The sequence below is a fragment of the Perca flavescens genome, chromosome 1 (genome assembly GCF_004354835.1).
Source record: "Perca flavescens isolate YP-PL-M2 chromosome 1, PFLA_1.0, whole genome shotgun sequence".
NCBI lineage: Eukaryota > Metazoa > Chordata > Actinopteri > Perciformes > Percidae > Perca > Perca flavescens.
The window spans coordinates 17,986,062-18,058,150 of record NC_041331.1 but is presented as its reverse complement, the minus strand read 5'-3'; positions in this window follow the sequence as shown (position 1 = coordinate 18,058,150).

The window sequence follows — 72,089 nt, the reverse complement described above, 5'->3', positions numbered from 1 at the left end:
CACTGTTCAGTGGTCTGTAGTCCACGCAGAATCTCATCTTGGGGCTATATATATATATATATATATATATATATATATATATATATATATATATATATATATATATATATATATATACTGCCGTGGCTGTCGCCTCCCGCATTCTACTAATGTTCAGTTTCCTGTCTGTGTAACATCCAATTGAGCCAAGCCAGAGAATTCACAGCAAGGGAGTTGGCGTGTTGATGACGTTACTATCCGCCGGCTGGTACTACCCAAAGTAAACAAACAACGAGGGTGAAGAACAAAACGCAACAAAGACGCCGACGATTCTGAAGAGAAGACAAGAATCAGGAACTTCGGAATGTAAGAGCCGACACCAAAATCGCCGGAGAAGTTCAAAGAACAGAAAGAGACATGGTGTTTTATGACCAAATTACAACCGGATATGTGATTGCGGTGTAACCCGCGTCATGTGCAGTACATCACTCCTGCACTCTCTAGAGAGAGGGAGTTGTATTGGTTTGCCCTCTTATGTAGCCTGACAACTCACCATTGACGGAACGCAATCTGAGGGGCGGGATAAACGGTTGTCTTTCAAATTCTCTCTGCAGGCAACAGGATAGCACTAAAACCAGGCAGAGCAACGAATCGAGGTAGCAGAGCTAGTTGATATATTAAACTTTTGCCGTGTCCGGTCGGCAAAACTCCTAACACATCTTCCTTTTTTAAGAATGACTTCAGTGCCGTTCTTTGTTCTTTTCTCATAGAAAAGCTTAACTCCAAGTCTTCCAGAGTCGCAGCCAAAGCCGATTCGAAAGACCGCTGTTCGCCAGCAACAGCAGCCAAAGGCCCGCCCACTGACTCTATACACAATGTGATTTTTCTGGCCAGAGTTTGTTTTTTCCAGCTCGCAAGCCAACGGAAAGTTGCTAGACCCCCTGGCTGCAAATTACATTTGCTGTCGCTAGGGTGCGTCTAGATTTCTAGGCTACCTCTTATGGACATATTGCGCAAAAACTGATTTTGATTATTCTCAAACCTATGCGTTTTTTAGAAGGAAAATTGCCAATTTTGACAGCCCTAGTGGACTACTGACAGAATTCTGCTCTGCACTATGCCTCCCTGCTCATCAGAATCAATGAAGTGGACAGACTGTCATAAATTGTTACAGAAGATTGGATATTCACACTGGAGAAGTCTTCTGAACTTCACGACACTCTGTCAATGTCTTTTGCCGGTGAGCTAGTTCATCAGAATTCACCTCGACAAGATTTAAACGGACAGCTTTCTATAAATGACACAATAACTTTCCCAAGACCCACTGAAATGAAACCAGTGAAGAAATGTGCTGTGGGATATCTACCCTCAGAGATAATCGGGGGGGGGGGGGGCGCATCTAAAGAGATGATTCAAACCGTAACTGTTGTGGGACACAACGTATTTCTTCCTAGATGCTTTTGTCTGTGACATAAAAGATAAAAGATAAAATTAAATGATTAGTAAACACGTTAATTAATCAAATAATTCTACGTGTGGGGACCAATGATGTTTGTAAAGAGCAATCTGAAGTGCTAATGCAGTATTTCATTGAATTGTTTAATTGTCTGGACAAACAGTAAGCCCAGTTTTTGTTTTTTTGTTTTTTTTTATTAGTGGATCACTGCCAGCGGTCAACAAAATAGGTATCAACAGGTTTAGCAGAGTCTAAGTACTCAACACATGGCTCAGCAAAACCTGCAGTAGTCTGAAAGGGATCAACCCTATTGAAAACTTCTAACTCTTCTGGGGAAGCTTCATCTTTTCAGGCCAGATGGCCTACACCCAAACAGATCCCGAGTTCAAAAGTACTGACAAACTTTTATTGGTTCTGTCAGCGACATCCATTGGCCAGGCCTAAGGTGATACACCCTGACACACAGCAGCCTTTGCGCCACAAAGGCAAAACATCACAGTCTCAATGTCAGCGTGTTGACAACCAGCTCATGGATCAGTCTCCTAATTCCTCCTGCCTTCACTCCTCTCCCCTGCCTCACCCCTTTTGGGATTCGCTGATAAAATGGCAGCACTGGTTAACGCTGGCATTAAATTCACCCCCCCGGTCACAGTTACCCCAACCAAACACATTCTGCAACACCAACCTTGCTGATAACGAGGATGACAAAAGAGAGAACAGCTCCCTCCTGCCCAGGCTGACGAGACTGATAAGGCCAGCAAGGTCACCAAAAGTTTGACTCATCAGTCCACCCCCACCTCCCCTCTTGGGGGTAACTCTAACAAACTAAGATCAGAGATTAAGGAACTGGATGTGATGTTAATTGATTCCACTAAGCTGCACTGACACATCTTGAGTCATCTGCATTTAAATCAAGACCAATTAAATCTGCCTGGCATCAATGCAGACAAGAGAGGAGATGGCTAGGACAGACAGGGTCCTTGCCCCACTTCTACTAACCTTCTTCTGCAAATATGATATCAATGTCTTGTAATATAATTGTATATCCTTGTCACCCAGTCGTTCAGTCCTGTCACAAAACTAGGCTTAAATAGTTTTACACACTTAACTTTGCCTAATTATACACCATGTATATGGCAGGCAAATCATTTTTAATTAATTATTTAATTATCAAGCACTATCTTGGTTTTATATGTTTATGCTTAAACTTGGCTAGACCGAGATAACCAGAGATAACCAGACCACCTAAACTGAGACCAAGTCATCACCAAGACCAGTGTATCGAGAACGTGTCAAGACTAAGACCAGACGTGTGTGAGTTACACACGATCAAATGTGGAAACTAACCATAGGCACTCCTCAAATTGATCTGAATGAGCCACATTCCCATAAAAAACACAAATTAATATTCTTCTTAAGTCATCTCTTTTATTGCCATAAGTGTATCACGAGAAAGGCCTTGACAAAATAATTTAAAAAAAGGCAGTTGTGGTCTTGACCGGTCTTATAATAAAATCCAGAGTCCTCTTTATCTGACCGAGACAATACTGAGTAAAAATGCAGTAGAGTCCGAGGCGAGACCTTCAAAAAGTGGTCTCGAGATTGGTCCCGAGACCAAGAACAATCTTGAGTACTACAACACTGTCAACCCCTTCCAACTTCAGTTTTGTGAACGTAGCTTGGGTGAATTAGCAAGACGGTGGAGTTGCCAATTGGTTTAATAATTCTACCAAGTGCAGGCAGAAGTGTTATCAAAAAATTAGCTTCTTTTGAATATGTTGCTCTTCAGTTGAATTCCTTATGTCAAGCCATTTTCTTAAACATCTGCTGCTAGCCACATAAATACAGTGCAAACTTTTGAATTGCTGTATCACCTGCATTGACTTTGACTGTGTAGTTATTGTTGGTGATTTTAACATTCATGTTACTAGTGAACTTTACTAAAGAACGGTTGTATTCTGGATAACTATGGACTGACTCAGCATGTGACGGAGCCCACACACAATAAAGGGCACACTCTGGCACATCTGGCACATCTGCAAGGATCTTAACATTTCTTATATTGTGATAACTAATGTTGCCCTTTTCTTATCATTCCTCTGTTTTCTTTGCGATGAGTCTATGCACACAAATGTTCAGAGTAAATCAGAAAATGGTGTATCATTTTAAACACCAGTGAATTATTTATTCATACTCTTTTCTACACCCTACCTTGCGGGGGTCTCATTCAATGATGCTGTGGATAATTTCAGTTCTAAAACTACAATTGTTATTGATGTCATTGCCCCCACTGCAGTAAAAGTAGCCTCTGGAAACAAAAAAAATAAATAAATAAAATCGCCATGGAGAAATCCTAACTAGCTTTAAGAAATGCTCTTAATGCCCTATTTCAAAGATTACTTTGAACAGTTTAACCCCACCACACACACAAACACACACACACACACACACCTTTGCTTTTTGACTCCACTGCCAGCTTCCTGAACTTAAGCATCTTTTCAAATGGCACATCTCATGGGGCTTGCCCTAGAACTGCGAGCTCCACAAAATATACAGTACACAGGCCAAAGACTTGCATTACCCTAGTGTTAACAGGTACAGTCTAGTATTGCATTATTTTCAGGGAAGACATTTGGCCTCTGTTCAGCAGGAAAACATCACCACGAGTAATGGGAACAAGAGCCAATAACAACAGTAGATATTGCTTTTCTTGATCTAGCTGTAGTTAGTAGTATACACTCCAGCCTCAGGCCATGTCCACACAAGGCCACTATTTTACTCACACATCATTTTTGGAAAAAGGCTCCCCAGAGGGGGTAGGAATCTGAAAATGCTGGTGTTGTCAGTCTTATCATTACATGTCATTTAGCGGACCCTTTTATACAAAGCGACATACAATTGCTATTTATGTCAGAGGTCATATGCCTCTGGAACAACTAAGGGTTATGTGTCTTGCTCAGGGACATATTGCATGTATTGCAGTGGGAATCGAACCCAGGTCTCCCACACCAAAAACATGAGTCATATCCCCTGCACCACCCCCATACTACAGCTTAGATGTCCCCACGTTTCCAAATAGCTACTACAGCAGTGCCACCAACACTGAGATTTCCATGGCACTCTTACGTGTAATATTTTCACACTCTCAGACCAATTGACTGTATGTGTAATTACTAATGTAATTGTGAAGTAAACATGGCGTGGAAAATCTTAAAAGTAGGGCTGTCAGCATTAACGCGTTAATCTCGACGCAATCTAGGGCTAAACATAAGGCGTTAATTTTTTTTAATCACATGCTGCCTTATTAATTTATTTTCACTTCACTCGGCTTCACGTCGTGCCTAACAGGCTACTATTTTGACCCTTTGCCGCACCGTTACTCATCATCAAGCTGTCATACTTCCTCGTAACTAGGCCTGGCAAACTCGATTCCTTTTTAGGATTTGGGTTATTCTGAGTCACTCAATAAACTGATCCGGGTTGTACGAGTCACTTGAATCACTTGAGTCAGTATTGTATGCTACATCCAAGGCGAGCTTTTGATTAGGATAAAATGCCATGTTTTCATTTAGAATCTTTTAATTTTATTTGGAAAACGTTATATCCATAAATGTAAATGGTCTGAAAGAAAACCGAATATTCATTTAAAAATTACATGGAATTATATTTTCTAACTTTAATAGGACTGACAAAGAAATCCATCTGGACTCTGAACATTTACAATGACTTACAAACTTTTTAATGTAAATTCCATGTCCCCTTTTTCATGTATGTACTGTATGTATGCATTTAATGTTTTCAATGTGTATGTGTATCTGTATTTGAATAATACAGTTTTGTGAGTTGTTGGCGAGGCAAGCTTACAATGTTTCGGACTGTCTGCTCAACCTAATTGCATTTTAATATACTACATTTATACACCAAACCTATAGTAGGTCTAGCTAGGCTATGTGCAGAACATTGTATGTTATTCCAGAAGTGAAAGAATGGCTTTTGTTGTGAATTCGCTTTACCCTGAGCTCAAGCAGAGGCATAACTCGCTCATCTGAATCAGATCCACTCATCACAATGTAGCCGGCTGATTCACGGGACTGACTCCCGAGAGAACTCACGAGTCATCAACAACTCATGAGTCATCGAGGGCTCGCAAGTTGTTGACAACTCGTGAGTTGTCTGCGAGCCAAGCCGAGGCGAGCTTGTGATGTTTCGGACTGTCTGCTCAACCTAATTGCATTTAACATACTAGACCATACAACATTTATACACCAAACCTACAGTAGGCCTAGCTAGGCTACGTGCAGAACATTGTATGTTATTTCAGAAGTGAAAGAATGGCTTTTGTTGTTGAGTTGCTTTACCCTGAGCTCAAGGAGAGACCTCACTTGCTCGCTGTGCTTACTCGTCTGAATCAGATCCACTCATGACAACGTAGCCGGCTGATTCAGCCGATTTGCGGGATTTACTGACTCCCGCGAGAACTCACGAGTCATCGACAACTCATGAACCACCAACAACTCACGAGCAAGGGGGTAAGCTTCGCTTCAGGACTCAAATCTCCAATGGTGCCATTTTGATGCTACAAAGAGATCACCTCCCGTTAGCATTCCACTGACTAGCATTCATTTTGACGTCACTTGACAGTGAATAACTTTACATCTGAAGTGTTTAAAGACTATTTGTCCATTGATTATTTCTAAAGAAACACAACAATGTATAAAAGGCTCCATTACCTTGTATCTCACGTTATGGCTCAATAGCAGACGTTTTTGTTAAAAATAGGCTAACGATTGCGTCACATAGTAGAGGAATTACCATATAGTACAGGAGAATCTCACAGGCAGTTTCGACTTACATGAGCTGTTTAGGTTTAATTACTAATGTTAACTAGCATTTTAGTTAGCAATAATTAGCCTGTGCCTATGTTATCTCCTTACATATACCTACACTCTCCGTCTCTGTAAGATTGGGAATGATTGAGATTTCTCTTGGCACAGCTACCAGAAGACTTCCAACTTTCAGACACGTTGCTCACGTCACATTTACGTTGTCTCTCTCAGTTGGAAGCTGCGCAGTAAAGCAAGAGATCACTGGGAAAGTGCTTCTAATGGCCTTCACTGGTCTCCGTCCAGCGCAACGGGGTCTATTGGTCCATTATATACTGTCTATGCGCACGAGTCATCGAGGGCTCGTGAGTTCTCAAGTGAATTGTCTGCGAGCTTCCGGCATTGAGTCTGCGGGTCGGGAACTGTCTCTCTGCTCACTCAGGCGCTTGAGTTGACTTGTGGAGTTGCTGTTGCCTACGAAATTGTAAGTTATACAGCTTTTTGCAGCTAAGATGGCTAGGAATAGTAGAAGCTAATGTTGCAAGAGGTTTGCGTGTGGCGCTGTTATCATTTTAGATTTAATTGTAGTAGGACTCAACTGAACCAGGTTAATGATGCTAGAGACTCGTGATTCGTGAGTCAATTTAAAGACTCTGGTTAAAGATCTGAGTGAATCACGACTCACACAGGTCTACTCGTAACACATCCTCCTGCTGCAGGCTGCAGGCATGATGGAGAAATGCAGCAGCAACACAATTCTGAATGGCGTTTTTTATTTTCCAGAACTCCCGGACGGCTCGTAGACAAGTTGAAAGCCATATGCACATTGTGTAAAGCCGAATTAAAATATCACCGAAGCACGTCAAGCTTGAGCTACCACCTACGAGCTAAGCATATTTTGAAGAGTGCTACTCGCCGACCTGTTATTGAAACCAAAGTGCAAACGCTGTCTCATCAACCAGTGATCACTGGACGTCAGTGAGTAATCAAAATTATTTAGAAGTTACTGCACATTATATTGACTCTGGTAAGTAGGGTTGGGTACCGAAACGTGCCGACCTAAACGGTAGTAACGAGACCGAATAAGAATGAAAATTTCGGTGCCTGACTTTACACTACACCTGACAGCATGTAACGTTAGCCTACCTTTAGCTAGCAGCTGGATTAAAAACGGCTAAAATGCTGACAGCTAACGTTAAACAGTATAAAGTGTGACTGTATTTCACTGTAGAGGATTCCAACACCGGGACGTAACCGGCAATTTCCACTGGATGCGGAACATCTGCGGAACGTCTCCGAAACGTCGACGGAGTCATTAGGTTTCCATTAAAATCAATCTGTGTATTTCCACAGACTGCAGAACGTCTGCGTCCCGATTCCGTCCCAGTTCCGTCAGTCCGCAGCCCTCCGCAGCAGATACGCAGGGCTTCCATTTTTGACGGGTGAGGGAGAGCTCCGCAGCAATTCAGAACACAGCACAGCGTCGTTTCCCCTCTACTCCTCTGGATGGAAACAAACTGTTGTTGGTTTTGTGGTTCTATTCTACCTGAATTCGCGAGAACTTGTGGGTCCTCGTGACTACAGCTGTCAGTCACGGCCGCAGTCGTTCCGCAACAAATCCGGACCCGGTGGGTATTGACGGACGGCGGAGCACGCAGCAGACACGCAGCGGAGCCGGTCCGCATCTGTTACGCATGCAGTGGAAATCCCCAGTAACAGTCTGCTCTGCTGCGCAGCAGCTGCCGTTGTCGGAATTAAACAACACAGTTCACTTAAAACAGGTAACCTCGTGGGTCATTCACAGTAATTGTAAAATACCCTTTTCCCATCTGGTGGTTGTTTGTCGTTCAACAGCAATTTACTGGTGAAATAAGTTATTGTTATAGTAATTACATTATTATTAAATCTTTAATTTTGACCATGGCCTTAACAATAAACAAGTTGCTGACTGTTTAGTACCCTTCTTTTTTTTCTTCTTCTTTTGTTTACAGTAAATAAATAATAAGCAAATACAAATCTTAAAGTCAAGTTCATAAAGTAACTTTCTTTGCATTCATTTGATTCCCAATCAAGATACCCTGGAAAGAGTTGCTTTCCATTGTTAATATGTACTTAAAAACAGTTCTGAAATGCAAAATAATAGAATTTTAATCATGTGATAAAACATGTTATTAACTATAGAAATTTTAGCGATTAAAAAAACATTTATCGTTTGACAGCCCTATTTAAAAGCCAAAAAATTGATATGACCCAGTTTAGATTGTATATATGATACGATCAATAAAAGGCCAAAAGTAAAAGTGAGCACTGTGGTAAATTTTAATTACAAAAATGACACAATGATGTGATCAGCATGACATAATGGTCCATCGCAAACTATAGTAAGAAATTGAAGTCACCCTTTGGTAACAAAATATTCTTTGATGGACTCACAGGCAGTGTTCCCATGTCCATACAGACATTACATAACAGACTAATACTTTACATGTGTTTTCTAAATATGTCCATTTGTTTGACAATTAATCTTGTACTGACCCACTTAGACAATTTCCTTGTTCTATACTGGTCCAAAAAAAGCCCCAGTTTGTGCCTCTCATGTACTGGCATTACAATTGAGCCACAGAGCTAAGGTATGGTAAAACATGTGAGGCACAAACTGCAGCTTGTCCAACACTAACCATGAAGAGAAACAACTTAAAGTGCAGCTTATCTGTCAGTGTCACACACTGTATACTGTATGTCTATGTGATCTTGAGGCGTTTTCCCACCGACAGCCTTTAGTTCGGTTGAATCAAACTAGAGTTCGTTTGCCCCACTGTTGCGGTTTGTTTGGGCAGGTGAGAATGCAGCAATCAAACTCTTGAGCTGAGAACGTGATCCGTACTCGAACCACACCGACTATACATACTCCGCAAGTCTGAGCTAATGTCTCCTGTAGTCTCCTGTCAGCTTGCAGTGTTTCTATCACAGAAATAGACTGCGGTCAAGCTCGGCATCCGTCACTCGTATCTCCATGGTCAAACCAGCTGCCGCTAAAATTGGAGACAGACGGCGACAGTGCAGAGCAAAGTCTCGGTGACCAGAGCAGACGTAGTAACGTCTCTTGCGAAACAATGTCTGATAATTTTAATGAAATAAGCGGGTTTGACCACTAGACCAGAACACAGGACCTTCTTCCGGTATTTACTTTCTCCAAGTTTACTAACTCACGAACTAATTCGGACCAAAGCAAACGGACTACAGGTGTGAAAACACCCTTGGTCTCTAATAGAACATGCTGACAGACAGAGATGGCAAAATTACTCACTTCTCGTACTCAAGAAGAAGTACAGATACTTGTGTTAAAAAATACTCTGGTAAAAGTAGAAGTACTGATTTAACTTCTTTACTCAAGTAAAAGTAACAAAGTACAGGCTTGGAAATGTACTTAAAGTATAAAAGTAAAAGTAGCCTTGCGAATGACAACCATTTTTTATGCAAAGCTACCTGGACCACACAAATGTTACTAGAGTGCAAGCTGAGAAACTTCAGTGGACATGGAAAAAAGGCTCTTTATATGACATTGCCTACATTTTAAATGGATGTCTGCCAAGGCCTAAAACATCACATATATGATTATTGTGACAGAGACTGGGACTCCAGGTAAATAAGATTCTGACTGAGTAGCAAGATATAAATTGTGATTCTGTGAGAATTCACAGATCCAGTTTCTCATTTTTTAATCTTCCCCTTAACATTTAAAGGAATCTACATGTACGGGTACGTGTGTGTGCTCAAATATGGCTTCTGGAAAGAAAATAAAGGATTAAATATGAATTACTAAATAGACATTAATTAAGAAGTTCCCCATACTTTAAGAGCAGCACATTGGCCAGGAGTCATTCTTGATGCCTAAACAGCTCTCTCAGATAAGGCCAAGGATGATTGGGAATGTCTTGCTGCTTGTCTGCTGAATCTCTGGGATCTCTCATGTCGCCATCCATACTACTAGTGCTAACGTTACCACCATCATGCTGCAAGGATTTGCCGAAAATGTATGCCGCCGAATCTGTCGAGTCGTCTTGTAGTGGTGAGTCCAGTATATTATCAATTAGATTGAATTCGGTATTGATGACGCGAAAAATAATAACGGTAACTCCAGTGAAATGATTTGAAACGTGTTAATGAGGACTAGATTAGGACTGTATTTAAAGCTGATTCTGGTTTCCAACTTGGCCCCAGGTGTCTGTTAAAACACGGACGGAGACAACTTCTCTCTTTTGATTCTTTAATAAGATCAAGCAACGTGCAACTTAGCTAACAGGTGAAGAACACAAACAACAACATCACTAGCTAACTTACTTTAAGTTTGCAAGAACTATAGACCAATACAACAACAGGCTTAAATTAACTGACAACATAAGTTATACGACTTACAGTTCTCAAGGACGCTCACACACTATCTAACTGATTATCCTCCGGACAGATTGTGTCTTTTTCTTTTCTCTCATTTGTTTCTCCGTGTGGCTTGCGGTGTGAGGCGCGTGTCCGCGCTATTTTCCGACATGCACTCACATTCACTCCTGATAGACGACCTGTTGTTAAAATGTAAGGAGTAAAAGTAAAAAGTCGCCAATAAAATAAATAGTAAAGTAAAAATATCTGAAAGAATCTACTTAAGTACAGTAACGAAGTATTTGTACTTTGTTACTTCCCATCTCTGCTGACAGAAAAAGTAAGTACTCCACTAACGCTCTTATTCCCTAAGTCTTCCACACAATATTTTCCTCCTTATCATCAGCTGATGGATTTGTATCATAACTCCTCTCTGCTCTCAGGGGCTGCTGTGAAACATAAACTTCCTGGTTGTCCTTGGGAAAAAGTAATTTTATGTAACTTACTGACCAAATGTGTAAGAGTAGCAACGCCTGTTAATCCCGTAAGGGACAGGCAGGATATAAATCTAAATCTCTGGCGTTATGTCACACTGATGAAGGTGTGTGGTCTGATTTTTCACAGATACTTATGGGTTACATCTATCTATTGTAACACCAAATCATTCTATAAAGTTCCCCACCAAATTACAACTGCAGTGCTGTAATTAAAAAGTTGATAATAGCTTTTGACTAAGGATTTAAAAAATCTAGTCTATTTAACAAAGTTGGTAAAAGAAAAAAAAGTGTCCTTGAAATAACTTTAATGCGAAAAATGGTTTTCAAAAAGCTGTCATTTTCATTTTCTTTATTGATTGGTATGCTTTCATTAAAAGGCTCTAAAATGCAGAGATTTTGTAACTGTTTAAATGCATTAATCATGTATATGATAATATAATGTACCAGTCAAAAGTTTGACATAAGAAAGCATGTCCAAACTTTTGACTGGTACTGTACATGATTAGGCCTATATATTTAATATAGTATAAGATAATAGAACAAATGAAAGTTTCCAAAAGTTGATTACAATGTGTTTGGAACTGAGCAGTGTGGTTAAAACACTATCTTTAAACAAAAAGATCTCAGAGCATGTCACCTCTGAGACAAAGGAAGCCACATGTCCCACATGCGGCCTGAGCGACCTTTTCAAACAAAGAGAACGTGGCCTCCATGCAACTGTAAAAGCCTACAAAGTCACACTTCCATGAGAAAAGATGGCCGGAGGTCTTAAAAACTACAGGAGTTTAAGTTTACATCTACATGTCACCTTCAAGAACTCTGATTCCCTATAAGCCGGGGTCCCTGAACGCAGCAGGAGTCCGTGCCCGGGGATATAAATACTCTGGTCACCCACTTCTCATTGTCACTCACTGCAACACCTGGTGTTGCTAAAAAGGACAAACATTATTATTATTATTTTTTTTTAATACAGCGTCTCCTACACCGGAATGTAACAATCTGCAGCTGCCGTTGTCGGAAAAACACAGACGGTGCGTTCAATGAAACTGGTAACCTACAGCATCGTGGTGCATTCAAAGTTATTGTTAAATGCCCTTTTCCCATCTGGTGGTTGTTTTTGTCGTTAAACAGCTATTTACTAGTGAAATAAGTTATTGTTATAGTTATTACATTATTATTAAATTATTTAATTTTGACCATATGGCCTTAGCAATAAACAAGCCGTTCTTTAATGTCGCCAACTGTTGTTTGGTACCCTTCTTCTTCTTTTACTTTCTTAAAAAGTATCGGTTCAGGCACCGTTAAGGCACCGGTACCTTTTTAAAAGTACCGCTTTAGCACCGGTATCTAAACCAAACAATACCCAACCCTAATATTGACTCTAGATTCAAATGTATGATTAGATTCACACATTTTTCTTTTGTTTACAGTAAATAAATAAATAATAAACAAATACAAATCTTAAAATCAAGTTCATAAAGTCAATTTCTTTGCATTTATTTGATTCCCAAACAATATACACTGGTAAGAATTGCTTTCCATTGGTAATATGCACTTAAAAACAGTTCTGAAATGCAAAATAATAGAATTTTAATCATGTGATAAAACATGTGATTAATCGCCATTAACTATAGAAATTCAGCGATTAAAAAAAATGAATCGTTTGACAGCCCTAGTTTCTTTCCTTTAGTGCAAACCATTCTAAAAGGCACTACACTTAGTTTGTTTACGTCCTTGGTTCTTAAATGCCACCCAAGATGCAGAGAACAGGAAAAACTGGTGTATTTTTAGTTAAGGAACAGACACTGTACTGAAAATACTTTCAGTATTAGGCAAAGATGCACAGATACTTTAAATAAAAACATATTTGAAAGTTTCTTACCTGCAGCTTATGTAACGCATTTGGTTTTAAACATTTTGTTCTCTTAATGAAATGAAAACTGTTGTCTTGTTAATAAAAATAATGATATTTGAACGAATATTAGGCAGCTTTTTATATTCAAAACTGTTATGGGCATTATTTTTTTTAATGTGTTTGCTTGTAAACGTTTTCAATTCAGATTCCGAGGCTTTTTCACGCATTTCAAAATGTAACTACACGTCGCTCGGCCGTGGCTTGCATTTCCCCCGACTCATTTCCTGGTTCTCCTTCTCCATAAACAATGTGAAATCAAGGAGAGGGTTAACTTTTCCTGCTATAGATGTCTCACCGTGGTCAGAAAGAACAGGGGAGACGCTTTGTTCCTCTCACTATGACTCTAGAGTCGCTACTCGCTCTGAAGCTATTGGTAATCACCGTCACCCTCTCACTCTAACACACACACTCCCCACACACACACACGCCGGCTCAACGCACACACCAGCGCACAAGTATAAATGTCAGACACCTTACTTAGGCTACGGTGAAAGCTCCAAACTTCCTGTCGAACGCATACGGTTTGTGTTTAATCCAGGGTCTGACTTTTAATAATATTAACAATTTTAATAATTGTGTTTTTCTTCTGAAAACATTGGGCCTCATTCACCAACCGTTCTTACGAAGAAATGTGTTCTTAAACCCTTCTTACGCACTTTTTTACGAAGATTCTGGCATTCACTAATGTTTTCTTAACTTGGATTTGTTCTTAGCTAAGAACGAAATCTACGAACACTGAAAAGCACTCTTACGCACATTTGAGTGATGATAATTTGCTCCAAATGATTGCTTACTGCATTTTATTTAATTCTACTGTCGTTTACAATGATAGTATTGTACTGTAATGTATTTCTGATCAGTTGTTGATGAAAAATCATATTATCAGCAATTAACCTGTTAACATCCACCTCTTTTGCCTGATTTTCGCCTATTTCTCATTCCCAAAGGGAAACGCTTATAACAGAAGAACTGTAAGGCCAAAATACATGTATGAGGCATCATTTGAAACCTAATTTCTTCTACTTTATAGACATGTGCTTGATTAGCATGTGATTAAAACAGAACATACACTACAGCAGTTCAAACATGGTTCAAAATAGTTATTTTGGTCCGGTCTAAAAAAACGTAATTTTTGAAAAAAAATAACAAAAAAATACTTTGTGCCACACTATGCAGGACACAACACAAACCTTCTACACCTTGTCGAGAAGACCTATATAAAGTTTCAGAACTCTAGTCCTAACCTAGTGGGAGCTAGGGAGTTTTCAGTATTTGGTATAACAAGTGTCACCGGTGTGCCAAAACCTCTCCAAAACTTCTCCAAGTGACCAAATGTTGCTAAATGCTTTTACTCACTTCTATGCTATTAGAAAAAACATACGAAATACTTAAAATGACTTAAAAAACCTTTTTGCATTCATTCAAACACTGTTGATCATATTTTTTTCTCATAAATCACATGTATGCGCATGCTGGCTCTGGGAGGCGGGGCTTAGGTCTGTTACCCATTCATTTGGACTGGTTCCCATTGGATATTCCTATCATGCTATATACCGTTGGAAAGGGAATGTGATTGGCTACAACTGCCATGATTGACGTGTTGATAGCCAATGACAGCTTTTTCTAAGATGGCTGCTCAGAGAGATGACGCAGCGCATTGACGCTCCACAGTGGGAGCGCTTGTTTGGGTGTCCGGGGTTGTCCCGGGGTGAAAACTTAACAGAAAAAGGTGGGGATAATTTCATTGTGTAGGCAGCAACCTGAGGAAAACAACTATACCCAGCAACACGGTGCAGGGCAAGGAGAAATATATTATTTCAGACGGAACGAGATTGGCTAATGAAGTTAGCAGACAGTTAGCGGACAATTAGCATGGGTTCTACAGGACAATATTCATAACCTGGATTAATTCTTGTGAAAAAACCTTGTTATCCTTTTGATCTGTGGACACTTACGGACTAGAGGATATAATATAATAATATATTATATATAATATATATAAACCAGGAATGGACGAGGATTGAGCGTTTAGGACAGCGTACAGGTAGGGAAGCATCATAATTTTCTTTTTTTTTTTTTTTTTTTCAAATAGCATGAGCACTAAGATAATGAATAATGCTTTGGTGCTTATGATTTCAGTAAAATGAACTGAATGATTCAATTGCAGAGAATTTTACGAATCAAACGATATACAGCATGTCCATATTGACAAAAGTTTTGAACTTTTGTGGTTAAATACTATTATGTAACACATCAGAACACGTCTGTTAACCCCCCACCGGCCCGTCGGCGGGCCGGTGGGGGTTAACAGGTTAAACTGATTAAATCCTGCGTTTTGTGGTGATTGATCGCTATTTATAGGGCCGAAATGCAGTGGTAGAATGTAACAAAGTACAAATTCTTCGTAACTGTACTTAAGTACATGTTTCACGTATCTGTACTTTACTTAAGTAAACTCAATAGTGCATAGCCTACTTTTGACTTTTACTTTGTTACATTTTGCAGCAATTATCTACACTTTCTACTCCACTACATTTCTACAATGTTCCGTTACATTTTCTGATCAGTTTCCCCCCTGCCAAAACGTCTTCCTGACCGTCACACGTTTGTCTCACCAGTGAAGTTTTGTTGCCATAGATACTGTATATATGGGGCACCGCTGATCCAAGGCCGGCTCCGGTGCTCCAGAGCCCGGGCGCAGCGCCGTTGACCCTCGGTAATACAGCCTCCGGTAAAAGTGAAAATGAAAACAATTGTTTTTTTATTATTCCCGTTTTTAAATCAAAGTTGCCATCTATTTCTCTCCACAGCGTCGTTTACTCCTCCACCAGGCTGTGTAAGACGCGTTCATATCTTATTTATTTGGCTGGACCTCTTCACATCTCCGCATTTGCGCTGCTTCACACACTTTATTTGCTTACTTGCATGGTTAAAGAAAATGAAATACATCCATGAATAAAACCAACCGCATTCCGATTCTAACAACATATTTCCGTTTCATGGTTAGGATAGGAACTTTTCTTAAAAGCCAGGCCTTGTTTGTGGTTGTGGACACCTTCTACTTTTACTAAAGTAAATATGTCTCTGGTTATTTGTACTTTTATTTAAGTACTGAGATTCAGTACTTCCTCCATCGCGGCTCCGACAACCTGTCTCCCAGGATGTGCACAGGAAGTGTCATGTATATGGGAATTTTTGGGGCGTTTTCTTATGCTAATTAGGAACAACTGGCACGTGCTTTCAGTTACGAAGACGTGGGATTCATCAATCCTAAGAACACAGGTGCGAACAAATCTGCTGTTTAAGAACACGTCATGAATCCGGCGTAAACTTTTCTTAGAAACCTTCTTAAGAATATATTTAAGAGAAAACTTAGGAAGATATTGGTGAATGAGGCCCATTGTCTGCCTATTGACATTGTCTGATACGCTGTCCTCTAGTGGACAGAACATATACAACTTAAGTTTGACAAAAATATAGGGCTTACTGAAAGGCATTTAATGGTCAAAATTGTATTAATAAATATTGAAATATATTTCAATATTAATAAACAAACAAACTTTGAATATAATTTTTGGGTAAAAGTCAAAGCCCTAGAGCACACTTATACAAACGCACACAAAAAGAGGTTTAAAAAAAATAAAAAATCTGAACCAAGTCCAAATAATGGATGTTGCAGCTCCTCCGTTTTGCTTTCAGCCATGTTTACTCAAGATGACGATGATGCATTGCAGCCGGTTTCAGCTCGTGGCTCTAAATTTTGCGGGTAGATGCATTATTGCGATTAAAATTAATTAAAATCTCTATCGTAAGCCAATTTTGGATCGTTATATTGCATATCGTTTTTATCGCCCATTACTACCTAGCTACTGTGCATGTGTGACTCCCAACAAAGATGGAATAGAAGTGTGATGCCTCACTCTGTAGCTAAAACAGAGAGCTCAACACACAGGGTGAAAAGAGGAGCTGCAGCAATGTGCAGTACAACAAAAATATGGTGTTTTTTGAAACCTCTTCTGGTATAACCTCTAAATACAATTATGAACCTGAAAATTAGCATAGTATGAGCACTTCAATGCACATATTCATAACTTTATTAATATTGATAAAACATCTCATAAATTGCTAATAATTTAATCTGTACCTTCCTAATCCCCAACAAATGAGAGAGTTAATACGACTTGAGAAAAAGAAACAAGGGTCAAAACTAATTTAAAGAAATCATAGTATTTCTTATAAAAGGGGGAATCTATCAGGGATAGAAAGGGTACTCGAATATTTTACTAATAAAAGTACAAGCACTTTAAGAAATTTTACACAAGTACAAGTCATTTAAATATGCACTTAAGATAAAAGTAAATAGTAGGTCAGTTAAAATGTACTCAGAGCAAACATTACTGGCATTAAGGAACACATTTAGAGTACAACATTGATGAATCTATTGATGGACATTAGCAGTCTGTACATACACAACATGATCACTTACATCAATTACACAACCACCTTCCTGAGCCTTACTGCTAGATTTAACCAGAAAAGAGACAAAACTCAGACCATTAAACTAAATGACCGACCACGAATAAAAAAAGACCTATGGGCATTACTGCGGTTGCAACAAGTAGGCTATTATTAAAGCTACAGAAATTAAACAGCCTGACATTTTACAGCACAATAAAGCATCACCAAGGCAGACCACAATATACAATAATACACACACACACTCTCACACACACACACACACACACACACACACACACACACACACACACACACACACACACACACACACACACACACACACACAAAAGTTACAACCATCACAGTGAGGTTTCTGTTCTTACCTGGATACTTTGTGCGAGTCTTGAACAATGCCAACAAGTCCTCCACAATCTGCTCCATGTTCAACTTCTCTGCTCATCCATTTCTCAAAGCGTATCCAGTCCACACTGTCTCTCTGTCCCATTTAACCACATAACCAGTGCCAAAATAGTCCCAGCCTGTGTCACTGGAACCACTGCGCTCCTCAAATGGAGCTGAAAGAGACTCTGCAGTCACAACCGTGACAGAAGCTTACAATCAAAAACAGCAGAAAGGCCTAACACACCTTTCTGAAGGTAAAAGTTCCTAATTGAACGCTGAAATCATTGCATTTTAGCCACACCCAGCATGCATCTGTTGGGTGTGTTTGATTTGGGTCACTTAGCATGCTGGCCGGGTGGTGCAATAAATCAGTGATTAATAAAAGGTGTGCACACATTTATTGTTGTTCTTTATACCTATTTTTTATTATATAACACATGGGACTTGAAATGTAGTGAAGTAGGATGCAATAGTATAATTAAGATTTAAAAAATAAAAATCTGATTTTTAAAAATACTCAAAAAAGTACACCAAAACGATCTTAGGCTACAGTAAGAACTGTAAATGCAATTAGTTTTCCATCCCTGGCACAGTTGCAGTGAGGGCTAAAAATATAGCACGTTAGAAATGTAATGGACAAATATGGGAATCTATCAGAATGGTAGGCATATGTATGGTAGGTATAATGTAACATTGTGTGTGATTGTTTGTTATATAAACCATTATACCAATTTGTTTTTTTCATTTTCCGTACTATTTTTAATTTATTAGCAATCATAGCTTCATCAAAGCAGAGGCTATTCTTGCTGGGTTCCAATCATACATCGCATTAAAGGTGCTCTAAGCGATGTATAGTGTTGACATTCAAAGTATATAAACAAAATGGAGGCTACCTCGCGCCTCCCACCTCCTCATCCCGTCCCCTCCCCCTCCCTTCTGCGCACTAAACCCTCAACCCCCACCCCCAAATCCTTCTTGTCAGTTATTGGCTGGAACTCTGTTATGTTTCGTGGTGCAGGTTGGCGCAGTTTCTTTTTGTTGCCGTTTGTGGAGCCTGGGCTGTCAATAGGGACTGTTTTTTTACAGTGTGTTCAGGGGACAGGCAGCTAGCGGATAGTAAGAGTGTATGTGACAAAACATGTTGTAGCCTAAAAAACGCGTGACATCACTTAGAGCACCTTTAACAGACAACAATAAATCAAAGTCCAACAACACACCATAACACCAATTCACAGCACACAAACCAATAGATATAGCACTTCTTTTCTGGAAACTGCTCAGAAACCCCCTTATGGTCAGCATACTTATTATAGTAGAATATTTGGACAGCCACACATCCCCTGAATGCCCTAGGTCTCTAATTTGTGATTGCAAAGTTTCAGGAAGCTGTAAATATATAGAGGTCATTGCAGCTCACAGGTTATACAGCGGGGTCACGTTTTAAAAAAATTTAAAAATGAAATGCCTACTATAGTATGGGGACTAACCATACATACTGTAAATCACACATCACACACACAATACAACTAGGTTCATTGAATTCACGAGAGAGTCTCAGTGTTCCAGTCTTACCCAATTCATGCAATTCCAAGATGGTTTAGGGAGCCTAGTATGTAGACAAAAATAACAAAGGCAAAAATAACACAACTATTATACTGCATGTAAAGAACTCCATGGTTTTTGCCCTAAACTCCATGGGATTCGCATCCTACATGTCTGTAAAGGGGTGACTCCTGGGTACCCATAAAACCCATTTTCATTCAGATGTCTTGAGAATAGAGGTCTAGGCACCCCTTTAAAAAATACTTTGCCAGTTTTTCCCTTACCAAAATCTTGTCCAACTTTGAAGCGTTATATAGCGGACTTTCCGACAAGTTAGCATGACATGACCATGTACCAATGAATTCCTTAGATCGTTTAGTTTCATATTCTACATCGTCGTAAAGACAGTAATGTCGGCCGAAATCGCCAGCGCTCCAACGGGTCTCTAAGGATTAACACTGGTCTGACACTCTGGGTCAATCAGCTGGCTAGGCCACTGAATTCCCCCGGTGCTCCCGATGGCCAGTCCAGGCCTGTGTTCCAGGAAAAGGCTGGTATGACTGTGTTGTGAATGCAAGCAGTAACACTGCAGGGATACGCACTGTTGGCAAAGATAGTTACACAGGCAAATAGTTTCATAAAACCATGGCTCTGCATAACTATTTTTTTTATATTGTTTCCTGTTATATACCTCCACACTAAACTCAACTAGTAGGCCTAAGTTAATCAAGGTAGGTAATCAAGTTGATCCGAACTAAAAATGTTTGTAAGATTTCCAGCAATTTAACAACCAAACCAGTGAACAATATAAAAGATGGGATAAGACTAAGGCAAGGGTAGACTAAAGCTTCAGCGTAGATCTTTTCTGTAGAATGTCTTTTGTTATTATTTTTCCAAATTGTTTGTGTAAACCAAAATCTATTTTAATGTCATTATGCATTAACATGTACTGTAACATTGCTTCAGTATATTATCTGACCACACTGTAACTAAGTCAGCTATAAAAATATCTAAGCTCTCAGCCATTTCAAGTCTCAGTGGACATGTGGTTGCATTAACAGCCACAACTCAATGACCATCCATCACTTTTGACATGCTCACACATATTTATAGATTAAATAAAAGAAGAAAAAAAAACAGTCTTCCTGTTACCCCAATGCTGCTGTAGGTGTATTTAGGTCTTGCTTCCAAGTCATGGCCATTATTGTATTTTACTTGTATTTATACCTATTACAATACACAATTATTCATATGGTTCATTGAAATGTGAGCAACTACAGTATATAGCCTTGAGAGCGAGAAAAGTTATCAAAAGGCAAAACACGACCCTGAAAATACAGAAGCATAAAAACTAGCTTGGTAATTAGATGCCAAATTAGTCCACATGGACCAATTAGGCAAGACAAGACATGGGGGCTCTGTAGTGCTTTGTCAACAGAAATGAAACCAGTACAAGGAGACAGACGGGGTGAGGAAGAACAAGTCTGAATGAGAGACAGAAAAGGGAGGGGACATGAGAGCATGTTACCCTGATTAAAGGGGAGAAGAGGATCAAAGAGATTTTTTTTGGCAAGTGTGTGAAGATTAAACAAACCTTTAGAAGAAAAAAGGGTCCCATCATTTCTTGTATTAAGTTTGAATTAAATTTTAATGCAGAAACATTGCTTGATCTCTTTTACAAATAATGATGCTTTGATTTGGATGCTTAAAATGTAAGTGGAGTCCCTTAGCCCAGTGCCGGCTCGACATTACTGTCTTTATAAGTTCTTTACATTTCTTTTCACTCTTAAAAAAATTTGCCTGTCGTTTTTTCAATTAGACTGATATTTGGAAAAACTACAAATAACAAAAGTGAAAATATTGGTTCACCCAAATTACAAAAGAACAATTTATGCAGACAGTTATTATTTTCCCAGGTTGAACCATTCATCTCTGAAATGGAGGTGAATTAAATTTGTTTGTGCAACAGCATTGAAAAATTGCATTTAAAAAAAATCATCAGCACTGATTTTTCTCTCCAGAAACAATGTTTTTATAGTGACGACTTTGTAACAAAAAATAATTCCTGTAAAAACTGTCCACAGTGAATAGATTGGAATATCGAGGGTCACAGACAAAAAAAAAGATGAATCCTTATCACTTTGATGATCCCCTGAATTCTCCTCTTCCGCTACCAACAGAGTTTCCTCTTATTTTGTGAACAATTCCAATCTGTACTGAAATTATGTACAGACATTCATGTTTTCCAGGTGATATATCCTAAAAGTCTAATATCCGAAAATATACATACAGTGGTGTGAAAAAGTGTTTGCCCCCTTCCTCATTTCCTGTTCCTTTGCATGTGTGTCACACTTAAGTGTTTCGGAACATCAAACCAATTTAAACAAAAGTCAAGGACAACACAAGTAAACACAAAATGCAATTTGTAAATGAAGGTGTTTATTATTAAAGGAGAAAAAAAATCCAAACCATCATGGCCCTGTGTGAAAAAGTGATTGCCCCCCTTGTTAAAACATACTATAACTGTGGTTGTCCACACCTGAGTTCAATTTCTCTAGCCACACCCAGGCCTGATTATTGCCACACCTGTTCACAATCAAGGCATCACTTAAATAGGAGCTGCTTGACACAGTAAGGTCCACCAGAAGATCCTTAAAAGCTACACATCATGCCGAGACCCAAAGAAATTCAGGAACAATTGAGAAAGAAAGTAATTGAGATCTATCAGTCTGGAAAGGGTTATAAAGCCATTTCCAAAGCTTTGGGAATCCAGCGAACCACAGTGAGAGCCATTATCCACAAATGGCGAAGACATGGAACAGTGGTGAACCTTCCCAGGAGTGGCCGGCCGCCCAAAATTACCCCAAGAGCGCAGCGACGACTCATCCAAGAGGTCACAAAAGACCCCACAACAACGTCCAAAGAACTGCAGGCCTCACTTGCCTCAGTTAAGGTCAGCGTTCATGCCTCCACCATCAGGAAAAGACTGGGCAAAAATGGCCTGCATGGCAGAGTTCAAGGAGAAAACCACTGCTGAGCAAAAAGAACATCAAAGCTCGTCTCAATTTCTCCAGAACACATCTTGATGATCCCCAAGACTTTTGGGACAACATTCTGTGGACCGATGAGACAAAAGTGGAACTCTTTGGAAGGTGTGTGTCCAAGTATATCTGGCGTAGAAGGAACACTGCATTTCATAAAAAGAACATTATACCAACTGTAAAATATGGTGGTGGCAGTGTGATGGTCTGGGGCTGTTTTGCTGCTTCAGGACCTGGAAGACTTGCCGTGATAAAAGGAACTATGAATTCTGCTGTCTACCAAGAGATCCTGAAGGAGAATGTCCGACCATCTGTTCGTGTACTCAAGCTGAAACGAACTTGGGTTCTGCAGCAGGACAATGATCCTAAACACACCAGCAAGTCCACCACCGAATGGCTGAAGAAAAACAAAATGAAGACTTTGGAGTGGCCTAGCCAAAGTCCTGACCTGAATCCTATTGAGATGTTGTGGTATGACCTTAAAAAGGCCGTTCATGCTCGAAAACCCTCTAATGTAACTGAATTAGGACAATTCTGCAAAGATGAGTGGGCCAAAATTCCTCCAGGACGCTGTAAAAGCCTCATTGCACGTTATCGCAAACGCTTGGTTGCAGTTGTTGCTGCTAAGGGTGGCCCAACCAGTTATTAGGTTTAGGGGGCAATCACTTTTTCACACAGGGCCATGATGGTTTGGATTTTTTTTCTCCTTTAATGATAAACACCTTCATTTACAAATTGCATTTTGTGTTTACTTGTGTTGTCCTTGACTATTGTTTAAATTGGTTTGATGTTCCGAAACACTTAAGTGTGACAAACATGCAAAGGAACAGGAAATGAGGAAGGGGGCAAACACTTTTTCACACCACTGTATATAGCTGCACAATGTCCTAAGTAAATAACAGGTAGGCCTACTAAAAACACTTCACAACATGTCACCACAATTTTGACCAATTCTGTACCACTTCTGTGTCCCCTTTGTTTAAAACATAAATGGTTTTATTATTTTTAGTGGAATGTGCTAAATGTTGCTCTTTTATGAGTCTGGAGTTGATCACCTGATAGAATTACATGTTTGCTGCAGTAGGCCGTAAAACCGTGACTGGCGGGATGTGCAGGCTGTTTTTTTCTGTGCTGGTGCACCTGCAAGGGGAAGATAAGGGCACTGATGATAACAACCTGTCGGCATTCTGACATTTCTCTGGACACTCAGCAATGAGCTGTTGGCCACAACCCTGCGGAAAAAAAGGAATCACAATTTGAAAGGAAAAAAAGGGCTTTGTCACCTATGTCTTTACAAAAAGGCAAAGCAGTACTAAATTGTAATGATTATTATCCATCTTTAGCCCCATTGTTAATTTCCCAAACAAGACAATAATACACAGCATGCAAATTATACTATTTAATCATGAGATATGAATAACACATATTCTGTATGCACAATATACATACCTCACATAAAAGTTGAATAACATTATGCAATGGTACATTCACTCACATCATTTAAATTTGATTTAGTGTTAAACAAGACCCATAATGAATACAATTGCTCAATTAAATGTAAATGGAAGTTTAAAAGATAATGCCATTACATTTTAATCTATTAAAAGTTTTGCGCCTTATTACACATTTGGATGCATGTTGCAATTCTGCAAAGCCAGTTTAATTTGGAATGAGGGAAAGAATCCAACATTTTGTTCATTAATATTTTATTTAACCTTTCTTTAACCAGGAAGTCCCTTGGCATTTAAAGATTGTTCGAGAGACCTGGCCAAGATACAGTATTACACCATTACAAGGTTACACAAATTATAAGATAAAGGTAAAAACAGACAAGGCACAATTAAAAATAGAGCATGTGACTGTAATAACAGACAAGGGACAACAGATATAAGGTACGAAATCCAGCGAATTAATAGCAATTGCACTCTTTTTTTATCAGAGCTTTGAACTCTCCCAGGGAGACAAATTTATTAAGGCTTAATGAATTTGTCTCAGAACACACTACAGCTTAATGATTAAGCCGTATTGTGTTTGAACATTATTTCATGACCAGGGCGCAAAATAGGAGAAAACTGTCAAGTGACAATTGATGAAGTACTGTATGTGACAGGTGTCATGGCTGTTAATACAACGTGCTTTTGAACTATGCTGGATAAGGCCTTCTGGGGAAATTAGCAGCCAGTATTCTGTTGGCTCGTTGGTGTGGACAAATATCACTTGGACTGTTTTTTTAGTGCTCATCACTCCTGAATTGAAATACAGAGTCTTAGTGACTATAAACCTGTAGCTGATCTTGTGTCTCAAGGGTGCAGAAGCGTAGCTCAAACTCAACAAGATAAATACAGTTGCTGTTCATTGCTACAGTCGATTTTGTGATACAGTTTTGTTATTTATTCACACCTGTGACACCAGCTTGCAGTTTGCCAGCCCTGTTGAAATATGTGAGCTGGAAATGTTTACATTAATTTAAGGTTCATACTGTAGGTCTTGACATTTACGAGGTGAGAATTTCCCAGAAGTATTTTTAGTAGCATTGTGGAGCATTTGCGAGCATATTTTATGATCTCAAGTTTTCTTTCCAAATACAGATTTATTATTGCCTCTTGGGGAGTTGGATATGCCACCTTAGATTACAGAGAAAGTTAATAAATGTACTCAGTTGTAGATTCCCATCACAGACAAAAAAGAAGAAAAACAAAGAAAGAAAAAAAGAAAGAAATTTGAACTGTTTTTTCCAATAGTCACAGGTATGTACTTTTGTTTTTCAGTGATCTCATTGTTCAAGATTTGAAGACTATAATAAATGAAGTAGATTCTACTTCATTTATTATAGAAAATGTTATAGATCTTTTTTTCTTTAAATACATAGTAGAAGAATAAAAAAGACGTGTAACATTTTCTCTTTTCTTTAAAAATGTTTGATATGTTATGAAGTATCTTAAAGTACTTAAGTACTTAAGTAAGCCTTAAAAACTAAAAGCTTAGAATCCTCAGCTATAACATTTTGCCTATTCTACTCAATGGATCAGAGACATGGAGTACAACCAAGAACACAATGACGAAAGTACAAACATTCATCAACAGCTGCCTAGGGCGGATCTTGAGCATCCACTGGCCAGATTCTATAAGCAACTATGATCTCTGGCAGAGAACGGGCCAACAACCAGTGGAAGAAGAGATCAAGAGAAGAAGATGGGGATGGATTGGCCACACACTCTGGAACCCAAATACAAGCACTGCCAGGCAGGCCCTTAGTTGGAGCCCCCAAGGCTCAATAAAAAGAGGCCAGCCCAAGAACACCTGGCGAAGGGACCTCAAGACAGACATCAAGCAGAGCGGGATGACATGGAAACAGCTGGAAGGAAAAAGCCCAGGACAGAAGACTCTGGCGAGCTGTGGTCAGCAGCCTTTTCTCCATGAAAATAGAGCGATAGGCGTACGTGTACATTTTTTTAAATGAACTTCCCCAATTGACCAGCATGACTAGTGAACAGTCAACCGGACACAAACTAAATTCAAGTGACCCAGAGTGACTGAGCCAGCAGTGGCTGAAATGCTGATCAGTGTAGTTATTTCTTTCAAGAAGCCAAGGGAAGCCAGCCTACCTCTTTTATTCAGGCTACTGCTGTCAGTTTAGTAAAACAACAACAAATTATACCCTTTATTGTGTCATATAACATTTACTGCATTTGCACAGTGATGTTGATCCACATTTTTCTTTGACTTTTTTTTTTTTTATTGAATGCAACAGTGCCCCCTCTGGACTGCAATGTGTCCGAAATGAGTGTCAGCTTGTGTGGTGAAAAAACGTGGACGCACCGCCATGGAGGGAACCGTTTCAAGTCAGAGGAAGGCAGATAAAGATAAATGGTTTGGAAAAAATAGTTAACACCATAGACTGCATGAAAGGGTTAGTAACTTGGCCAAATGTAACAACTAGTGTTGCTAATCATATTAGCAGAGACAGTTTAGACATTAGCTACAGTGCTTTTGTCAGACTTCTAAGCTAGCAGCAATGGAAGGAAAATCTCTGGTTGGCCAAAAAAATAAAACTTGATTGATTGATGATTGTGATGAGAGGCCGCTATCATGAAACTGGACCTGCACCCGGTAGAAAAAGAGGTTGGAGGAACAGACAGGAGAGAATTGTTAGCCTAACTAAAATATCAACGGCCTCCTCTGTTGTGGAAGACATCAAGTCCAGTGGGAATTTATATGTCATGGTTGTTGAACACTTTGCCACCATGGAGTCTTCTTCAAACACACCCCTCTCCTCTCTGTCAGCTTCTCTGTCAGCTCCTCTGATGGCTAAATGGCCTGCTGTGACTGTCTGTATAGACATTTGCCGGTATTAATGTGGTTATTTTGCTGTAAAAATAATGTATATTTGTTATTATGCGGCCCTCAGCACCAGGTTCTGCCATGCTTCCTGAATTTCACATTTATTGTAGGACTGAAACTAATTGTTTTTATTATTATTATTTTCTCGATTAATCGATTAGTTGTTTGTCTTGTTTTGTCCACAAACTCAAAGACATTCAGTTTACTGTCATAGAAGAGTAACGAAAGTAGAAAATATTCACATTTAAGAAGCTGAATTCAGAAAAGTTTTCCTTTTTTTCATACAAAATGACTCAAACCGATTAATCGATTACCAAAATAGTTGGTGATTAATGTAAAAGTTGACAGTGTGTGATTGTTTGTAGCCTGTACAGAGGACTGACTGTTTGTTGGATTTCTTCTTTCCTTGCTTTGTTTTTAATTTGTGAGTATGTCTAACTATTAAAAACACTGATAAAGAAAAATCATTTTATAGAATATTTTTTCAGCAAAGTTGCAAAGTGCTTTACAGGGAAAAAGAGCACAAGGACAAAGTATTTCATTGCAATTAGTAACTTGATAATCCATACAACATATGGTGCATGGCTGTGTGTAATGTATTTGATACATGCATTTAGACAGAATGACTTCAGTGAGTGCTCATTATGCTGCTTCTAATCTGTGTCTTGCAGTGGTGGGCGGTCCAAATATCAATAATATCAACACCAACGTTGGTATTGATATTGATCAATACCAGTGTAATAAGATCAATACTTTACTTTCAGTTTCTCTTCAGTATGCACTGCTGCGGTTTCATCAAAGAGGCAACCTGCACAGCAAAATCTGTAGTGTTAATATGAGTTAAATTCCCAGTGTAAATTATTCCGAGTGAATGGGTGTTGATTTGTGTGTTATTTTAACACTTACAGTGCTGAAAAAGCTCTGTGGGGGGCGTCATTTCAAGGAGTTAGGAGCATACACTCATTTTGAGTTACTTTCCACATCCGTTTTTTTCGCGCTCATTCATTGACGAGCAGGATATTTGTCTTCACTTACCGTGGCAGTGAACTTAGCTAGCTAGCCCAGAAGAAAACTGTGTGGGATTGGGATATTCAGTTTAAAAGGTAAGAATCACATTTTTCATTTTATAAAGGCTGTTTGTCGTTATTTAAACCATGTTTTAACGTTAAGTGGGGTGTGATTCAGTCGATGTGCTTACATGTGGATTAATGGAATTGACTTGCTAGCTAACGTTAGCTAGCAAGTAATTTAGCATTTTTTCCTTATATTTATCAACTGTAGTTAACGGTAGAGGTAAAAATATACGGTGCGTGTTTAAATGTCATAAAAGTGCTTAACATTGTATTTACTATGGTTCTATTACGATAGCAGGGTTTTAGCTACACTAACTGAAAATGTGTATGTGGGGAGTGGGGGTGGGGTCGTTGTCGCCGTCGCTTTTTATTTTTTTAAATTTGCAGACGGTTAAGTTGTGTGAGAGAACATTTCTGTCAAGAAGATTCGGTTTAAAGGAGAACGACATTTATAAATGTATTCTTTAACACTCTAAGTTAGTCCAGCAACTGTAAAACGGTAAAATTACGTTAGTGTGTTTTAATATAAAATGTGCTTAACGGTGTTAGCTAGCTAGTACGTTTAATGAAAGTCATTTTATGTGGCGTCGTCGTCAGGTTCAAGATGATTTGTGCACGTCCGCGTTTGTTTTGCACAAGGCTTTTGGCGTCTTCACACTGGCCATTTTTGCTTCGCGCCGTTCGCGTCCTCCATGTTTATAATAGCGCTAATATTACTTCGCGATTTGGAAGAATTTGCTGGTGGTCTGCACTCCCATGTTAAGCATGAAATACTGTCTGCTGTGCCAAAAGATAACCCTGTAAGATCTACATTGGAAAAGGGTTTTGAGAATTTTGAAAACCCATTTGTGAGTTTTAATACTGTAACTAAAAGAATGAACTTCAACAAAGAATTTCAACAAGAAATGGGGAATTGTGGAGCCACTGGAAAAAAATGTAGGAGTTCGATTTGATACAAGACGAAATAAAAATACAGGTACTTATGATCAGGTCCCAGTGAAAGACACTTTTGTTTACATTCCAATTTTGGAAACTATTAAATTTATCTGTGTCAATTCTTATATTTGTGAACTACTTGCAAAACCATGTGTATCAAAAGACCGATATGAAGACTTTTGTGATGGAAGTTATTTTAAGTCGCATCCATTGTTCTCAAAAACACAGACTTCTTTACTAATTCAGCTTTACTATGATGACTTTGAGACTGCTAACCCACTGGGTTCAAAACGTGGTGTTCACAAAGTTGGTGCTCTCTATTTTGTCCTCCGAAATCTGCCTCCAAAGTTAAACTCTGTATTGATGAACATCCATTTGGTGGCATTGTTTCACACAGAAAATGTGAAAAAATATGGCTTTGATCCTATTTTACAGCCTCTGATTGATGACATCAAAATATTGGAGAGTGATGGCATTGATTTGCCTTTCTCATCTGAAAAGGTCTATGGCACTATATGTCAGATAACTGGGGACAACTTGGGGATGCATGGAATAACGGGTTTTGCAGAGTCTTTCAGTGGACGTCACTTCTGTCGTTTGTGTTTGATTGAAAAAGATGATGCTCAGAAAGTTTACAAAGAGGATGACCCAAAGATAATCTTGCATGGAAAAGAGCTTTTTGAAATGCACTGCAGTGAGTTGCAATCAGATCCACAAAAGATTTGTGTGTTTGGTCTAAAGAAGAATTCAACTCTTAACAGCACTCAGTACAGTACTTTCATGTTTGCTACAACTTTCCTTTGGACATAATGCATGACATACTTGAAGGGGTGGCTCAGTATGAGATAAAGTTACTGTTTGAATATCTCTCGGAAAATGTGTTGTCAAAACCTGGTCTTTTGTCACGAATCTATGCTTTTGACTATGGCTACATGGAGCGCAAAAATCGTCCAACAAGGGTCAACTTGGACAGTATAGGCAATAATATAGGACTCAACTCTATTCAGACTCTTTGTCTGGTAAGAAACATTCCTTTGATTTTTGGTGACATTGTGCCAGAAGGAAACCAGAATTGGACTTTGCTGTTGCTTTTACTGCAGATAATTAACATCATATTCTCTCCATCTGTTACACTAGGCATGACTGTGCATTTGAAGCATTTAATAATGGAACACCATGACTTGTTCAAACACTTGTATCCAGGTAGAATCCTGATTCCTAAGCATCATTTTATGTTACATTACCCGTCTTGTATTCGAAAAATTGGACCGTTAATACATATGTGGAGTATGAGATTTGAGGCAAAACACAGGGTTTTCAAAAGCACACTTAAAAACTTCAAGAACATCACTGTATCACTTGCCAAAAAACATCAAATGTCCATAGCATCCAATTGGGAAACATCTCCTTTGAACCATGTTGAGTACGGACCTTTGAAAACATTTAATGTGGACAATGAGGAAAGTGGTGAAATGTTTGCCCAAGTCCTGCCTGCTGTAGCAAAAGACATCTTCTCTACTAACTGGGTAAAGATCAGCGGGGTAGAGTACAGAGCCGGGTTAGTCATTTGCAGTGGTACAGAACAAGAAATGCCTGTGTTTTGCAGAATAAAAAACATACTTTTAGTCAACAGTGTGATCTACTTCATAGTGAACAAGCTTATGGTTGACCATTTTAGTGAGCACTTTCATGCCTACGTGTTTGAAAGTGATGAAAAAAATGTGATGAAAGCAGACTGTCTTCAAATTTATAAGCCTTTTGACTTACAAAGTGCTTATGGTGGAGATGATAGCCTTTATATTGTACCATTATGTTCTCTGTAAATGTGCATAGAGTTCAGTTGTATGGTGCTTGGATATTTTTGTTATTAAAAAGGATTAATTCATCGAATGTTTGTTTTTTCTGGTAGTGAAAAAGCATGTTCAGAACACACAACTGTCATGAATACACTTTAAAGGGTCATAAAATAACACTGAATGATTTAAATTAACACTTTTAAGAGTAAGGGAGTAACACGATTTAGAGTTAAAAATACACTTTAAAGGGTCATAAAATAACACTGAATGATTTAAATTAACACTTTTAAGAGTAAGAGAGTAACACGATTTAGAGTTAAAAATACACTTTAAAGGGTCATAAAATAACACTGAATGATTTAAATTAACACTTTTAAGAGTAAGGGAGTAACACGATTTAGAGTTAAAAATACACTCTAAAGTGTCATAAAATAACACTGAATGATTTAAATTAACACTTTTAAGAGTAAGGGAGTAACACGATTTAGAGTTAAAAATACACTTTAAAGTGTCATAAAATAACACTGAATGATTTGAATTAACACTTTTAAGAGTAAGGGAGTAACACGATTTAGAGTTAAAAATACTATTTAAAGTGTCATAAAATAACACTGTGAATGTTAGAAATTAACACCCTCGGTGAAAAGGAATAACACCAGTTTAGTGTAAAAATTACTCTTTAGTGTGTTAAGAAACAACACTCTGAGTGTTACATTTTTAACACTATTATGGAGTTAAAATATTAACACTTTCCAAAGTGTTAATTTAACTCTGAACTGGTGAGGATTATATAAACTCAGGGAAAGTGTTAAATTTGACACTATGGGAGATGAAATAACACTGACGTTTTTGCTGTGTGGCTGTCTGTGTCTGCTATCACAGTGCGGAGGAGGCACACTTTGCTCCTCCTCCCCCCTCTTGTGATTTGATGTTGTACCGTCACGTGACTCAGTGGAGCCATGCAAACAAGCGGCGGCCAGCAGCACACACACACAAGCAGGACAGAGAGGGAGTAGAAGAAGAGGAGTGCTGTGTGGCTATATTTTCAGGCTGAAAATGAGCTGTGTAATTTGTAAAAAGGCTGTAAAATACAGTGGTAACACATCAAATGTATACAAGCACATGGGAATTCTGTCCTTGGTTTTAATGTATTAATAATCCAAATGTAAAATCACAAAAACACTCTTCTTAATGTTAATTATTATAAAGTATCGGTATCGGCGATACAGGCCCTGTATTTACTTGGTATCAGATCAATACCAAATATTGCACACACCACTAGTGCGTTGTATTCTGGTATGTTAGAAGCTCAAACATGTCAGTTAGGAAGGTCAATATATTAGAAAACACCTGTCAATATCAATAATCTCAGACCACAATTTACAGCCTCCAAAATGACACTGAAATCTTCATGCATCAGTATCAGCCTACCCCTTAAACTGGCAACTGAATATATAATTTGATCTATTTGTACAAAGATGTCATGGAGACTGTATTGATTGATTTCATTTAAGTATGATTGACTGATTCATTTATAATTATCCAGTCAAGCAGTGCAGTTTCAGAGCGGAAAGAACCAAAATACAAGCATTATCCTTTGTACTAGATTGTAACAATGATGTAGAATAACACGTTTCAGAGACAATATTTTAGAACCGGAGGAGAATGCTGCTGATGATTTGAGTTGCAAATTTTCCTCTGAGGAGCCTTCAGATGAATAGTGTTTCACAGTCTCCTTCACATCTGATAGAAATTGCAGCAGCCATTCAAAAGAGACACAGGATGAGACACTAAAGATGTAATGGTTACCATTATCTTAGAAAGCTGTCAGCTTCCAGTGTGTGTAGTCAAAGATAGATCCTGAGCCTAGACGCTTAACTACTTTAGTTCTCAAATCTGTGACATAAAATCCGCAATTGACTTCTTCACTTTCACATTGATATACTCAACATATCTAACGAGGATAGAGGGCACAATCAAATGTGAGCAACCTGTAACAATGTCAGAGTTAAAAACTCAGCAAATCATCATCTAAAGGTGTTTCCTCAGTGCTCAGTGAAGAGCCCTGCTGTCATACGACAAAACAGGACAGTAAAGAAAGGATTGTTTTTTAATCGGCAATGACAGTCCCTTGAATTATGTGCACGGATTGGCCCCCCAAACCAATTATTAGGAACTGCTTGGGACATCTCTACTGTCTTCTCTCTGATCTAGCTCTCTAGTAATTATTTTTCAAATGTTGGAAGAGTTTCCAGACTCCACCTGTGTCCTGTTTGCTCCTCGGCTGGCATTTGCATGGTACAAGGGACTGTTGCAATATTTCATTATGATTGATCAGCATATAGAGAGAGCAGCTGTCCTTTTGTGTTTCTGCAACTACCTTGGGGGCTGTAGGCATGTGTAAGAAATAAAAGACATTTATTGCATCATTTTAAAGCACCATTTCACAGGGGCATACCTAGTCAAACTGCCAAGCCATATAATTGCTATGGTTCTATGGAGCTTTTTTACTTTGCAGGATTTGTGAGGGATGTGCACTTTATTCTTGCAAGTTTCAAGGCTCCAAATCTCTGGGGACATTGTTTTATTCTTATTGGCAAGCAATTAAGTGTGCATTTAAATTAATTTTCTTTCTGAACATCTATCTGTCTGTCTGTCTATCTATCTATCTATCTATCTATCTATCTATCTATCTATCTATCTATCTATCTATCTGTCTGTCTGTCTATCTATCTGTCTGTCTGTCTGTCTGTCTGTCTATCTATCTATCTATCTATCTATCTATCTATCTATCTTTCTAGATGAGAAAGAAATGTTGGATATGACATCCAACACTCTCTTCTGTGTAGTTAACACCTAAAGGCAAGAAGAGAAATTTGCATACACACTGGCTATGTGAAATGTAGAGTAAATGTTATATTCATGTACCATGATCTCAACCTGTGAATAGAGTAACATGCTGTTCCATAGCACTGGATTTTGTAAGGATGAAATTAGCCCAGTAGCAGTCCATTATCTTACGCAGCATGATATACACATTTTTATTTATCTATTTTACCATCAGTCAAGGTGACCTTCCTATTTCAGGCCTCCAGCCTACATGCTATCAGTGCAGTAATCTCATGGGCGTTGGGTGTCAAACAAAAATATACATCTGGGATGATAATCGGGTGTTTAATCCCATGCAGTGTGGCATAATGACAGACAATAGATGTGGAGTCTGGGACGTCTCACAGTCAGTGTGACAGCGGTGGACACAGGTTTTTCTGCGCCCACACAGATTTCAGTGATACTGACCAATCAGAGGACAGTCTGCTTCATAGACAGGAATATTTTATGTGTTTTTTACTTTCACTTTTATACTTGAGAAAAGAAGCGTACATAAGAGAAACCGAGAAACCATAATAAACAATAAGCTACTGACTTTCAGCTTAAAAATGCTTGTGAATCATTGGAGCAGAGGTGTAAAAGACCAGCCTGATTCAGTGGTCATCTTGTCTGTCTTTATAAACAATTGACAAACATCTATTTTTTGTATTATTTGTTATTATTATTTTTATTTATTTATTACATATTCATTTAATCGATTAATTCCATTATACTTTGCATGCATTGATCATTTTCATGGATAGTCATGGTTTTAACATGGGCCTACATATTGTTAAAGCTTGTATTACAATTCATATTGAAAGAAGTTATTTTACAATGTGCAAATATATTTGATAGAACTTGTGTATATGAATGCAAAAATACATTATCTACATGATTTCTTATTTCTGCTAATATCATTATAACGATAAAGAGTATAATACAACTTACAAGAGAGAGAGAGAAAGAGAGAGAGAGAGAGAGAGAGAGAAACAGAGAGAGAAAAGAAAACAAGGAAAATGAACAGAGTAGCACACAATCTGGCTGCTAAAGAACAGGCTGCTTGAAGACTCACTGTTTCTGAAACACTTACAGCAGACTTTGTAATTGTTTGGAGATGTGATTATGCAGCTACCGTACATCACAGTGAAGCCTTGTCCAGTAGACACTCCAGGTCAATGTGAGGAATAGCTATCATTTTTTTCATGCCATGTTATTGTTTATTTAGAGTAATGCATTCTACAGAACAACAAGCAAACAATTCAAACCTCCATCTACATAGCCTATATACTTACCCCATGTGTTTACTGTAATCATGTTATATTCAGAAGCAGAAAATCCTATTGACAAGCTTCCAGAATATTTCAATAAAATAATATTTTTTACTGATGCAGAATTGCCACTGGTGAATTCTTTAAATGGAAAAAAAACATGTTTAGCTTTGACCAAAGGGTGCACTTTACTCTGAAAGTTGCACTTCACTCTGAGTGCATCCCCTACTGTGCGTACAATATATTTCATTAAGAGATAGAAATCCATGCAGGTCAGGGGTTCTATTAATGTTTCCACTTCCCTGAAGACTAACAACCACATATGGCTTCCTTGGAAAATGCATTTTAGTGCCCACCCACGCTGAAAGAAAGAGGAATTAGGGACCTATTAATGTAATAAGCAATAGCCCAGGATGATACAACTTTGCTTCTCTTCACTCTACCCTCTTTCCACTCATTCTGGCTTCAACAGGGAGGGTTCCAGGTCATGCAACTAACATGTACATATGTGCTTATTACCAGCATGGGGGAATACATGGGCCTACATTGCAGTAAATCTCCTTGGCAACAATTTCACCACATGACAGTTCTGTATGTTACTGTAAGTTTGAAATGCAGAGCCAGCATGAGATGTAAGCAACCTGTAATCTATATCCACGATGTTCCACTTCTGGGATTGCTCCGTGGCGCTGTCCGGCGCTTATCGCCGCTGTTACCCCCCTAATAACCAAAACAAAACACAGCACGTAACAGCCCCCCATGACGATTGTGATTGGTTTAAATGTCCAATGTGTAGGAATTTCTCCCATCTAGCGTTGAGATTATATATATCGCAATCAACTCTCTCACACCACGCAGTTCAAAGTAAGTTTTACAGCTACGGTAGACTTCACGTTTTAAAAAGCCGGTCTCTTGCTCTTTTCAATATCCTTTTTCTTTTTCTGGGCGAAGAAGAAGACTCCTGTTCCTGAAATTTGGATTATGAACACGTGTGGTCCTCCATGTTTCCTTCTTCAAACTTGCCGGGCCGGGAAGCTACGATACCCATTAGCAGCATTAGCAGCACCTGTGAGTTTATCATGTGACAGCGAAAACGTGACAGGCAGAGCAGTGTGTCCTGTATGTCCCTTACAGGCTAACGTATTTCAAGATGGCGTATGAATATGGAGCGTGTACCCCAGTTCATGTGAATGCAAATGTAAAATTCCAAGCCAAAAGGAATACTTGGAATTGATGGTGGTGGTGAATATTCATGAAAAAGGACAAGTTTGTGAACTTTTAAAGAAATGCCGTTTTTCTCCTATAGCGGAATGCTGTATGGACTAGCCAGACCCTCCTTAAAAGCGCTGTGGAGGAAGGACTGGCAATGCGAGACTAACCATATATCAACAAAGGTTGTGTCAGTATTGTGTTCACTAATTTTGCTTTCTCCAAACTGGGGACCTTCCCCCAAAGACAGCACAGAACAGAGCAGATAGTGCTTTAAACCTTTACAAAAAGATTATTTCAGTTGTTGAATGTAGTTTTTTTCAGTGTAGAGTTCTATCTTCCTAACCCCATCTGACCTGGAGTAACATACACCAATATCCTCCAGACTTGACTAATGAATGTCCTTATATTTTGAATTTGCCAGACAAATGTTTTTGCTGCTGGTAGATTATTGTCCAGCCATAAAGACAGAACATAAAAACTCCAATCTTTGCCTCCTTGCATTGGCTCCCTTCAGAATATTGAATTAGATTAAAAGTGTTTTAAAGCCCTGCACAGTTTTGCATCTATTTACAATACATATCTGCTTGCACCCTATAGTACCATTAGGCCCCTCAGATCTCCCAGCCAAGATATGTTAACCACCCCATAGTCTCATCTAAAAAGGATAACACAGAGAAAGAAATCAGATTATTATTTTTTTTATGATTTTTAGGAGTTGTCTAAAAACATAGTTTTATTCTCTTGCATACTAGTGCAATGTTTTTTTAATGTACTTTTTAAATTGGACTCTCCATAACAATAAAACTGTACAAAGCAGATTTAGGACTTTTAAAATATATTTGGGTGCATTTTATGTCTTTATCAGAGAGTTGACACGAGGAGAGAGAGAGAGAGAGAGAGATGGGGAAGGACCTGCAACAAGTTCCTGGTAGGACTCGAACCAGAGACTTTTGCATTTATAGTCAGAATGGTGGTTTAGGTTTTAGTAGTAGCTTTTTGTGATTTGTCATGAAATGTAGCTGCAGTGCTCATTTGCTCATTTAGGGCGTCACAATTTACTTAGGCCCCCAAATGATATATTTTTTCTCTAGCAGCAGAAACTTGACTGACAGTGGTGACGTACAGTCTGCTGGTGGTGACAAAAACCTCCAAATGGTCCTCAACGGAGGCTAGAATATAATTGTTGATCACAATAAATACGGTCAGGTTTTCGTGGATATCCTCAAGGCTGTGGTTCGGCCGCAGCCTCGTTGCTGAACCACAGCCGTGAGGATATCCACAAAAACCTGACGGTGGTGACGTATGACGGTGCTGACAAAAACCTATTCTTTCACATGATATGCATGAGTTGTTCACATTAGCCATCTTGTTTCCCCTCTGTTGCTAGCTACTTCAGACCTCTTCTTAAAAAGTATACAAAAATGTCATAATCTAATCTAATATTGTTTATACAAAAGAGACGGTGTTGACATGTTATGGTTGTGACAGTAGCAGTGTCCAAAAATATGAACAAGTTTAAGAGAAATTAGCAAACTTAAGGGAGCTTGAGTGATCTTGAAGCATGCAGTAGAGCTGAAGGTTTGAAAATGGGGTCCTCAGGAATGTAGTTGACCTTGTAGTTGCCTGATTTTATTGCTTTTTATAAATATCTGACGGTGGTGACGAATATGTGGGACACATTTTGAGCAACCACAAAATAATAGTAAGTATTGTTAAAAACTCATTGTTTGTAGTTTTTAATACATATTGCAATGTACTCTTTCATGTGGAGAAGATATTATTCAACCGATTTTGTAGACAATGGGCCAGCACATAATCATTAAATTAATACACATTAAAAATAAACCTATAAAAGAACCTTACATATGTGCAAAGGACCCCCTGATTATAACCTTGATTCTTTTTATTCATGAAAATGTTATTAATGTCTAACAGAATTAGCACTTAGTGGGACATGGTTTTGCCAAAGTTTCAAGAATCAGTGATATCTAATCAAGTGAATACTCATTATTGCAACATAGTCTACCTGATTCCCCCACCTACTTATGACTGCAGTATACAAGTCTTTGTTAAATAATGATAACAAAAATCTTAATTGTCCACAAATGTGGAATTTTGCCTTAGGCTTCACAGGTGGGTTAAAACACATTGTAATAAAACACACAATAAATAGCACAACATGCACAGTAAAGTACAGACAACACAAATGTTTCCAGTGTGAATGGTGATTGTGAATTAAGCAAAGTTTTAACATATTACAAACATTTGAAAGTTGTAATATGTGGTCTCAAATGAACCAGATAGGATGGGACATGAATAGTTTATGTACATAAACTCTTTCATTTCTGTACTGAACTGAAATAACCTTTATTGATATTAATGAAAGGGAAGCTACAGTATATTTCCAAAGCACAGGTCCATCATAATTGAGTAACTTACCTTGTGTTACAACATGAAGGAACAAGAAATGTAGTAAAGACACATCCTGAAGTACGAATTGAAAAAATCAGTGGCATGGCATGTATCTGTTCTCTATTGACAAAAATAAATGAGTTAAATAGTAAAAAAAAGAAAAAAAAAACATTTTTGCCTTGAAGCTTGGGAAGCAAGCTGTCAAGCACCACTAGGCCTATATTTCTCTCTTCAAAGCATAACAGCATGACATGGAGAGGACTAATTGAATATATTTTTGAAATTCAGAGTAACATTTGTCCCTTATTGCCACATATTTTGCTATTCAAATAAGAACAAATACACCAGCAATTATAATAATTCTGTCTCTGATCCAGACGGTTTACAGTTTTGACACATCTTTTTACCTGTCTAAGCATTCAAGATGTTTACTTATGTCTCCTTGTAAATTTTATGGTGTCATTACTCAGTCGTGATATTAAATTTGTGCTTGGATTTGGATTATTTTACTTTTTGTGAGTATGTCTTTTGCTGTGCAGAGCATTCTTCTCATGTAAACTATAATTTTTGTAACTGCAATGTTTGATGTAATTACTGTATTGATGGGAGATGATTCACGCTTTCCATTATTGTTGCAGACTGCAGAGTTCTTTAAGTGGGTCTATATCAAGGTTCATGGCACTACTCAATAGAGCTTTGCATTTAATAGACTCCGGGTCTGCTTGGTTGAGATGTTGCCAGTGCTTCATAGATTTTATTTATTTTCTGCACACAAGAGAGAAAAGTCACAATTCAGCTTGTTGGAAGTATTTTATTGTACACCCAATAAAAATTTACAGTAGAGGATGCTCAATGAAAGATGTATTTGGCCGGTTTAGTAAATTATATCTTTCTCTGAATCACACACAAAGTATGAATATTTTGAGTGAATGAGACAAATTCAGACCTCATATAGGTAACTCAACATACATGTGAAAAGTAAAATGCATGTTACAGCATGTCATCATGTTCCTTTCCCAAACGTGAGCATATACTACAGTAGGAGCTCCGGCAAAGTGACCAGTGGCCTTCAAGAATTATGGATTAGGTCATGTTTACATTCGCAATGATTTAAATAGGATCTGACATCATGGAAATGGATGTGTTGTTAAAAATGAAGTTATTTTAGAGACACGGACACAATAACACTATTTCAGCCTCTCAATTATGTCTCATGCAGCTCCGGACTTCCTCACTACGACCTTAAATGCCACCCCTAATGTAGCTCTAAAGCAATTACAGTGTGCTCCGAGGACTAATGAATATAACTTGCTTTTTTTGGTTCAGTTTTTTCTTCCTCATTAGATCAAACCAGCTATTAGTCATAATGCTTCAGATTGATCTTGCACCGTGACATGTAAGAGAGTATTAAATAGTTTTCAAAGGATGAAAATAACAACAAGAAACAAGCACCCAAGGCCCTAACGTACAGTACAAGCCAGTGCATTTGAAGGATATAATTTGGTTTTCATTAGGACAGTGATGACTGCATCAGACAGTTTCATGATATGACAAATACTGACATTGAGAACTGAAAATCACAATTACAATTAATCAATTTACACCAACAGAATCCAAAATAAAACCTGGCTTTGAGTGATTTTGCAGTACCAGAAATGTGTATTTATTTCAATTAGCTTGATGTCATTCACTGCCACTGTTTGAATGCCCCAAATAACTGTGCTTTAAAAGCACACTGTGTGACCCTGTGATAAATAAAATGAAATTTGATTTAGCTATTTGGTTGAATTTGTCACTAGTCCCATTTGGTGCCAGACTACATTCTTTCAGTTTGCCTCATATCAAACTCTCTTTTGTATTGTTTATGTCACTTTATGCCGTATCTTAAGCATACCACAATGCAGATACAATATGTGCTATATTTGATGACACATGATTTTTTTTAAGTGAATCGAAGGAAGTTAATTTATCTCACACCATGGGAGTTAACAACAAAGCCAATTCCTGGACTCCAGTGTCGTCTCTGTCTAAAGCTCCAGCAGCTTCATCTACCAATGTTTGCTTCTGGGATATCTAGGATCCAAGATCAATCATTTTCTCTACATTATGTACACCATTACTTGACTCAAACTTGATTCAAGTGCATTTCAACTAGCCCAGTAACGAGGAAGCAGACTCTCAGTAGGGTGGCCAAGTTTTTTTAGTGGACGGATTTTTTTTTTTTAGTTCTACAGTGTCTTGATTGAATAATCACTCTGGGCGATCTGATTTTCAGAGTAAAGAAATGGGTTTATGGCTGAATTTACACAGTCCAGCTTGGCATGCTTGAGTGCTCAGAGTGCCAGATTATGAGCAAAAACTTTCCTATAAATACTCTGCTGTATCAGTAATCTGTTATCTTGTGGGTTTCATTTGCCATTGATTGATGACTGTATTTGAACACATCTTCACTTTAAACACTACATTCACTCAGGGAAATGTGAAACTGACAGGAATAAAGAATTGTTGATTTTCTGATTATCATGACTGCAGTTCTTGTGTCTCTTTCTGGTGTGCTTTCAGCAGAGACAAAAGCAGAGATGTGGGGATAAGACAGCAAAAGGGAGGAAGGGACATTGGTACAGAAACTTTAGAGGAGAGAGAAAGACAGTCAGACAGAGACTGATGGAAAAAGGTGAATTTACGATAAGTGCCTCTCTGAACTCTGGATGTAAGTTGTAATTCTGCCATGATACTTTCTTAGTGTTCCACTGTTTGTGAACCACCAAACTAAACAAAGTTAAAAGAATGGACATCACTTAGGGGGTGGGGGGGGGGTCGTGCGGTTGCGACTTACAATGACTTACAAAGATACATAACGGCTACAAGTGTATGCACTATACAGGATTTACCCTATTATACTTTATCAACAGGAATTGATAGGTCAAACAGCAAACAGACACCCACAAATAGTTTATAAACAAAGCATCAGGCTGTCTTTGAGATTTCACAAGAACAACGGTTAAAGTTACTCAGGCTACTGAAGAATACCATAATTCCTCCGTTCAATTAGACCTTAGCGATGCACCCCAAGCTTCTATCCTTAACAAACAGCCATGTATATCGGCTCTTCCAGTCTCTCCACTGCTGGCTGTTCCAATTTAATGGGAGAGAGGAGCAAGAGGGGTTAGGATGGTGACCGGCCTCTGACGAGCTGTTACCACCACCATCTTCAGCCAGAGAGGACATTATTCCTTCAGCTTCTTCTTGCGTTGTCACCCCGACGGGAGGTGTCTAACAGGACTTGCAGCAGGTGAATCGGTCATGCTATTAACGCCATCGCTACACAATTTCCTAGTTAAACTAAACTGCCTTGTTTTCTTTTTGCCATGGCTATATGATGCTAACTGCAGAATGGATTTCAAGTACTTTGCGCACCGATTAATGGCCTCCAACGTTTATATTTTCTCTATGAATCTTTGAGTTAACATGTACTAAACATGAGTTGAATTTGCACCACGCCTTGATGATCATAATAAGAATAGCTTGTATACTTAACTTTATTGAAGTCATGCATGAATGAATGATATTTTTGCAATTTTACACATAGCAATCCACGATGAACACATTACACAAGACTGAAATTGCACGTCAAAATGACACATTGTCAATATTTTTAGAGACCCCCCAAAATTTCACAAATCACGTTTTCAGGGGAGCCCATGTCTTATCCCCAGTAGTTTGCACCCTGTTTGTTTCAATAACCCATAAATCCAGAAAAGAAGACTTGCAAATGCCTGTCATGTCTTATTAACAAGAAGTGGTAACTGTAAAATTCCTCCAGATGCAAACTATCTCTCAACTTGTGTTCGGTCAGCCAGCATCTGAATAATGGTCGGATAAATTGTTTTAGTCCAACCATGAATGGTCTAAAACCATTTCATGGCACCAATTTGTGATAGTCAGTGTATTTCTCTTTGTGGTGTAAACACTCTTGTAACCAGTGTCTATGAACACACTAATAACTTGAAAAGACATGTCAGCATCCTAACAATTGAAACCAAGGGGGTTTTTTTTCTACAGAGTTAGGATGTTTGGTGCTAAGCAGAAGCCGCCCGCATTGATCAAAATAATTAGACTTTATCTTTTGAGACAGTGCTGTTTTCTCAGATAAATGCTTGACCCTCACATGGGACAGTATATGTTACAGTATACAGTACAGGCATGCATGACTCTCGTTAATTTGCTAGTTTCCTACATAAAAACAATAATTTGTCTTCCTGAGCTCATTTCTGTCATGCTTGCTAGCAACCCTGTGTATGTTAATATTGTACAAACGTTTATTTAGTCACAAGTCACTTCTTTTTTTATCAGGACCATAAAAGTGCAGATTTAAAATGTATGAAAAATAGTCAATGCAGGGTTAAGAGCTTCATCAAAAAAGCACAATGAAGTCTGTAATGCAGTCTACATTTTGTGGATGCAAATTATAGAATAATTCCCTTCTGTCTGGATTGGATAATGAAACAACAGTATTAAATGGGCATAGCATTTTCACTTGTCTATCACCTGAAATGTTATTATTGAAGTGTATGCTTCTAAAACAACTTGGTTATAGAGGTTCACTAAACTCAAATAAACTACTCCCAGCCAAGAACTAGTCGGACATATACTCAGATTCTAGTCAGAATATAAGTCTGATACTGCTCCATTGGGCTGTGATTATGGGGCATGTTTCAACCGAACCAGGAAAGAAAATGCTCTGCACTCAACTGGATAGACCTACATCCAATCAGATCAACGCCTCTTCTTAGCGACCATCGGCGCCAGCTGATAAATTAAACTTTTGCCGACTCCCGTAGGAAGGACGGCAAAAACATTGTTTGATCGTTCCTCTTTTTAAATGAATGCACTGTTGATATCTTCTATTAAGATGCGATGGCAAAATCTACACATCTCAATTCTCCAGCGGCGGCCATCTTCGTTGTAAACAAATTCACCCCAACCGCTCTTTGGTGACGTGGTTGATTACGTTACTGTTGATCATCTGTCCGTCATCATATAAAGCCCACCCTGACAATTTGATTGGTCCGAACAGCTATGGTTTGAGCATAGTTGCTCCACAATGGATCAAGTCCAGACCGAACTTCCCGACCTCAAATGTTGTGGGAGAGTGGTATCAATCTTCTCATCTAACTCTCAGCAGGAAAGCAAAATGATCCAAGAATTCCTTTACAGTAAGAAGATTGTCAGAGCTGAATGCAAATGCACACATCTACACACAACACTCTTACTCTCTGTGTGTGAGAATAGTAGCTGTTTCTAGCCACGCCCTCAAATAATGATTTTGTGGGAATTTAATTCTCTCGCTCACTTTAGTACATCAGTTACATATTTTTGTATTGTATTACCCTGCTCATTTCACAGAATTTCAGGAGATTAGACAGCTCCATGTCCACTGTATCCAACAGTTTGCTGTAGGTAAACTGTTATATCTTCAAGCTAAAAGAGAGAGAAAGATGGAGTAACTGGCATTGCTGTCACATAGTCAAACTGGAACAAGTACATCTGTAACCGGTCTGAATTCATGTCTTATCTTAAACCTTTTGCCAAAAAGTAGACCACGGGTGTTTAGTTTTTTTTCCAGGGAAAACAGTTAATTAAAAGAGTTAAGTAGATCAATTTGGCTTGCTGACAAACCCAGTTATACAGGATAGTTAAGTCTATAGTGTGTGCACTGCAGGTTCAACCTTGCAGCCATATGGTGAATAGACGGTTATCAGGCCTGACACCAGAGTGAACTGATAGGAAGGTGGACAGGTGATATTGCCTTCTGTACACTAAAGTGGATGGATGGTTGTTTTATGGTTGTGTTAACTTGTCAGATCAGGTATTACTCAGCTGTTACATTGATAGAAAGAACTAATGAGGGAGATACTTATAGGTGAAAAAGTTACTGCTAACCACCTCCCAAGTAATATGAGGCGCTTGCACCAAATGTCTTACATTGCACTTTTTCTGCAGTTTGTGGTTTTGAAGCCATTAATTCCTCTATTCTCTGCCCATATCAGACACTTTGAAATGCTAAAATTAGGAGGGCTGCAACTAACGATAATTTTTTATCATTGATTAATCTGCAAATCATTTTTTCAATAAATCTTTAAGTGTCTGTGAGACGTCAAAAAAATCGTCTTCAAAACTTTACACAGGACATCTTCAAATGTCTTGTTTTGCTCTACCAAAAGTCCAAATACCACAAACTATTTATTTTAAAATGATATATGACAAAGAAAACATCTCATTTGAGATGCTGGAATCAGAGAATCTGCTGCTGAATAAGAGGTCCTGATTTCTAGGCTCTAATTTTACTCTATATACTGTGGAAAGTGGACAAAAATCTGAAATAAATGGTCTAATTTTGAATACATATAAAAACTCTTCCCTTTGGCATATGTTTCCATGATGTTACTCAGTCAAGGCAGGCTACTACACTCCCTGAGCCATAGCATTATTTGACAGAATACATTTAAAAGTAAAAGCTAAGGAAATGAAGGAAAATGAAATGTACTAGTTTATGTGTACTGAGGGAGTCATTCAAGTGCTTCTGCAGGCAATATCTTGGTTCAATAGGTACCGTGGCTGTATAAGTATGCCGTATTTTTGACAACCTGGATATGGTTATTTTATGCGTAACATCACTGTATATGTTTTTGTATTTATTTATTTATGTAGTATTATTGTGTCTACATACTAAGCTCTGAGGGCCTGGTCTTGCTGTGGCTTTCCAAATTATGTCCCCAAATTCCTCTTCATAGTTGCATCTACAGACCTCTGTTGCTTTACAGCTTTGGGAGCAGTGGCAGTTCAGACTTTCACTATAAACATGGATGTGTCTGTGAACAACACCATTTCCCTGTTTCTGTTTCTCATATAATTTGTTAGGTGTTTTTAAATGTTATATGCTGGGATACTTTGTGTGCCGTCATCTGTTTCTCATATGTCATTGTACACGCAAATTCCTTGGAGAGTTGTCACAATGATTGTTGATCTCTCTTATAGCAACTGCAATACCTGTTGTGAGCATGAGAAGGTGCATTGGCCTATTATAGGTGTAGTGTACCATTTCTAAATGAATTCTCATTTAACATATGTGCTGTAACCGTGATGAAACCATGGGATACATTTAATCTGATGTGTAGCTATAAAGCCTAGGTTTTATAGTCCTTACAGAAAAGACAAAAACTAAGGAAGTATCAGTTTTATTCTTACTATGATTTAGAAGTATAATGAATGGACATATTTTTGGCACCTGCTTGTGCTCAATGTCTCGTACATTTTAAATTAAAATGATCAAAAAAGTCAAAGAATATCCAACAATGTTGAACGGATCTGGTCATCAGTCTAATCGAAAAACCCTCTGGTCTAAGGAGCACAAAAGCTTTTAACCTTGCAGAAATGGTAATATAAGATGTAAGCTGTGGAAAGCAGAGCAACCAGACAGGCAGCTCCTAAACTTAGGGCCAATATTCTTGTCCCTGAGTTGAAAGTAAACTGCCTAAAATCCTTTTCAGTACCCTTCCCAGTGATGTGCTGACTTTGAGCTGAAAAAGTGATGTCTAAACAGAAAAATATCTTCCCAGATTCAAAAGGTAGAACTATTTAGGAAGTGAATCTTCTTTGACCTTGTGTGGCATCAAAAATCCCATAAATATTAAAAAAAGTCTGTGTCGGATCCTTTGCCCTCAACAGTGCTATGAAAGGTCACAACCACAACCCAGCAGTCTAAATCTGTTTTCTAACACCAGAAATGACACTTTGTGTGTATTGTGTAAGGTCTCTCCTTGAGTAATGTTATAATCATCCTTCTGTGCAAAATAACTCTGTATCGCAACGACCCAGGCCGCTCAACTGCATTGTGAAACCAGCAAATCTATTATTTGTAAAATGAGATGAAATAAATATTGAGTACTATTTATTTGAAAAGTTTTCCTATAAAATCCCATCCATGTTTGGCATTGTACATAATGTCTTATTATGTATGGTAGGAAGATGGAGGGAAAGAAACAGAGCATCGATTGTATGGTCACGGAAATGGTCATTGCAAGGCTGGCCCATAAATCACAAATGTATGTCATCCATTGTCATGACATGTAGGCTATACACAAATCCTCCTCTTTTATATGACATTAAAGTGTTAAACCCTAACCCTATTTTTCTGTAAAGAAATGTGTGTATTCTAATCTAACACTAGCGTGAGGCACTCTGGCAAATGCAGGGTTAGAGAGAAGAGAAAAAACAAATATTACAAACTGCAGGAGCATCTAAGTACATTGTCAAAACCAGTAAGAGCTAATCAGAATTGATCCCCATGTAGCAGCAACACTCAGGAAATCCATCCATTGATAAACACTTTCTTGAGAAAGTCACGCTGTGACTCCAGCAGTGGTTTTTAGTTTCCATTTGTGAAAATGAGCCAGCAATTTATTTCTAATCCAAAAATGGTAGCAATGGGCTAAACACAATAGCGTCTGCATTGCTCTCTCACTATGATTTATGGGACAGAATCTCTGTATATTTCTTTGGCGATAATAAGAAAATACAGCAATAAATCTGGAAATGTCAGGCAATTTTGTTATCACCTTGTTGGAATATCTGAATACATTATCTGCTGAGAGGAGAGGAGAGGACAGGAGGAAACATGTTAGACATAGAGCTGTTGGTGTTCAGTGAGCAACGCAACAATTGGTTCTGGCACTACTGCTGTACTGCTCCACACGTTTTGCGGCTTTAACCTGTTTTATGTCAATATTGCATATTGAATATTTTTGGATATTGGACTGTTGAATGGACAAAACAAGCTATTTGAAGACTTCACCTTGAGCTATGAGAAATTGTGATTAGCATTTTTCACTATTTTATGACATTTAACGGCTAATCAATTACTCAAAAAAAAATCACCAGTAATGAAAATAATAGTTTCAGCCCTAATAGATAAAATACCTTTTGATGTTGATTTGCCAGATTTCACAATGTTTGTGTCACAACAACAGAATATGTTCTAGTGTGCAGTATACTGTGATATAATTATGTATAATCATTGTGTAATTATATAATTATGGTTCCTGCTGCAGTAACACAGGATAGATGCAGCATTTCTTGAAGAAGTGCAACTACCGTATTTATGAGCTTGCCTTCGTATACGGCAGAGATCAGTAATCACTTAAGATAAATAAAGCCCACATGCACACTCCTGTTCCTGGACATGCTTGTTATCATTGCAAAGGTCATTGAAGCCCCCACCCTGCCATCCCCACATCGCCCCTCTGTCATTTGCTCACTCACACACACACACACACACACACACACATAAGGAGAACAGAGTGCACAAGGAAAAAGGCTGGTATGGAGCTCACTAGCTCATTTGTCTCTTTATCAGACTGTGTCTCCCTCTCTCCAGAGGAGGTGTCTGTTTGAAGAATGTGCCACGGTTGGGAGGATGAATTTGCATGATGAACTTGGAATTTATTTATTTATTTTCCATCAGGCAGCACCCCACCATCATCCCCATTCCTAAAGCTGATTTCTATTATACGGTGAGCAGCTACATATTCTTTGTCAGTTAAAGCCAATGTCTTGGATAATGATTGTGCCCTTTAAGCTGTCACACATGGAAAAGCAAAGATTTGTTACACTTCTACAGAACATTCAGACATAAATTCTCAGTGTAGCATTGTAAAGCACCATAGCTTTAGATGCAGTGCACATTAGGTTGGCTATGTAGGCAGAAGAACATGTGAAGCATATTATGTAGGTGCATTAAGTGACACACAATCTGATTACAGCGATCACACTTTGTTTATGTTGAACATTGACTTCCAAGCTAAGCATCTCTTACTTGTTTTATTGAAAATGGATACTGTAAATGGAGGGGCACTACTCACAGACAATTCATTTTCACAGATGTTGCACAGTTTCAAAAATACTTAAGCCCCCTTCAAACCTAGGATGATAGCTATGGAGCTATAAAATAATCTCAAGGCAAAGGAATACTTTATCATCACAACCACAACTATAAATTCAGTCAGAAGGATAACTACAGCTGCATCTAGAGGCATTGTCAGACTGACATTTCTAGCGGTAAATATTACAACCACTCAAATTGTGTTTAGTTGACAGCATGTCCATGCGTGTGTCCTACAGAGGGATAAAAGAGGGAGAAGCAATAAGACTTTTATATGATTGTGGTGCCCATTTGATGAGAACATTGATCTGTGCCTCATTACACAGACGTGCTTGAAGAAGTGACAACTGCCTGCCTCTTTTTACTGTTGCTGTTTTATGGCAGTAGTAGACATGGTGGCAGCAGGAAAAAATAAAAGGTGAATGTCACCTTTTTTTTCTTCTTGAATACCCGATAAATTACTACCAATTCCTCCGTGTCAAAGATGAATACTTGTGATAAATCAGAAGGTTATGACAGTTATGTGATCATACTACTTGTTGTTCCTGTAGGCTAACCTCACTTCTGTCTAGTGTGCATGCAAGCTGTTAAAGAGTGACATGGTTTAAACCACTGGGTCACACTAGTTTGAGGATTATAGGCTAAAGTCATTTGGTTTCCTTGACAACAATGTGGAAGTTTAGCAAATGTGGTGACTGCTGGAAGCAGAATCTCTTCTGCTGGAACAAGTGACTGTTTTGCTTTTTCTTTTGTTTCGCTTTTGTTTGAAGTATGTGAAATTTCATGTTGTGTTCCAGAGCACTGTTTAATTCAGCTCATTGACTTGTTTACTTCTGCAAACTTTAAATCCTCAAACTAAAGATGCAATTCCATGCGCAGCATATGAGAAAATGTGACACATCGTGACAGTCAAGCAGAAAGTGTCAACATTAAGTTTCATCTATTCATTTGTTAGTTTATTTTTCTTGTAAGCAGCATAAGGTTAGGAGCTCTATACAAACGTGAAAGAAAATACACTCTGAAATTGCATCATTAATGATTTATCATCTTACATGTGCGATTCATCTGCATGTGATATATTTGCATGTGCATGTATGTCTTTCCTCGTCTATGTTGGTGTCAGTGTTGGTGTCTCATGAGACCTAATTTATAAAGCTTGTGTTTGCAAAAAAAGAAATAAATAAAAATTCAGATGGCTATTGCCATGCATAAATAAGATTTGATGTTGTAATGTAACGATACAAGCAAGTGAACATTAGAACATTTTATACGTATGGAAGTGTATAAGTTTGTAAGTCAGTGTTATTTCAGGCCTGTGGTACAGTAAGAAAGGGATAACATAAAGAGGACACAGGCACAGTGGTCAAAACCATTACAATGTGAAATAAACTTAATTGAAGTTGAAATTAATTGAGTCCATCTATCTCGCCTTAATCGCAGGATAGTCACATGCATTTTTTATGAGATATGACTTTCAGTATCTATTTATAATATGTCTAGTCATTTGCAGCTCAAGAAATGGAGATTTTTGTTCATTGCCATTGTTTAGATCTCCACTGGACACCAACATCATATAGGTAATTTCATTTTTTTTTTTTAATGATGAAAACTACAGTTTCTTACAACTCATGATAACACTGTGCTCACCAAAGTAATTGCTAAAATCTTGGAAGGCAGCAGTATTACTAAGAATAGGTCCAATGGGGAAAACAAACCTGTGCAGTCAACCCATCATACAGGTTGTAAAATGAAATCAAAGTCAAACCTAGACTGTCTGTTGTAAACATCCACCACAGTTTACAGCCCACTGGTTTCAATTTGACCTACCATACTTGCTGTAGTTGTGGGCACAGTTTTTCTATGCAATGAGGGATACTTGGCAACATTACATGTGTGCTCATTTTCAGTTTTACCTACACAAAGAGATGCTAATCTCGTAGGACTGTTGTGTTGTTTACAGCATGTATGATCATGTGACCACTCATGTTTGTTGCGTTGATGGATGTATTTCTAGTAATTATGCTACATTCTTAGATCTCAGCAACAAACTTGGTGAAGACAATGTTACAACTGATATAATCAATGGCCAGAGCTATGAAACTATGCATTGTTGTTTTCCTTTAATATTTAAATTCTTCATTATAACACTCGTAAATGTTAGGCTGTTCTATTCCATGGCAGAAATACCATATATTTTTTTACTGAGGTGCCACAAATATGGAGCAAGGGAAAATTGGTGTCAAACTGAGTGGGCCAAGTGTTAAGAGAGTTAAAAGAGTGCACTCAGAGAATTGGATGTGACTGTTAAATGTGAAGGAACATGAGTTGAAAACAATGGTTTTTGTTTTGTTTCTACTCTCCCTACTTTGTATGTAATTCTTGTTTTATGAGTATGATGGATCTCTAAAGTAGCTCCACTGCTATATTTATGCAACTGTTCCTTATTGCTGTCCGTGTTTACAACTGTGGTTGTAATGGCATGTAGTGCTCTGTGTTCTGTCTTCTACAGTGGACTAGAGTAAAAGATAATCTAGTTACAGCACATGTTTGCAGATAACCTGATGACCCCTTTTATATATTATAATGAAACATACACTGAAAATAATATATATACCTTATTGCTTGAATTTTCAGTGCAAAGTCTAATAAATGCCCATTCATAGAAATGATTGTATTGATTGTTCATGGCCCATGGCCATACACTGAAGCAGATCTATATAGATCTATTGCCTTTTGTTACTGTGACTGCTTCCCTCTGTGCAACTCAGCTATCCCCTTTTTACCTTGTTATCGTGATTGTGTGAACCTGCCCCTAGCTGAAGTCAGCTAAAACATTAATTGGACACAGGGAAAAGTTCACATTCTTTCCAGCCATTCGTTCCACACCTTTCTATTATTTATGTTCCCTGATGTGAGGAATTCCCTTTGATACAACCAATCAATGAGCACTTTGAACACTTTCTACCCAAAGAAAGAGGGCAAAGACAGTATTGAAAGAGAAAGAGAATTGGCAATCCTGAATTCTTTTTGGGTGATGGTACCTGTAGGAAAATGTGGGAAAATCCCACTGTATTCAGTGGAAAACGCTACGTGTTGTTGACTTTGATCACAGCTGAAGTACCTGCAACCTGGACGTTTCAGTGTGAGGTAACTTTGCAGGACTGCACTTACTGTACAGCAGGCCTATCCTGCAATATTTCTCCCAGTAATACTACAAATCAGTATCAACATTGAGCTAATGAGATGTTTTAATATATATACAATGTATATATGTTGTGAATACAGTGGGTTATACACCTGAAATCTATGGAGAAATACGGCATAAATCCCACAGCAGTATGTTTCCTTAGCAGAAGAGTGCACGGATAGCTCCAAGTACTACAGTTCACACCACATAACCACAACATCCTGGTTTAAAATCTATCCGTGGTGAAATTGCATGTTCCTTCACTGTCCCGTCTCTTCTGCAAAATGCAACAGAAATAAATCAAAAAAATAATAATAAAAAATAAATAAATAAAAACAAGACAATTCTCAATCCACAGTCAGCATCATTATTCAGAAATAGTTCTCTGTTTTGATGAAATCTTGGGCATGAAAAGCTTTATTTACTTGAAAGCAATTCTCAGCCCTCGATGTGGACTGTTGTAACTGAGGATTCAGACTCTCAGTAGCCTGTTGTGTGAGTGCAGCCATCAAAAATTCTCTTTTAATATCCTTTGCAAATAAAACATTGTGTTCAGTTAGTTTTTGAAAATCTCAAAGTCTCTGCCTCTCTGTCTCTTTCTAGTGCTCTCCAGCTGATTCAGCCTACACTTATTGATCATCTCACTAAAGCATTCCCTCTCGTAGCACAGCAAGGACAAGAGCTCGTGATTTAAGAATGAGAACTTAGGTTTAGTCACAACACGTGTTTCTTTTCACTGCTTTTTATTTTCCCAGTGTTCAGCAAAGTACTGCAACTGATTGAGATTCAGTGAGATTTCTGGGTGATGGCTGCCTATTAACACATAAACAGGTTGGCAGATCTGCAGGGCAGCTGAATCATGAATAGAAGAGTAGGTAAAGACACAAAAAAAAAAGCAGGTCAACCTCTGTGCCTTCGAGAAACAGTGTAGTACTCTAGAGGCACAGACGCTGAGGAACACAGAACACTGGTCTGCAATGGTGAAATACCTGGACACTTCTCTAACACAGCAACAGATGTATAAACCTGCATTTGTGTGTCCTTACTTTCACTTACACATTTGAAATGCTTACCAAGAAATAATCTGGGAAAATCTTCTAATGGATGTAAGCATTAGACTTTATTTGTAGCACCTTTCATTAAGAAAAGCCACCAAAATCTTAATGAAATACTAGAGCAAATTGCAATAACTTATTTAATTTGATGCAGAAAGTTATTATGTTACTCTGCTATTGTACTACATCAAAGAAACATGTTTACTTTCAGTGTTTGTTCACATTTTATTTCATTATATAACGTTATAGCATTAGGAGCAGTTATTATAGTACAAGAACATATGGAAACAAACAGGAAACAAATGGTATCTCTCCAATAGATAAAAGTGCTGTAAATGTTTTTTTTTCCTCACGTCTCTCACCGTCACATTCTCTGTCTCATGTTTAGAAGCCGATCCGGTAGGACTTCAGGTGGCTTTGCTGTTGTAATCCTCATATTAGTGACACTTCATTTGAGCCCTTCTCACTAATCTCAGGTAGCGGTTACACTTAATGATTCTCCGGTGCCCTCATTCTGCGTAAGTAAATGTGAAAAGGGGAATGAGACAGACAAAGAGGCAGAGACAGGGAAAAGAGACAGACAGAGAGAGAGAGAGAGAGAGAGAGAGAGAGAGAGAGAGAGAGAGAGAGAGAGAGAGAGAGAGAGAGAGAGAGAGAGAGAGAGTAGTGTTTCCCTTTGCAGGGAAACAGTGCCATCTGTTGATACTGGTGAGGAACGATACAATGCAGCAAAGACACATTTGAGAACAACTTTTATGATTGTGTAAACTTAGCACACACGTATAGTTTTTTTTTTTTTTAACAAAATCGCAACTGGAGCTCATTTATTCTCAGGCCCTCTTTTCTGAAAACAAATGTAAGAGAAATACATAGAAATCACATACGTCAGCTACAATGGAGCAAAGAAAAAGAGCTGCATATGGCAGAATGAAAATGAGTCACCAGTGAATCTTTTTTAATTGATCAGTCTCTTAGCAAAGCAAAGGCAGAAGGGGAAGGAAAACAAACACTCCAGAAATGTTGATTTGGAACAGACACTTCAGAGAACAGATTAGACTATCTAATTATCATCTTTGCCTTCGGATGACGCCTTTGATGTGAATGTGACTGCAGAGTCTTTCCCTTCACTCTGTAAATAATGAGAATTCTAATTAAGGGATGGAATAATCGCGGGGCTCATGGCCTTGGTTTGCTTGTTATTAGGGCCGCTTTAAATCCTAGGGGATGGACGGCGGGCATTTAGAAGGGCAATGTGGAGGGATGTTTGTTGTGTTTTTTCAAGGAATTAGGAATGTTGGCTGATTTACTGGCAGGCTGGCTTTTATGTTGTCAGTATCTATGGAAAGGGATGTCAGTCATCATAGTTATTGAATAAAAGGGAGATTGCTGTAGATTTCCAACAAGTAGATTATGGCTGTATACTGTAGGAGTTGTGTTTGCACTGTGACTGGGTTTGAAACCAGAATGATGGGAGCGTTGTAGTAGAGTTTAATATTCTCCCTAACCTTACCTCTATTCCACATAATGAGTACATCACATAAGATGTGCTTAAGGATTATGAATGCAGAGAAATGCAAAGACTGAAATGTCATAGTTAAAAAGTACTTTCACGGAAAAAAGTAATTTGTTGTACATTTAGCAGGAGATTAGTCTTTATTTAATCCAAAAAGAGTTATATGCATTGTTAGCGTTCTTCCAAACAAGCAATTTTGGAATGATGGATTGGAATACTGTCAAATTGAAGATAAACTATGCACTGGTCTGTTGTAAAATTAAATATATTTCACCACTTATCCAAGAAGCTTCACAACAGAGTTGTATTGGCTGATGGGGAGTCTCAGGTATTTAAACCTCTGTGGGTAATTGAGTATTTCTATTTTATGTTCCATTTTTCATTACATTTCAGAGACAAATATTGTACTTTTTGCTGCTCTACATTTCTTAGACAGCTGTAGTTACTAGTTACTTTGTTGATAGGGATTTTGCATTTAAATCACATGCTCAGTATATAAACTATAAGTATTCTATGATATGAGTATTCATTATTTTCACAGATTCAACAATTCAAAAGTATATAAAGTATTTACAATTAGCCTCACCTTGACTAGCTACAACATTTAATTGCTTCTTACACATTTATGCACCAATAGGGGAGGATACAAATAACATCTTTCAATTTCAAGGTACTTCATTACATCAGCGCAAATAAATAATCACGTAAATGTAGTGTTGTATTGCCATGAAGCAGTCCTACTGAATAATTTGCAGTATTGATCAATGCTTCAGTGGTCTAATACAATGCATCACACAGCCAGGGATCATGCTGCTGAATGAGTACTCTCTTTCTTTTGATACTTTAAGTGCATTCTCCGTTTAATACTTCTGTACTTTTACCCTCACTTAAATAAAATGTTGAATGCAGGTCTTTTGCTTGTAGCAATGTATTTTTACATAGTTGTATTAATAGTCAAGTGAGAGCTATTATAGTCACATGAACTTAGTGAATTAATTAATGACTAAATGGGTTAATCTTAAATCAATTACCCTTATGATCTCATTTACCCGTCATGTGACATGGTGTGTACGACCAACGCAGACTCTTCATGAGACAGTTGATGATAAAGCATTGCGCAGTTGTTTAATTTTAACTTGATGATGTCGTAATAACACTAATCTAAACAGCCCGAAATGAATACTACAGTGTAGATTAAAAGAGTTTACTTGAATCAGCAAACTAATAGACAACAACAAAATCTTTACACTCGGAACAAGCCAGTAGAGAAATTGTTGGTGTTCATCGCCTGTGTTTGTTACAGTCTATTCTGTATTTATTTTTTAGTCTGGATGTTTCCAAAATCCAGAAACCAGAGATCTGAAGCCCAAACCTGTGATGCCATGAGCATTTATAGCCTCAAGCTGCTAATTTGCATCCTTTTGCATAGTAGAAAAGAGCCTGTGATTTTGCAGAGCTGTTTGACTTTTAACTAACATAAGTGTTATTTTATAGGAATTATATGAGAAGTGTGATCTTGTTCCAATGATATCAGCCTTGGTGTTTTTGAAATCACTGGCATTTTCTTTTTTTCTTTTTTCTTCTAAATATGGTTGATTAGAAATACAGATGCAGAAAAATCCATCATTATTTCGTTTTAACTGGCTTGGGTCATCATAACATTGCATCCAGCCTTAAAAAAGGAGTAATATGTTTTGATCAAAGATATTAGAAAGCACATCAAATATATAATTTATATATATAATAGATGAGAATTCATTATGTAAGAAAAACTGTCATAACATTTTTATTCAAAACAAAGCAGTTGTTTTGGTTGCCCTGTCATTTTGATCTTGGCATGTAAAATTAAATAAATAAATTAGGATTCCTCTGCAAGAAATAAGTAGTTTACTCTTATGAACAGAGATAATTAATGGACCAGCCAAATTTCATGTCAGCTCCGCCAAATGGAAACAAAATCTATATGCGAGTAGTAGCATACGCCGTGCGCTGCACTGTTTGATAGTTTGTTATAACTTCCACACACACACACACACACCACTGTGTTTTATTCATGAACTCTCGTTGGTCATCGCTCATTACACAAGCGATTAACGCTCCCTGTTGGTTCTTGTACTGCTGTACTTAACAAGTTGTCTTTTTATGCTACTCCATAGCTAACCACAATGCATGTTGTTTTAAGATACCACGTCTGAATGCAGAAGGACTCTACTCTCATGCTTGTAATGTAGAACATTTTGGAATCGTTCTTGCCACCATTAAACAACTGAGAGAATCAACAGAAACTATGGAAACAAATACTTCTGTTCTGATCATGACCGATCCTGCTGCTAAAATAAATATTAATGTACACAATATGTTCGCATAACAGTATTTGATAGTTTGACTTTCACACATAACAACTCCAAAAATGTTTCCATGTAAGAACACTTTCTGGATTTAATTCTTGGTCATAAATAAATAAAAGGTTGGTAATTAAAAGATAGCTAAAGATATTTTAGAATGTACCATTTATCATCTAAATGGCAGCAATAGGAAAATACACTATTCAAAAGAAATGCAGTTATGTTGTTTGTGGTAACTAGCAGCATGTTAAATGTGCTGAACGACCTCAGTACTCTCATCTGCATCATCTCCAGCTCCAGGAGGCAGTTGTTTTCTTTGAAAATGTCTAATAAATTCACTGTATACTACAACAAAGATTTGTGACTTTTTGTTGGTGGAGACCAAAGCAGCGCTAAAAAGAAAGTGAATATTGGATTTATGCCCTGAAGCACGACCCCACATGAATGCTAATCTTGCCATATACATTTTATAAGGTGATAACTTGTTTAAAGCATATTGCACTGCCATCAAGTTGCCAAAAACTATTGCAGGTTCAAGTTGAAAAGCAAAATGAGGGCTGCTTCAGAGGTTTACTTTCTGTTAAAGTGCCCATATTGTGCTCATTTTCAGGTTCATAATTGTATTTTGAGGTTGTACCAGAATAGGTTTACATGGTTTAATTTTCAAAAAACACCATATTTTTTGTTGTACTACACATTGCTGCAGCTCCTGTTTTCACTCTGTGTGTTGAGTACTCGGTTTTAGCTACAGAGTGAGGCATCACACTTCTATCTCATCTCTGTTGGGAGTCACACATGCGCAGTAGCTAGGTAATGACTATTAGCTAGCTATTACTACTAGCTAGTGGCGCTAGCAGACAAGGGACATGTAAATAGTTCTATACAATTTCTTTTGTAGATTAGGGTGAACTCGTGTGTGTTGTAGCAGTGTTTTGCCATTGAGAACAAGGTGGCTAACCGCTAGCGGCGCTAGCAGCCGTGTTCACCCTACTCTACAAAAGAAATTGTGTAGAACTACTTACATGTCCCTGTTCTGCAGGTATTCCACGCAAAGTTGGAAGTGCGCCCTCGTTTAGAAGAAGTCTCCCGGCTAATCCCACCTTGTACTGACTGAAGTTGGAGAAACAGCTAGCTTATGTGGTATTAGCTAAAGTTGTTAGCACACACAAAATGTTTTGCCAATCATGTAGATAGCCCTGTGGATTTTGAACAGCTCACCCGGAGACTGAAGGCAGGATACATTCAGAAACCCGTATCTCACTCAAAACAGCATGGATGTTTGTTTTTTCCAAGTTTGTATGTGTGTGGAAGCACCAGATTTTTTTTCATAATATGGGCACTTTAAAGGGTTAATTTTGTTTCATCTGATTTTGTCCTTGCTGCCGCCAGTGTAAAATATATATAAATGAACAATTTAGAGTTGCTTTTAATGATTTTATTTTGTATATTTATGAGATTAAATATAGAAGCAATATTATTATTAAAAATAACATTACCAATTCAGCCAAGCTTTTACCAACCACCGGAGCAGTTTTAATGTAGCTTGCTTTAAACAAATCCGTCTGGATCTCAGCCTGGAAGACGTAACACCAGTGTTCCAAAAGTTATTATTATCTAGTGTTTTGCTATGTGGTGGTGGAAATAAGGAATCCACAGCCAAGTGTGTGCTGCAAGGGTTCTTTGGGCTGAGATAGCAACTGAAACAGCCGCCACATATAGGCTGTCACTCTTATGTTTCTCAAACAATCAAGTGACAAGTCATTCTCTCGGGCAGTTGTCACCTTTGAAGTGGCCCCTCATCAACAGAGAATGTGTCCTCATGGAATAAAGGTTGTCAGTTACAATGGCTTTACTGCTTATTACTGAGCGAGAAATCGATGACACCTGTCAAAATACTTGGTGGGTGGACATTGTGCAATTCTACATGTACCTGGGGGTGCACATCAACAAGCGGCCGGACAGGACTACTAAAACATATTGGCAGGATACTGTTCAAAATTATCCTTTTTATCCTTTTCTTTGCAGTGGTGTGCAAGGGAAAAAAACAGCAGAGTGAAGGGTGCAGGCAGGATCTCCACCAAACTACAGGGGGGGAAATTACGTTGTCTGAACTTGGACGACCTGGAGGCTGCAGGAGAGACAAAAAATAAACCAAATTCCATCCTTGATAACATTTCCCTCCGCCTCTATGCTGATATTCAGCATCTGCTGAAACACCCCAAGGTGGCCGCATCAAGGTCTCTTGATTCTCGTTTGTTCCACCCACCAACAGACTCCTTTATTTCTAAATGGCCCTTAGTCTCTGCAAACTGGGAAGGTGTTGAAGCAGGCCGTCTGTACTGACCTAAGATTACCAAATATCCTGAACTGTTCTCTGCATCAACAGTCTCTGGACTCTATATTTATAATCATGCACTGCTGCATTTTTTCCTCTGGACATTTTCTTTCTGCATAAAATACTGAATAAATGATGTTATTATGCATGTTCTGATAATAATGTTACAATGAACAGTTAATGCAGAGTTTGCATAATACCCGGATTTACATGTATGATACCTTTATCCTAGTGTTTTTGTGAAGGCGGCATTTGGCATTACTCAAATCCAAACAGCACAACCTTCAAAGTATATTATATCAGCATTTGTGGTAGTGAATAGGACTTTAGTTTGAAGCATGCTTTGAGACTTTTTGTTCATTTATATAATGTGGCGTTTGGCAGACTTGGCGATGTTTTGTTTCTCTAGTCAGAATACAAGATGCAAGTTTATGCACTAATTATGCTGCTTTGTAGTTGCGACTGCAGGAGTCAATGCAAAGCACTATTACAGCATAAGAGACAGAGAGGGAGAGCACATTCATTGTATTGTATTCCATTTTTATATGCAATTATGAATCTCATAACATTTTTATGCAAAATTTAAAAACATATTTAATCAAATGTAATCATTCATGGTCATAATCATACTCTTCCTCATATTGTTATATTATTAAAGGTCCCATGGCATAAAAATTTCACTTTTAACATGAATATGCATTCCCCCAGGCTGTCTATGGTCCCCCAGTGGCTAGAAATGGCGATAGGTGTAAACCGAGCCCTGGGTATCCTGCTCTGCCTTTGAGAAAATGAAAGCTCAGATGAGCCGATCTGGAATCTTGCTCCTTATGAAGTCATAAGGAGCAAGGTTAACTCCCCTTTCTCTGCTTTGCCCGCCCATAGAAGTTGGCCCGCCCATGAGAAAGAGAGAGACATCATGGCTTGCAAACAAGCAAAGTGGCAGTTGGTCAAGGCCACACCCCCACCCTCCACCTTGCCCCCCCTCTCTCTCCTCCTCAATAGCATTTAAAGCTACAGACACAGAAATGGCACATACTAAGGAAAACTAATTGTGGGACTGGCTCTAGTGGCTGTAATTCTGCACCAAGGCTGAATTTCAGGAAAGAGACTTCAGATACAGTATTAGGGGACCACTAAGGCCTATATAAAAGCATCCAAAAAGCAGCATGTCATAGGACCTTTAAGGGACATTATTGCATTTGTCCATCTCAATTTAAACCCTTCTAACTAGCATTGGATGCCTGAAAGGTAATATATTAAGTATTTCAACACCAATTAAGTATAACCACATTCATTTGGACCAAACAGTAATTTTGAAACTGAAACACTTTTGTGGAGGGTGGCAGCCTCTACATTGCATTTTACATTTATTTTTTCTTGGAATGACAGATTGGGAAACGAACTAAACAGCAGTTGAGAGATCTCAACAACAACAACTGTGATGCTCCTGTGAGGAGCATCGGCACTGTGCTTTTATTTTAAAGCTGTTGAATGTTTTTGTTAAGTCAATGTCACTACAAACGGAAAGATGGAATCCAAACCTGAGTCAAGAGTCATATGTTAAATGTGTGTATTTTTCTGTTGGCTCTGAAGTTGAATTCCTGTTCCAGAGTTAGTTTAAAATATCAATGGTAAACATATGGACACTGGAGTCTGGCAGTTTCAGGAGAGGAAAACTCTAAATGTGGCTCACCACCGTGAAATGAGGTTAATCGCAAATTGATTTGGAGACACCAATTTACTGAAAGTGCAATATACCTGATATATGTTTCTTAGTATTTATACTAAAAGTAACCACATGAGTTGAAATGTCAAACAAATGGTTATATAAAATGATTTCCAGATATTTCTCTGAAACCTTTCTGGGATGGTAGTACCATTGGATTTTGTCACTTCTCTTACAGTAATTAACGATTCAACCCATTTTGTTTAATCTGAGAGATTGAGTGCAGCCTAATAAACATTTTGGGAATATGTATATTGTATATATATGTATATATGAATATGTAAAAATACTGTTTCCGTCGTAATAGAGAATTTAATGATAATGCTACAACATAGAAAACCTCAAACTGGAGTACATTGCCAATATCCTTTATAAAAATAGTAATTTCCGAAAAAAGAATTGAGGTCTAAATGATAAGCAAGGTGGGTCTGAAAATACAGTAATGGTGCTGCAGACTGGTATGAGATCACTAAGGGACCAGAACATTTTTAAAGAGTGGGTCTGAAAATACAGTAATGGTGCTGCAGACTGGTATGAGATCACTAAGGGACCAGAACATTTTTAAAGACACAGTAAGTAATTTTAGCTGGAATTTTAATTGCATTTTGAAGACGGTGACTACATCCTTGATAGAATTAGCCATCAAACCCTCCAAAGATTCATCCATCTTTCTGTCAGCCATCCTCCAGGACATGAGGAGCATGATTGGATAAAAGGGGAGAAAATGTTACCCCGTTGTCATTACCAATCCAACACTGGCAGATCTATTTTTACTTCAAGTAATCTGGAAGGAAGTTGGTTAATTCTGCCTTGATCCTTCTTGAAAGCCTAGTGGGGGTCTCAGTCTGTGCAAAGAGGAAGAGGGACTTCTAATGGTCTCTTTAATGTGTAGTTTAAATATATCTGTAAGTGAGACCTTTAAGGAAAAAATGTACAGATGAACAGGTGTGAATATCATCCTGTCAAAGTCTTATACTTTTATGTGATTAGTGTGTGTATGTGTGCGTGCGTGCGTGCGTGCGTGCGTGCGTGCGTGCGTGTAGGCCACTTCAGAAAGCTGTTGATACAATGTCTCGTAGAAGGAATTTAGATTTTGAAATCAAAATATACAGTATATCACCATACAATAGATTTTTTGTAAAATCAGTGTCTCCCAAAATGTTGACAATGACATTGAGAACAATGTTTGTTTTTGGTTAAATTTAGCAAATCATACCTGACAAATCAAGGTAATTAATCATCACACTGATGCTGCAGCCCTGCTGAATCATTTGAATGACTGCACACAATTGCCTAAAACACTCAGGACACAGGATAGTTACCACAATAAAAACAATCTCTGATTGTTGACAAATGTATAACGTCTCACAGTACATATTGTCCTATTATACAGCGCTATCCCCAATGAGTTGTCTGTCATATTTTTACCCATTATGGTAGCTTTGTAGTAGCCAGTGCGTCATGGGTGTAGTTGTTTGTTTATGTGGATGTTACTTTCTTAATTGGTCAAACTAACTATTATAGTTGTAGTACCCTTAAAGAGAACAACCTTGTCTATCTATCCCCACCAGTCTGTCTTCAAGGCAGGCCACTCAACAGGAACTGCCCTTCTTACTGCCACTGAGCAGCTTCACATCGTTAGAGCAGCCTCTCTCTCTTTCGTCGTCATCCTTCTGGACCTTTCTGCTGCCTTTGACACAGTGAACAATCCTCATTTCAACACTCAGCAACTTGGAGAGGGTCTATCTCAGAACCTTGCCCACTCAAAACTGGGGTTCCTCAGGGATCAGTCCTGGGTCCCCTCCTCTTTTCTCTGTACACCAACTCTCTCGGGTCTGTCATTCACTCGCACAGCTTTTCTTATCACAGCTACGCAGATGACACCCAACTTATTCTCTCCTTTCCGGAGTCGGAAACGTAAGTAGCAGCACGTATCTCGGCCTGTCTGACTGACATTTCTTCTTGGATGTCCACACACCATCTAAAACTCAACCTTGACAAGACTGAGCTCCTTTTCCTTCCAGAGAAGGGCTCTCCTACCCAGGATCTTACTATAACAATTGACAACTCTGTGGTAGTCCCCACCCAGACTGCTATAAACCTGGGTGTAACACTTGACGACCAACTCTCCTTCACTGCCAATATTGCTGCAACTACCCAATTGTGTAGATACATGCTGCAGAACGATACATCCCCTTCTAACGCAGAAGGTGGCTCAGGTTCTGGTTCAGGCTCTAGTCATCTCACGTCTAGGCTACTGCAACTCCCTCCTGGCTGGCATGCCTGCATGTGCCATCCGGCCCCCGCAGCTCATTCAGAGCGCAGCAGCTTGACTTGTCTTCAACCTCACCAAGTTCTCTCACACTAAACCGCTCCTCCACTCTCTTCACTGGCTACCAATTGCTACCAATTGCTTCCCGTATCCGCTTCCAGACACTACTACTTGCATACATGGCCATGAATGGATCAGCCCCAGCTTACATCCAGGACATGGTCAAACCCTATCGCCCAACCCGCCCACTGCGCTCTGCATCAGCCAACCTTCTTGCTGCCCCCTCACAGCGAGGGACAACTAATCACTCAACGAAATCCCGACTGCTGTCCTGGCTCCTAAATGGTGGAATGAGCTCCCCATTGATATCAGGACAGCCAAAATCCTACGCATCTTCCGCCAAAGGCTCTTTGTAGTTTTGCTTATTTAAAGCTAGTACTTGCACTTATTACTTGTTGTCTGGAGTTTTCACCTTCAAGGTTGAAAGCACTTAATTGGAAGTCGCTTTGGATAAAAGCGTCAGCTAAATGACATGCAATGTCTACTACTAGAGTCTATTGCTATGCTAGCAACTCTGTGAGGCTGTACTTGTACTAGGATGACAATGCTATCATGTATAGAAGGTGTTTACCATGTTCATCATCTTAGGGCAGCACTAATCCTTAGGGACTTGGCTTGGGAACGGGAGTGTCGCCAGTTGAAACCAAGTACGGAGTGTGGACTGGTAGCTGGAGAGGTGCCAGTTCACTTAAAATAGTTGCCAAGATATTTCAGTCTAGACCAAAGTGGTGGATCGTCTAACCGACATTGGCATACCTAGAGCCGTGCTGCTAGCGCAGCTTGAAAAACATACGCATACATTTCGCTGTGAAAACTATTCACTTGGCCCTCCATGCTCTCCGAATGACATACCTCAGTTGTTTTATGAATTTTTATGATGTGTGGGAAAAGGGACTGAGAGACAAACAGAGTGAGGCAGAGATTATGCATGGTGTCCCCAGCCTGCAGGCTGGTAAAGCATATCGAAGGTTGGCTAGACTGCACCGGGCAGCTGCCATGGCGTAAAGATGTGCCACCCTGCCAGACACACAGATGTAGAGTAATGAGTCATTGTGTACTGGAATTTTGTCAAAAGTGTGCATTTCTCTTTTGCTCCCTTGTTTTCAGCCTCATTTTCTCTCACCTTCTCCGTCTTTCTGTATCTCTGTCTTGCTCTTTCTCTTTGTACTGTGTCTCACTCTGTATTTATACTTTAATTAGACTGGTGTTTTACTTAGATGAGTGTCTCCCATGCCTGTGCTCGTTTCCATTAAAAGAATGGCACCAACATTCTGTTCAGATGAGTACTTCACTTTCACTTGTGACCACATGGTATAAAGTAAAGTTTAATAAGGTCAGATTACACAAAGCAGCAGCAAAGGGCAAAATTTCTAAAGGTCACAGGCAGGGGTAGAAAGGTCTCAGCATGCAGCTCAGTAGGGAAAAAATGCTAAATAATATGACAGTGGGAAACAAATGAACAACAAGAAAACAAAGTCACTGAAAATGCTGAATTCATTTTAAATTATTTCCTTCCTTTATGCACCCAATAATTAATTGAGTCAGAGACCAAAGCCTGTCTTTGACTAAAATATGTTCAGCTTTGTTAATGCACCTTTAATCCTCATCTTCATTTAAAAGCAATTACATTTTTATGGTTATTTTATCAGTTTGACTGGCAGCAAACAAGAGGCATTTATTGCTTTCCATACATGACATCAAGAGCTCCACTAAGGCCAACAAGTTCATAAAGCAACTAGCTGGCATTTATGCCTTCCTACTGCAGGTAATTAGTTTGAACATACCATGTGGGTGTAACTTAGACCATACAATATATAATAAATAGTATAGTATAATAATTATTTACATAAAACTCTGTTGGGACCAAGGTTATAATCGTTAACGAAAACAGGTGGGGGAAAACATTGTGGTTAACTGAAATAAAAAATTAAAACGAGGCATTACAAAAAAATTATAACTAAAACTGTAAAAGTCTGTTTGCAAAACTAACTAAAATAAAATGAAATTATCGAGTAAATGTCCTAAGTTTTCATCTTCGTCAATGTCTTTCATAGAGCAAATAACGATAGTTACGTATTGTAACTCCAGATTCTATGAGTAGGCGCAGCCCTCTAAGGCTACGCTATTAGGTTTATCCCTTCGCACATGCGCAGTCGTGAAGATTTTCTTTCCCGCCCTTGCGTATAGTATGGGCTTCAACTACGTCTGCAGATACTGCATATATACAGAGCGGACCCGTTGTTCATCTCCCAACATCAGCTTTTTCTTCAGCTAATGTAACAGGAGCAGGTGGCCTCATAGAATCTGGAGTTACAATAGGTAACTATCGTTCTATTTCATATAGGTTTCGCCCTCTAAGGCTACGCTATTGGGTTAGGGCGAAGCTGATATAGTCAATGCCACCTGCGACACAGAGTGTTCCGTGTTCCGTGTTCCTCCCAGCGCAAAAAGGGGGGAGGAACAACGGAGCATCATTCGACCTTGAGTGAGGATAGGACCGAGTGGGTCACAGAGGGCTCAGACATATCGCGCGGATAGAAACGGATGAAAGGGCATGGAGATGCTACTGTCATGCCCTTGAACAGAACCACCGATGCCGACAGTGTCCTCGTAGAATGTAGCCGGATGCCCTGGTGGGGCTCCGCCCCCTCCGTGTTATAGGCCTGGGTGATAGCCTTGCACAACCAGTGAGACAGACACTGTTTTGAATGGGCCGCTCCTTGGGAGTGTTCCGGGTCTGCTCTGTATATATACAGTATCTGCGGACGTAGTTGAAGCCTGTACTGTAAGCAAGGGCGGGAAAGAAGATTTTCACGACTGTGCACGCGCGAAGGGATAAACCCAATAGCGTAGCCTTAGAGGGTGAAGCCTATATGAAATAGAACGTTATATCTTTCAGCGTTGGCATTTCCGACCATATACCTGTTTTATACGGTCTGTGCCATTGACTTCAAAAAGTTTGCCACTTTACTCGAACCAAAGTTCAAAACACCTGTTGATGTATATCTTCTTTAGTCCATTGGCTATCTAGGTTTTTTCCTCGCACACGTCACACATTTTGCACTGCGGCGTCTTGTGTAGACTGTTTACATATTTGTGCTCATCATATGTCCATTTTATGTAACTTATGGTTGTTATTAATACATTGTGAATAGCCTACATATTTCTAAAATTGTTTAAAAAATGTTCTGACCTTTTTCAATCTTGCTCCTGATAAATAACCCATATTACAAAAAAAAAGACTAAAACTAACACTAAAACTAATAAAAAACAAAAAATAAACCAAACTAGCAAACCTGCTTTAAAAATGAATTAAAACTAAACTGAATTTAAAAACAACAAAATAAAAATAAAAACTAATGAAAAATGCAAAACTATAATAACCTTGGTTGGGACCAGGGAAAGTAAGATTAAACTGACCTCTGAGAGAAAGAAACTGTGAAAATGTAGCCACAGACAAAGTATTTGTAGCCTACTTGTAATCCACCAAACTCCTACAGGTTACCACCATAGACATATATAAAATGGACCAACAGATCCCGTTGCTCTGGATGGAGACCAGTGAAGGATATTAGAAGCACTTTTCCGGTGATGGCTGAGCGTTACTGCGCAGCCTCCAACAGAGAGAGACGACGTAAATGTGACGTGAGCCACCTGTCTAAAAGTTGGAAGTCTTCTGGTAGCTGTGCCAAGAGAAATCTCAATCATTCCGAATATTGCAGAGACGGAGAGCGTATGTAAGGAGATAACATGGGCACAGGATAATTATTGCTAAATAAAATGCTAATTAACATTAGTAATTAAACTTAAAGGTGCTCTAAGTGATGTGAAGCGTTTTTTAGGCTACAATACGATACAATACGATAGCTGCCTGTCGGTTATTGGCTGGAACACTGTTTGTTATGGTTCGTGGGGCAGGTTGGCGCAGTTTGTTTTTGTTGCCGTTTGTGGAGCCTGAGCTGTCTTCAGAGACCGCGTTTTTTTACGGTGTGTTCAGGGGACAGGCAGCTAGTGGATAGTGAGGAGAAGTTTGATGTATGTGACGAAAAAGGTTGTAGCCTAAAAAACATTCACAGTCACATCACTTAGAGCACCTTGAACAGCTAATGTGAGTAGAAACTGCCTGCAAGCTTCTCCTGTACTATACGGTAATTCCTCTACTATGCGACAGTAATTCACTTGGTTATGACACAATCATTAGCCTATTTTTACAAAAACACCTGCTACAGAGCCATAACGTGAGGTACAAGGTAATGGAGCCTTTTATACATTGTTGTGTTTCTTTAGAAATAAACAATGGACAAATAGAGTCTTTAAACACTTCAGATGTAAAGTTATGTAAAGTTAGTGGCGCCAAAATGAATAGCAGTCAATGGAATGCTAACGGGAGGTGATGGCTTGGTAGCATCAAACTAGCGCCATAGGAGTTACGCGTTCCGGGGAGAGGCTTACCCCCTTGGTTACCACGAGGAGTTTAGTTTGCAAAATGGCCGGGGAAGCAGGAAGCTCTGAATTCTCATTGGCTAAGCGGAACCTAAACGCCTCAGGGTGCGCATCTGGTGCTGCGAGACTATAAACTTTCTGAACACTCTCCCCTCCCCGTCTTCCATTTAGGCCTGGCAAACTCGATTCCTTTTAAGGTTTCAGGTTATTCTGAGTCACTCACTAAACTGATCCAAGTTGTGCGAGTCACTTGAGTCACTTGAGTCAGTATTGTATGCTATATCCGAGGCGAGCTTTTGATTTGGATAAAATGGTATGTTTTTATTTAGAATCTTTTATATTATTATTTATATCCATAAATGTAAATGGTCTGAAAGAAAACCGAATATTCATTTAAAAATGACATGGAATTATATTTTGAAACTTTAATAGGACTGACAAATAAGAAAGCATCCGGACTCTTACAATCTGTTTGATGTAAAATCCATGTGCCCCTTTTTCATGTATGTATGTATGCATTTAATGTTGTCAATGTGTATTTGTATCTGTACTTGAATAATAAAGGTTTTGAAGACAAAAAAAACAACATGAGAGAACTTGAGAGAACTCAAGAGAACTCACGAGTCATCAACAACTCACAAGTCATCAACAGCTCACGAGTCATCGAGGACTCTAATTGCATTTACATTTATACATTTATACACCAGACCTATAGTAGGTCTAGCTAGGCTATGTGCAGAACATTGTATGTTATTTCAGAAGTGAAAGAATGGCTTTTGTTGTGGATTTGCTTTACTCTGAGCTCAAGCAGAGACTTCACTCACTCGACTTCACGGCTGATTCGCTCGAGAACTCATGAATCACCCGACAACTCATGAATCACCGACAACTCATGAATCACCGATAACTCATGAATCACCGATAACTCATGAATCACCAACAACTCATGAATCACCGATAATTCATGAATCACCAACAACTCACGAGCCCCCGATGACTCATGAGTTCTCAAGTGAATCCCATGGTCTGCGAGATTCCGGCTCTGAGTCTGCGGGTCGGAACTGTCTCTCTGCTCTCTCAGTCGCTTGAGTTGACTTGTGGAGTTGCTGTTGCCTACGAAATTGTAACGGTACAGATCCATTTGACCGTGCAACGCTTCTGTCGCGCCGCGCTCCACTCTATTCCTATGGGTGACGTCAAGCGACTTCAACGCTCCTGCAAAGCATTCCGGGAAGGCAGCGCTGCATTGGAAAAAATGCTGTGCGTCCAAAAGCTGGCCGATGCCCAGCTTTATGCAAATTAATCCGTTGAACGCGACACGACTATCCAGTAGAAGTAGACGAAAAACTTTCAAACTGACCTTTGTCGATCTGAAATGAAGACAGATTCAGCAACTGCATGGCCTATTTCTAGCTTAAAATGTTTTCAGAAATATGTTTTGGTGAACTATTTTTGTAAAATACGAGATCGTATTCTCAACGATCCGCCATGACACTCTGTTGAAATTCTCGAGTGGCCAGACCCACATCATGCGTTCGTCCAATCAGCTGCTGGTCAGGGGCGTGGAGCATCAACCATGGCTGTATGACGTCGTGACACCACGTTTCAGTCGTGTCGGACAAATGGATCTGTACCGTAAGTTATACAGCTTTTTGCAGCTAAGATGGCTAGGAATAGTAGAAGCTAATGTTGCAAGAGGTTTGTGTGTGGTGCTGTTATCGTTTTAGATTGAATTGTAGTAGGACTCATCTGAACCGGGTTAACTAGAGACTTACGATTCGTGAGTCAATTTAAAGACTTGGGTTAAAGATCCGAGTGAATCACGACTCAAACAGCTTTACTTCCATTGCGACACCTGTTGCTGCAGGGAGCGCTAAGCGCTTGTGCTTTAAATAGCTTCATTTTCCGGAAAAGTGGATTTATTTCAGTGTTCTGGTGAACATCTTGGATTCTGTGAAACGCGCCCCGTGTTTTCAAATCTGCAGAAGAGAAAATAACGTTTCTCTGGAAGGAAATCGGACAACACGGACAGTTTTTTTCTTCAAAGTCGACTAAACTGTTTCCCTACCCTGCCCCGGGAAGGAACTGTTCATTAGTCACTGACGAGTGATTAACCCGTTTCTTGTTTATTTGTGAAATAAATTCAAAGTCAAATGTTACCTCGTCTGCTCTCTGCTTTTGGGTCCTCCTATTCCCCAAGTCGTAACAGAATAAATATTTATACTACCACAAAATCTAGGAATAATACAATAAAACACAGCAATCAATCTAATTACAAAAATCAGCCTCATCTCAGCATGAATCCCCCCCTCTAAGCAGTCTTAGCATGTAGCACTCTTTGCCCCAACTTCCTCCTGGAAGCAAAGAGTAAATCCTTTTTACATTTGATGCTAATTTGGTCCCTGCTGGTGAAAATGCAACAAAAGATTAGATTTCCTTTTGCACAGGTGGTGGGAAGGCCCTATTTCCTTTATAAGTCAACATCTGCAACCTACCCAACAGTAAAACATACGTGTATAAAATAGTCAACCAGTTCTCAATGAAGAATGGATCACATTGGATGCAATAACTCATTATTAAATACTAATTTTTCCTTGCAGAACCTCTGCTCTCCTTTACAGTGGCCATTTTGAGTGAAAATGGGTCACCATTTACTGTAACTGACTGAATTAAGGATAATCACAGCTGCTGGTTTCAGTCAATGAGGACTGAAGCTTTTTAAAAACCAAACTTTGTCATTGTTTAGATACAAAACTTGTACTAACTATAAGATTGAGTTTGTGCTGAAAATCAGTTTAATTGAGGCTTTGATTGTGCGACAACAACAACAAAATTTACAATTATCAGGTCTCTTAAAGTTGGAAGGGGTCAGGTTGACATTGATGTCAGAATTTATGCAGAAGACACTGATAGGGAGAAGTGATGCAGAAAGAATTATGCAGCCAATACAATTCATAAAATAGCTTTAAAACAAAATAATACAAACTACATTTAAATGACAAATGTAATTCTTAGTTCCACAGTTGTTACTTTCTCTCTAAACTCCACACACCTTCACACCCAACAGCAGCTTTAGTTGGAGTTGCAGCACAAGACTGGCCAAACATGTTCCAAACTTAGACAATGCAATGTGTTATCACCAGCTACAGTGCCATCCGCTGGCTGGCTGGGCTGATGTGTGGACCCAGCGTGGTTGGATGTGGAGGAGAGATAGGGTGCTGTGATAGAGCCCAGGGCTAAAGAAGAGCATTGTGTGTTGCTAAACCACAGACCCTCGGTGTTGTCTTAGTTATGCATCAGAGAACTGGATGCGTCTTCTTGAGTTGCCCAATTTCAGCTCCCCAATTCCCTCACTGTCTCTCACTTCCTGCCAGTTCTCGTATTTAGTCAAACAAGCAAAGCTATGTGTAGAGGCCAAAATAGTGGAGACTGCTGGTTGCTGTCCTACATTCTAATGACTCGTCCTGCTTTCTTTCAGGTGTCCTGATGTAAAAAGGTGGACCTAATGGACTGGAGGAATGTGGAAAATCGCTGATTGCCAGTAAGATTCAAGAGAAAAGTTTGAAAATGAGTAACACAAAAGATTTTCAGGGGTTGTAATAAGTCAGGGATGAAATGGAGGAAAGACGAAAATGGTTGAATTGATTGGATTACTCGGCAAACCATAGAAAGGGAGTGAGAGAGGAAATGGCTCAGAGATCTTAGTTTAATAGTATTCTTTCATACAGGCCCAAGCTAATCATCGGAAAGTGTGACTGACTTTGAGTTATTGCCCACTTTTATTGTATCAAAATTGATCACATTATCTCCCATCCATCTCCGTACATTCATCTCTGGTGAAAGTGGTTGTCCAAAGCACATAATGGACAGATTAGAAGAAAACCTCTGTTCTGGCAACACTCAATATTTCCCCATTAGTGCGGTGGCCTCTGGGATTAGACCTTTGCCACACATTAAAGATGTCAATACTGCTAATATTGTTTTTGGAGGTCCTCCACCTTCTTAGAGCTATAGCTTGTGTAACTAGATCTGTTTGATAAGATCTATTGAACAGCTCTAGACTGGCAGTAGGAGACCTATGGGTTGATCTTCTATTTGAGAAGGGAAGACTGTGGGCTAAAATGGCCTCAAAGTATTCTAATGTCTCTATCTACACAGATCATTTGAGACCACAGAATTTTGATTCACAAAGCATGTCAGTATTTGATTTAGTACACAGTGGAATGAGATTGAATTCCATTTTTGTGTATGGATTATTTATGTAAAATTATTTATGTTAACCAATGTTATCCATTGTTACAATGCTAACAATAGCTGTCTCCCATTTCAATATTACAGAATACATCTAAGCAGTTTTTGAGTATTTAGTATGTAAACATGTGACAAGTGACAAAGTAAAGTCAAAGTATACGATGCATACTAAATACAATTGATTTTGAGTGAGTTAATTGAACACAATTGTTTCCCAAAAGTAAATTGAGGAGCTGCTCACAGCTGGAAATCTCTTTTTTCTTTTCTTTTTTTTGTGAGTGGTGGTGAAAGAGCTTTAAAAATTATATTGGTAGTATTGAGTTGTAGAAAAAACATTTCTTTGTGAAATTTGGCAGTAGTTTTGTATATAATTTGTATTTACTGTGGTAGATACAGATTGTCATAGAAATTACAAAAAGCTTACGGTTATGTATTACGCTACATCTGACCTACCAATTTGGCATATAGTAGCCGATTTATCCATATACTGTAGGTTAACTTGTACATTTAACCAATATCTAACTAACTCACAATATGTTCATTTCTGTATCTCCTGTGTCAATATT